Source organism: Mus caroli, unplaced genomic scaffold (assembly GCF_978045245.1).
Source record: "Mus caroli unplaced genomic scaffold, Mus_caroli_1 scaffold_13, whole genome shotgun sequence".
NCBI lineage: Eukaryota > Metazoa > Chordata > Mammalia > Rodentia > Muridae > Mus > Mus caroli.
Window position 1 is genome coordinate 116,654,143 of NW_028227268.1, and position 60,948 is coordinate 116,715,090.

The window sequence follows — 60,948 nt, forward strand, 5'->3', positions numbered from 1 at the left end:
GTGTGCAGGCAGACATGGTGCTGGAGGAACTGAGAGTTCTACATCTTCATCTGAAGGCAGCAGAAGGAGACTATGTGCCACACTGGACAGAGCTTGAGCATAGGAGACCTGCAAGCCTGCCCCCAACAATGGCACACTTCCTCCAACAAGACCACACCCACTCCAATAAGACCACACCCACTCCAACAAGACCACACCTACTAATAGTGCCACTCCCTATGGCCAACCATTCAAACACTTGTCTATGGAGCCCATACATATTCAAACCACCACAGCCATAATGTTTAACACACCAACAGAAACCCTAAGACAGGTCCTGTTGCAGGACAAAACAAAATAAAATTGATAATAGTTTCTTATCTCCATCATTTCCGCGCTATGACTTTATTGAATAAATTGGTTTGGTTACTTGGATGTAGATTTTCCTTTTTTTTTTTTTTTTAATTTTACTCCTTGGGTCATTTAGTATATTCTTCTATTCCCAGCATTTTCAAAAACATTTATTTTTTTTATTTATGTGCGTGTGTGTGTGTGTGTATATGTGTGTACGCACACACACATGCACGTGCCTCACTTTAGTAAGATCTAAAGCCACGAGACACGGAGCCGAGATGTGGAAGGAACAAGAAGCAGTGGGGTTCGTCCCTTCCTTCGCTCACTGGACTTACCTGCAGTGCTGCTCTGAGCCACCAAGTCCTGGGGTCTCCTGGCACTTTCGACTCAACTTAGAAGACTCACACTGACCAAGGACTTAGAAGTGATGACATGTGGAGACCATCAACAAGAACAGTCTGTCCACTGCAACAGAAGCACATGAGAACAGAAGACAGGAGACCCTTAGACTGCCGAAAGCTGGACCTGGGGCAGAATATGAGTGAGCGGCTATTACCAACGTGCTCATGACTATGGCCATGAGTCGGTGAAGCAGCCCTATAGCTCCACAGTCTTGCTGCCCCAAATATGCCTGTCAGCACCAATCTTGTTAAACATGTCCTCTCATGACACACAGCATATCAAAGATGGCCTTTGACATTGCTGACATTTGAAAACTATGTGTGCCCCAATAATTTACAATAATGCATGGAATTGGCCTGTGGTATAGCTCAATAATAATGTTCACCTAGCATTCACAAGGCCCTGGGTTCAATTCCTAGCACCCTTCTTTCCAAGAGAAAATTGTTTTTGTTAGTTCTTTTGTCAACTTGACACAAGCTTGAGTCACCAGGAAACCTGAGGTGAGGAACTGCCTCCATCAGACTGACCAGCAGGCAAGTCTGTAGGGTATTTTCTTAATTAATGATTGGGATGAGAGACCTCAGGCCACTGTGGGTGGTGCCACCCCCTGGACAGTGATCCTGAGTTGTATAAGGAATCTGGCTGAGCAAGCCATGGGAAGCAAGCCAGGGAGACTCGTTCCTCTGCGTTCTCTGTTTCAGTTCCTGCCTCCAGTTCCTGCCTTGACTTAGACGTGTAAGAAGATAAATCGTTTCCTTCCCACGTAGCTTTTTGGTCAGTGTTTTGATAGAATAAGAAGAGACAAACCAGGAAAAATATGGTGGTGTTAGCTACAGAATCTTTGTTTACTTGCTTATTTATTTATTTATTAGTTGCAGTGTTGAGAATCAAACCCATGGTCTCACACATTCAAGACACTCTACCACCAACAGTGTTCTTAAAAGCAGTCACGAAAAATCATTTTCCAGTGATGTCTAAGTAGCCATAAAAAGACCTGTCAGTAATTTCACTCCTGGACATTTTGCTTAATAAGCCAATAGACCTCCCGAGGGGCAAGGTTATCTTCATGAAGACAATAATTTGCTTATCACAGCCTTATCCATAATGACAACCCCTAGTGGTTGAGTTTCCAGTAGGGACATGGTTATAGATTGGCATGTCAACAGCAAGAGCCCTGGGCACATCCCGCGAGGGCTCATTACAAGGACTGTTGAACAAAGTATTTTTGAAGCATATGAATAATAAGAAAGAAAATAACTAGTAAACCACAGTACTGATGCCTTTCCACGGACAAGGATGCTTAATATGTAAGGGGAGTTGGGTTATGGATTCCTCTGAACAAATTCTACCTGACATTACTAATTTCTTTTGGGTCCTATGTAAAAATGCTCTAAAAATAGCACACAGCCCTCTTCTGGCCTCCACGGGCACCAGGCACATACTCAAGACATACATGCAAGCAAAACACTGGTGTTCACAGATCTATGTTTTAAATTGCATGCTACATATAAAATATCTACAAGCAATGATTAAAACAGCTCTGTGAATGAGGACTCTCTACTGGCAAAGAAGGCGTCCATGTCAGCTCAGAGCCTGCCTGGCTGCCCCACTCAACAGCAAAGCCCAGCATCCCTGGTCTTAGAGCCCTCTTGATCTGCAGGGGAGGGAGACTCACACCGAGGAAACCAGGCTGGTGGCAGCCAGTGGTTCCAGTATAGGGCAACAACCTTGTTGTTCTTGGTCGATTCACTTTGGGGGATTCAGACACCAGCCGCTGTCACCTTACGCATATTAGAAGTAACATTACCTCAAATGCCAAGCCTGGTCCTTAAGGAGGAAGAATACTCCACAAGGCCCCTCTGTGTTCAGAAATCTCTCATTTGTTGTTTTGTTTGTAATATGCCTTCCCAGTGAGAAATCACCCAGCACTTAGATTAATAAAGCAATCTTTAATAATTCTGCATGACTGCATCCACCTAGGGTACAAAAGCAGCCAGCCCCGAACAGAAACTCCCATCAGCTGATGGAGTTTCACAGGCCCAAGTTATACTTTGATCTGTTCAACATGTTTCAGGGACGGAAATTCCGAGGTCTGATTGTTTGCACAAATGAGGAGGTTTGCAGTATACAATACTGCCCTTGTCACCATGACACAGCCCTTGTCACCATGACACAGGCCAGGGTGGCTTTTCCTGGGCAGCTGTTACCCAAGGCTCTCCTGTCAGGCAGAATGACGCTTTTCCTGAACTTGGACTTAATGGCAGCCCTGACCCAGTGCCGTCCAATTTGAACTGTCCCATTGAAGCTTGCTCTTTGATGTGAGAACAGTCCTAGTGGGCAGCTATGACCCTGAGTGTCTCCTTCTGTTATGGGGAGGGGGCCTAATTGGCAGCAGTCATACTGAACAAATCTTAAGAAATGTATTTTTAGCAGAGCTAAAATCAAATTACATTATAGGTACACATTTTTTCTTCCCTGCAGTTTCTACCAAGTCTAGTTAGTATATATTACTCATGGTGGAGAGCTCACAGGGTCTCTATGATGTTCAGGGCCAGCAGTGTGGTGGTAGGTTGGAGGCAAGAGAGCAGAAATGGGACTCAGCGGCCAGTGTTGATTCAAACTTCAGGAGACGGACCCGAGTGGTTTATTTTAGCCATGTGTAAACGCAGCACAATTTGGTGAAAACTTTCCCAGTGATAATTAACTAATCACATGTGCGCAATAAAGCATAAATCTCCTTGAGGAACAAAGCAAGATAAATACAGATCAGAGGACATTGAAACTCTTTGTAGAGTTCATGGGACACTGATAGGTCACATGTGCTTGCACAAACCTCCCCATTTGTTCAAACAACCAAACCTCAGAAAGTCTGTCCACAAAATGTGAGATGGTTTGAATGTGCTTGGCCCAGGGAGTGGCACTATTAGGAGGTGTGGCCTTGTGGGAGTGGGTGTGGCCTTGTTGGAGAAAGTGTGTCACTGTTGGAGTGGGCTTCGGAGGTCTCCTATGCTCAAATTCTGCCAAAGCACAAGACATTGGACATTCTCCTGGCTATCTTTGGATCAAGATGTAGAACTCCTCCTGTACCAAGTCAGCTTGCATAATATCATGCATGATGATAACAGACTGAACCTCTGAAACTGTAAGCCAGCCCCAATCAAACATTTTCCTTTATAAGAGTTGCCTTGGTCATGGTGTCTCTTCACAGCAATAAAACCCAAACTAAGACAGACACCTTCCACAAAGATATGTTCTATAGCTTGACTGCATGTGACACCTTCCATAAAGACAGATTCTATAAACTGACTGAGAAAAAAAAAAAATTTACAGTACGGACTTGGGGGAGGAGCTAGTGCCAGAAAAGTCTCTAGCTCTGCAGAGCAAAGGTCACCAGGCTCTTAGCCCCATCTGCTCCCAACCATCTGGGTGGATAACAGGCTATGCATATCTTCCCTTGAAGGAACAACCCTGCATGTTTCACATTCCAAATTCCGCTAGATCACAAAGACCTCTATGCCTCCTACAGAGCTCCCTCGCTAAATTCCACTTCCTGTAACATTGTTTCCTAAGTAAGTGTAAATGGATCTTTTCAGCATCAGCTTATTTCTCCAGTTCCACTCATTTCTGTCCCTCAGTTCTCAGGAGTCCTGATTCCTATTTCTGGTTCCTCCACCCCACCACACAGCTGAAAACCATGCAGGAAACATTTCAATGCATTCATATGTTCTAGTGAGCAGATACAGGAATAAGTCAAATACATAACCAAATTATATAGTCTGGTGTTATGTGATGAGCATGTGTCCTTAAAATGTCTATGTCGCCATCTCAACATCTAAAACCTCAAAATGTGACCTTAGAGAGTCTTGCTCTAGAGCTACTCAGGTTAAAATGAGGAGGGGCCTCTAATTGCTGTCCTCATCAAAGGAGAAATGTATTATTCCACTTAGAAACACACACACACACACACACACTGTGACTTAGAAGTCTCAGTCAGGTCTGATATACTGTCTAATTACCACAACAGTTTTCTGGCTGTGACTTCAGACTACCCTCAGACCCTATAGATGGAACTCTGGTGGCCCTGTATCACCTATGTGACAAATGGGAAAAGGGTATTCAGGAATCTTTTTATTTAATTTTTCAATTTCCTATGGTATTAGGTAAGGTTCTCTAGAGTAACTGAACTTACAGGATGAATATATATATATGAGATTTATACACAAACACGCACACACACACATATATATACACACACATATATATATAAGGTCATATATATACATATATATGTGTGTGTGTGTGAGACCTTATTTAGAGAGTATTGTTCTAGAGCCAATCAGGTTAAAATGCGAAGGGGCCCATTATATATATGTGTGTGTGTGTGTGTGTGTGTGAGATTTATTAGAATGACTTTCAGACTGTGGTCCCATTAGTTCAACAATGGCTGGCTATGAATAAAAACTTCAAGAATCCAGCAGCTCCTCGGTCCACAAGGCTGGATATTCAGCTGGTCTTCTGTCTATGCTGCAATTTTGAAGAAGTAAGCTCTAACGCCATTTAAGGGTTGGACTTGCCAGTGAGAGTGAGAGCAACCAAGCAAAGAGCAAAAGCTTCCTTCTCTGCTTGCAGAAGGCATGGCCCACATCAGAGGTGGGTTTTCCTGCATGGAGCCTTCCAGCAGAAGGCATGGCCCACATCAGACGTGGGCTTTCCTGCATGGAGCCTTCCAGCAGAAGGCATGGCCCACATCAGACGTGGGCTTTCCTGCATGGAGCCTTCCAGCAGAAGGCATGGCCCACATCAGACGTGGGCTTTCCTGCATGGAGCCTTCCAGCAGAAGGCATGGCCCACATCAGAGGTGGGTTTTCCTGCATGGAGCCCTCCAGCAGAAGGCATGGCCCACATCAGGCGTGGGTTTTCCTGCATGGAGCCTTCCAGCAGAAGGCATGGCCCACATCAGAGGTGGGTTTTCCTGCATGGAGCCTTCCAGCAGAAGGCATGGCTCACATCAGAGGTAGGCTTTCCCATCTCAAAAGATCTGCATTAGAGTGGCTTCTGACCTCAAAGGTCTGGATTAGAAGTAGATCTCCCCAGTTCAAATCAAGCAAAACGTCCTCACAGGTGTGCTCTTCATTTTGGGGTTTTAGTTAATTACAGATGTAGTCAAGTTGACAATCAAGAACAGCCATTACACCTACGTATCCTGGTTAGTTTTTGACAACTCTATGCAAGCTAGAGGCATCTGGGAAGAGGCTACTTTAACTGAGGAATGCCTCCATCAGATTGTCACAGGCCAATCTACATGGCATTTTCTTGGTTAATGAGTGATGCCAACCCTGAGCAGGTGGTCCTGGGTGGTATAAGAAAGAAAACAAAGCAAACCCTTGGGAGGAACCCAGAAAGCAGTGTTCTGCCATGGCCTCTGCTTTCCAGGGCCCTGCCTTAAGTTCCTGCTGTGTCTTCATGAATGATGGAGTGTGAAGCCAGATAAACCCTTCCCTTTCCATGTTGCTTTCACTCATTACAGTAATAGTGTGGCAAATAAGGACACTGTGGGTCTATGATCACTGATTCCTAGTAAAATGTTAACAACATTGTAATGGATTTTCACACGGCTAAAGACAATAGAGTAACAAATGATAAATCTGAAACAAGTATTTATGGCGAAGTGGCAGAGATGAAGCCAAGATATTAAAGCTTCTACCAATTTGTTAAGGAAAAAGCAAAAATGCTGAAAGGGGATTACAGAAGAGCACTTCTGAACAAAGCCAACAATGGAAGGAAATAAATAAATGAACAGAGCAGGCAGGCAGGCAGGCAAGTGCTTCTTAAGAATCACACTGGAGAAACTGTGGCCGTCGGCTGACTGACAAGCCGAGGAAAGTGGCGATGTCATTTGCTGCCGGTGGAAACGTGAGCAACAGAGATCCCTTTCAGAAAGCATGACAGCTATGCATTTTCAATCTTAATGCTATGCATCTTAACGTATATCCTGTCACAAAGATGTCTCAGTAACAGCAGATAAAGGCACATCGCCCCATCAGTAAATCACTGTGAGCAAAGTGAACACCCTGTAGCAGGCAGCAGCAGGATCAACCACAGGTGATCAACTGTCATATAGCTACTGAAGAGAGCCATGCATCAGAGAACCCAGGGTGGACAAGGGTTTCTTTCTGGCACAGCTAGGTTTGGGGGAGACAGACACTGTAAAAGAGTGAGTATAAAAAATTGAAAAGGACATCCAAGATGTCTGTGACATAAATTATCCTAGGATTAAAGGGGGAAAGAGAGGAGATGGGCGACACGACCATCTATGTCTTCAATTGACATGACATCTATATGTCTTTGTACATGTACAAATATGCAGATTAATATAAAAGTAACTCTGGCGTTCACAGCCAAGGCCCGCAGCCCTTGTCCTGAACTCTTGGTCCTGCCAGGCACAGAATCCCTGAGCTGCACAGCTGTCTGCCCATTTCTTAGCCCTCTCCTCCCAGCTCCTGGGCTCGGACTTTGAACTTCCCTGTGACTTTCCTAACAGTGGTCATTCCTTCCTAAAGAGAAATCATGCCACCAGATGGGAAACGCAACTTGACTTTCCCTTGTCTCCCCCGTCTGTGTGCCTCAGTTGTCCTTTTTGCTTTGGAAAGGGAACAGTTAATCCCAGCTGCACCTGCTCCTGTATGCATGGAGTGCAGGATCCCTGGCAGCGCAAGGGGCTCACCAAGGCTGCCTTCCTCCTCACTTCCTGATCTAAGAACACTGCCGGGTGCCCACCCAGACAACCCTGAGGCACTGACCTCTGACCCTAATGATATCCTTCTTGCCTCCCCCAGACCACAACGCCCCCCCCCAATTCCCGAATGGGGCCTTGCCCTCTCTCACCTGCTTTCTCTCCTTGCTATGGTTGTTCACTTCTAGTGGGTCACTCAGACAAAAGGCTATGTCACCTGCCCCACATCCCAACACCTTCCTGATGGCCTGTACCTAGAGTCCACCCGCTCCACTCTGCTAAGTCCCTTGGGGGAAGGAAACATTCAGCAGCCATTTCTTCCCTGTCTCTCTGATCTGGGGAACACATCTTTCAACTGTCAGTCGGCTCGTGTCTTGCCTTCTAGAGCATCTGAATTTTGGCCAGAGTTAATACACAGCCTGGTCACTTCTGGGGTAGTGGGAAGGGGTTCAGAAGAAAAGCCTCTAAGATCAATGAGGCCTCTGAGATTGTCACAGGCCCCTGAGAACCCTGGGAAGGCCCAGTACCCAAATTAACAAATCAAAACATACCATTAGGAGAGAAGGTACCAGACAGAGGAGTCTCCAGACCCAACCTTCACCAAGCCTACTTAGCTCAGCTCCAGTGGCTGTGTGTATGGCGGCCTAAAGCGCTCAAAGCAACCCTAATGAGAGAGCCATAGCCTAGCTCACAGGCACAGGAAAGACTAAGATCTCTGTCAAGAGTTTCCAGGGGAAGCACAAGGCTGTCCCAGGGACTCCTTGGGGACTCAGGGTAATGGGGAAAGTCATGGGTTAAGAGTCAAGAGAGGCAGGTTCCATGCCTGGCTTTGCCCCTAGTTCTCCCAAACGGAACCAAGCCTGCTCTCTGACCTGTGTCTCCTGTACGCAGGGGAAACGAGTTCTCCATAGTTGTTGGACCCTTCCAGCTCTGGCCTCTAGTCAGACGTGTCATAGATGGTAGGGGATCAAACTTGAGGGATCTGTGAGACAATCTGGGTCACTCTACAGAGGTGCAGCCCTCTTGAGCATTAGTCACTGAAGCGAAAAGGCCTGTGTTTATTAGTTCTTGTCACCTTGACACGACCTAGAGTCACTTTGAAAGGGTGAACTTCAATTGAAGAATGACTGACTGATGTGGGAGGGCCCTGATCATTGTGGGTGGCACCATCCCTAAGCAGGCAGGCCTGGGCAATATAAGAAAGCCTGCTGAGCACGACCCAGAGAGTAAGACAGTAAATAGCCAGATACTCCGTGGTCTCTGCTTCAGGTCCTGCCCCGACTTCCCTTAGTGTTGTATTGCGAGTAAATGTAATTTGGAAATGTGAGCCAAACAAAACCTTTCCTCCCCAAGTTACTTCTGGCCAAGGTGCTTTATCACAGCAGTGAATGAGCCTGTAACACTGCCCTTTGACTGGAGAGCGCTGTACACTTAGCCCCCTTGGAAAGCTGAGGGCCTGCAGTATGAAGAATCACCGGCAGGGGGCGGCAGAGTCCAAGCCAGGAAGGCAGTGCTCGCTGAGGTTCTGTTGGTCCATCCAATAGGTGTGAAGTTCAATTAGGGTTTCTAGATCTGGAGTGTTCAGTTTATCCTACTTAGGGATGCATTCCGTCGGAGATGCTGAACTTAGATGCTCAGTTCAAGCCTGGGATACTGCTCACCGATACACGGATGCTACCACGGGATGCTTGTGGTGAAGATAATATATACGAGGCAGCCTTGCACAGCACGGGGATCGCTCTACTCCCTATATCCTGCCATAGCCACTAGAATCCAAATGCTGACCCGTTTGTGGAATGGACAAATGAACTAGACGAGCTCAGTAACCACGGCAATTCGGTGTGCCTGGCTTCATAGGTTATCTGAAGATGCTCCTCTTACCTTGATGGACAAATCCTCACTGTCCAAGCCAGGACCTCGTCCCTAAACTGAGGCTCTTCCTGGTGCTGGTGCCCCAAGCCTACTTCCTCTCCACTCTTAGACACCTGCTGATCCTCCTGATGGAGACAAGGAGCCCCAGCCTGGAAGGAACGGGAGTAAACCAAGAATCCATGGGAGCAGAACAGGGGATATGGCTCAAAAAGAGAAGCCAAGCAACTGTCCGTTTTCCCACACCCTTCAGGGTGGGTCTCATTTCTCAGGAGGATTCTGAGCTGGAGAGCAGTTTGCTCCAAGGACTCAGTCATCTAATGGTCTCCACTGTTTTTATTTACTGGAGTATTTCTAGGAAATGTCAGGACATATGTTCACCAGATGCACCCATGGGGCAATCTTTGTGGTCTCTTTCATTTGTCCCTTTGTATTGAGGAAGCCAGGCCACTGTGACCCAAAGCAGGCTGCTCATGGTGGGAAGGAGCTGGAAGTTCAGCTGGAGTTCCAGAGGAGAAGATGACGAAATGAGGAGTCTTGGTGTTATCTCTAGACCTTCACACACACGCAGGGTGTTTTTTCGGTTGGGAGTTTCTGAGTATCCTGATGAAGAGCTGAAACCATTCATAGGAAGAGGCAGGGCAGGTGGTGCCCCGAGTTCCTGGGGGCAAGCACAGTGAGTCTCCTTCTCAAAGGAGAACGTTGGTCCTGCTTCGTGAAAGCCAGAGTCCAGTGCACAGCCACATGTAGGAGAGAGCAGAGTCTCCAAGCTCACCACCTAAGCGAGTCCTCGTGAGGTATAGCTGTCTGGCCACTGGAGGGGTCAGGGCACATGCTGGTGTGTCTGCCTCCAGCAGTTACCCTCAGGTGCTCCCCAGCAATTACCCAGCATCCCCCAGCAGTTACCCAGGATCCTCCAGCAGCTCCCCAATCACTCTCCAGCATCCTCCGTCAGTGCCCCAGCCCACCGTAGGGAACATCCCAGCCATTCTCCCGCCCCTGGCTTTGGATCTCTTCCCCTCCCTCTTCTACTCCTCCAACTCAGGCTCCAAGTTCATCTCATGTGGTAAGTCTTACTCCATTTTTCTATCTGGGATGCCATTCTCAATGCCATTTCATGCGTCCAGACTGTCATATCCCAGCCTGGAAAGTCCTTAGGCCTCGCTCAGCTTTTGTATCAAGATGGTACCTACCTAGATTTCTCATCCTCTCTCTGAACCCAGTATCCCCAGGAACTCCCCGGGATTTTCAGAAGATAAAGGACAGCAGAGACGGTCCCCTCACAGCCCCAAGGAGTCACCTGCTCTGTGGTTTTTCCTGATGGAGCTTTGTAGCACCTCCATCTGAGAGACAATATAGCTGCTCTCTTGCCTGTTTTTTAAAACTTCTGTTTTTAAACAGGAACATGCCTAAAATCCCAGGGAAAACTGAGGCAGAAGCATTGTTGTGAGTTAGGGGCTAGCCTGGGCTACATTCCAATATTTCTCTAAAAAGAAACAAAAATTTAAGTTTATTTTTCACTTCTTATTCTAAGTATAAGTATGCATATAAATAAAATCTCATTGAGTGCTCAACGTTTTTGGAATGCTGAGTCCAAAGCAACTATTTTTATTCACGTTGGCTTGTGGTCCTCCCCCTCTCCTCCACCCCAACACCCTTGTCACTCGGAGGCTAACCGAGCATTCTGCTGAAGCCAGCTGCCCCGCAGCTGTGTCCTCTGCCCGCCTTATCTAGTCTCAGCTGAATGAACACTAAGGATTTTCCCCTGGTGCTCTGTGAATTTAGTGCCACTGCGTCTATTATTGGCTGTGGTTTTGTGCTTGGATCCTTATCCTGGGACATGCAAGGATGTGACTAAGAAAGATTCTTTGTACCAAAATAAAGTCCTGATGATTTCAAAGGAGATGCTGTGATAGCTGTGTGTTGTCTTTAATGTGTGAAATGAAAGAGGATGCAGGGTGGGACCTGGTGAACCAGGGTTTTAAAGTCCCGATGCCACAGCTGGGAAAGCACATGGAACCCTTGCAGTCCTCCTGACGACACAGTCACGCATGCTCCTGAAGGTACTGTAGCTGCCCCAAGGGCAGTAAGCACACCTTCCCTGACCACCTTTTGGGCTAGAACCAAACAGAAACACAAAAGACAAGTGAACAAACTGTGTGTGTGGCTGTGTGTTGGGTATGTGTCGTGTGTGTGTAGGTGTGTATCATCTATGTCAGTCTTGTATGCATATGTGTGCATGTGTGTGTGTGTGTGTTTCTGTCATTGCATGAGTCTATTTGTGTGTTTGGGTCAGGCGAAGTCTATGTAATGTGTTTGTATAGCGTGTGTCTGTCTGTCAGGAAGAGTGTGTCTGTCAGGAAGAGTGAACATACAAACTCACAGCAGACAACACTTGAAGGACACAGAGAAAGTGAGGACACTGCCCTGAGAAGAGGAGCTGGTGGGTCTGACCTGAGAAAGAAGCAGCCCCACGCCCAACACCCATCCTGAACAGACCAAAAAAAAAGGCAGACTGCCTGTTCCACTTGTTATAGGGGAACCTGAGCCTATCTCTTCAAGTCTATAACTCCAAAATCTAGCAGTTCCTGGCCCTTGGGGCCCACACACGGGGAAGGAAATAGGGCAGATCTTGTACTGGGCAGTTTCCAATCCCCATGCCCGACATCTTCAGCCTGAAGCTCTGGGCTTGAGGGGTTCTCCAGGAAGACCACCAGTACCTGAGGCAGCTCCCAAGCCAGGTGCTACTGCTTCATGGTTCCACTGGGAGCAGTGGCCTCCCGGGCAAATACACAAGAGCCCTGAGCCTGTGGCCACCTGCCTCCTAAACAAAGACGCGTCCCAAGACATGCCTGTGATTGTCAACTGCATGTACTTTGGCCAGCTATGACACCCAGATGTTCAGTTAGACACTGACCCGGATATTGCTGAGCCAGCATGTTTTGGATTAAAATGAGCATTTCAATCAGCAAGCAGCTGACCCTTCACTGTGTGGGTGGAGGCCTGGAGAGGATGCTCCAAAAGAACTGCTTGAGTCTTCTCTTTTGCACAGACAGCAATCTGGGGAGCATGGGAGAAAACAGAATTGGAACAGGCTGAAGCTACAGACAAGCTGTCTTAGCAAAGTCTACACTTCCCAGGGCAGCTCAGGGAGTGAGCAGGAGCTCCAGGCTTGGTGGCCCTGGGCCAGAAGAGAGTAAAGGAAGGGGATTGCAGATCTGCCCCAGTTTAGGGAAAGACACAAAGGCCTGCAGAGACTGGATGGAACCAGTGTCCTGACTTCTGGCAGCACAGCATAGCCCTCTTACCCCAGAGCTCACAGCATGAAATCCTGTCACCCCACGTCCATGAGAATCTCAGGAAAAATAATCCTTCACCTGGCATCACCTAAGAACTGGGAAGGTGACCATGCAGGTCAGTCCTGGGATATGGCTGTGACTTCCAGGCACCTTGAATAACACAGTGAATGTCTATAGGGAAGGCAGAGAGAGTGACCACATGGGAAAGATGGAGGGAGTTCGGAGCAAAGACATGAGGGACACAGAAACTAAGTGAGAGAGTCGAGAAGGAGTGAAGCCAAGAAGTAGGCAGAGATAGAGACAGGAGGGAATGAAATAGACAAAGAGAGACAGAGATGCCAAGACCAAGGGCTCATACAGTAACAGACTAAGCATGACAGGAAGAAGTGGCAGAGACAGAGTGTGATGAGACAGGGGTACAGATGAGAGAGACAGATCAGGACACCCCAAGAAGAGAGTAGGAGGCCTGCTAGCCATCCCCAGCCCCAGGGCCAAGCCCCATGTCTCCTAGCAGCAAGGATAAAGTAGAACAAAACCTGTGGAATTCTCTAGGCTCCTTGGCCTCCACACCCATGGAGGCAAGGCACCTGGCCCATTCAGTGTCAAGTTACTACTTCCCTTTGGAAGGACTAGCAGTTCTATTTCCCTGACAGAGTGATCAGCAGTGAGTTGAAGGATCGCTCCCTCCCTCTCCCTCTCCCTCTCCCTCTCCCTCTCCCTCTCCCTCTCCCTCTCCCTCTCCCTCAACCTCTCCCTCTCCCTCTCCCTCCCCCTCCCCCTCCCCCTCCCCCTCCCCTCCCTCCCTCCCTCCCTCCCTCCCTCCCTCTCTCCCTCCCTCCCCCATCTGTTGCAGGATTTTCCCTGTCCAATTATGTTAGTGCCGAGGAGGCGTGTGATTGGACAGGGAAAGGGGAGGCGGAGCTAAGAGTTGCAGTGACAGCTTCTCAGAGTAGGAGGAGAAGGAAGATGTACCCCCCCCCCCCAGTGGCATTTTCCAGCCACAAGTATGATTTCACAAGGTTAGAAATATTGGGATAAAGCTTTTATCATTATCAATTGGCTCTGAAATTATTGTATTAGCATCTTGTAAATTGTGATATTATTGATACATAATCCTGATTGGTTAATTAAGCATTAAGAGTCTTGATTCTACCGGGGTACTGGATATTGTGATGTGATGGATGACTGTGGGGTACATGAGAGCGAGAGGAACTCGGGGGCGGGAGGGGCCCTAGCCAGAGAGAGGGAACCCTGTAATCTGGAGTGGCTAGAGAGTTGGCGGGCCAGCGGGAGCACAGAAGCATGGTCCAGTCCCACGGAGAGTTAGCCGGTTCACTTTTTAATATTTCCCGCAACACTCATCTACGTCTTCCTCTCCATCCTCCACACTATCTTTCTATGTGTCTCTGTCTCTATCACAGAAAAGGCAGATGTTACAGACCCAACATGTGTGCTGCCCAAAACTCTCTCCCAAGGCCGTTAGGAGTGGGTCTCTTGGAATATGCTCCATCATGACTAGTGTAGTGATCCAAAAGGGCACAAAAAAACTCTTTAAGTTCCTTTCCCTGAGGTGAGGACCCAGAAAGAACGTGCCACCTACTTCCTGGAAGCAGACCTTCACTGGAGCCTGTCCTCACTGGCCACTGACCCCAGACTTCAGAATCCACATGCTTGAAGAATAAAGGTACCCAGACTGTGGCATTCTGTCACAGCTGCCTCTGCAGGCTAAGACAGAACTCCCCACCCATAGACTGATGTAACTGCTCTTCCTGACTCTTGCACAGAGCGGCCCCACCCTGGAAACTAGACAGGGATGAGGAGCCAGGACCAGGTGCTCAGCTGAGCTCCCTCTGGGTTTTGATGCCTCTCCTGGCTGAGCTCAGAGTTATTTTACCAGGGAATCCTAGATGGCACCTACAACAGTCCTGTTGTGAACAAGACCCAGCATCTTGTCACAGGTCTTCCATGTACTCCCCAGAGCACGTGAAAGGTGACACACTCACCAGTTTGTCTAGAGCGCATGGTCTCTAGGACCTGCGGCTTGGCAAGCCCTTCATTTCTCAGGAACAGTTTATCCACTGGCAAACTCTGCAAGTCAGAACAGAACTGCCTCAGGCCTCCTGGAGACTGGAAAGTTAGCAAGGTCATTGACATAATGGAAATAAATTCATTCATGGAAACAAACAAGATGGAAAGAATTTGAATTGATCTCCACCAGGAGAGTACAAATCAAAACTCCATTAAGAGTTCATCTCACCCAACTCAAAATGGCAGACGAAGAAAATAAGCAAATGCTGACAGGATGAGGGGAAAGAAACCTTTCTATGCTGTTTGTGTGAACATACGGAAATTAGTGTGGAGGTCCCCAAAAATTTTAAATACAATAACCCAGCTATTCTACTCCTGGAAACACACCCAGAAGTCACACATGTTTGTCATAGAACTGTTGACAATAGCCTAGGATTGAGTTCAGCTTAGGTACCCATCAAAGTATGGACGGATAAAAAACATGGTGGACACACTCATCGAGTTACAGGCAACCTTAAAGGAAAAGGAAACCATATCCTTTGCAGGAAAATGGGTGGAACCCGAGCTTGCTATGTAAAGGGAACCAAGCCAGACTCAGAAAGACAAATAGGATATTTTCCTTTATGTGTATAATCTGGGGACGAGGGGTTGTTAGGGAAGAGAAAACCCAGCAATGGAAGGTAAATGTGGCCAAAAATTATCACATGCAGGCATGGAAGTGTCACACTTAAACATATTACTCTGCCTAGCACTGAATAAAAAAACAGCTGGACGGGAGAATGAGCACATGAATAAAACATACTGTGCATGCCTCGGCCGCCTCCCCGCCCACCCAGCAAGGTGCGCATTTGGAGTAAAATGAAGCCCAATGCAAGGCAGTGCAATCAAATGCTGACCCCAGGGGATTTCCATTTCCCCCACCGCCTTACTGTAAACTACGTGTTCTGTTGGCTGAACCTCGGAAATTGTTTTTATAGAAAGATCCAAGAGTTAAAATGGAACTTGCTCATACAATAATTTCTTTTTTTCTTCTCGGTAAGAGATTAGTGGTTAGTAATAAATAACTTCCTGAATATTTAATATGTACAAGAAACCATTAGGCACTTTGTGTGCGCTGTTATTGAATGAGCTCACAAGGTGTGTCATTACAGGAGGAATCGTTGTCATTTGTGGGGTTTAATTGTGGCCACAGTCTCCCAGCAGCACCATGATCCTGCAGACATGATGAGTCCCAGGCTCAGAAAATTGTTCCCTGAAGGAAATGGGGAAATGGCTAAGCTGAGAGGGAATGCTAACCTTCCTCATTTCCAGCCTTTGGCCTTTCCACCACCCACTGACCAGCACAGTGGCTCTGCCCAGCTCCTGAAAACCCTTCCACTTTCTACTTCTTTTGAAAGAACTTTGAAAAATTGTTCAGTGTTTTTGCCCAAATTTAATGCCTGTCTTTTCCTCTCCTTAATGATTTCTTTTAAAACACAGGAGTATTTCATTTTTAATGAGTCCAAATTGCCTGCTGTTTCTGTCCCACAGACTGTGTGTGTATTTGGTCTGGTGTCATCTAAGAATTCTCAGTCAACACAAAGCCTCCCAGACTGTCTCCTGTGCTTTCTTCCAAACATTTTATTCTCTTAGAGTTAGCTCTTCCATCTGAATGCATGAGAGGCCCACAGCTGATCTCACTGTGCAGTGACAGACAGGTCTGAGCCCACCTTCCCTGGCCTCTTCAGTGAGGTCTTACAGCTTTCAGTATGTGGTTCTTGCTCCTTTTGATAAATTTCTTTTCTATTATTTTATTTTTGAAGCTACTATGAGAGGTTCTGTGTTCTTCAGTGCATTTTCAGACTGTTCCTTATAAGCAGAAATCCAGCCAGTTTTGTGATTTGATGTTTAGCCTGTGTTGTGGTCAGTCCTGATCGTCAAATTGGCTGGATGTTGTATAAGGGATTTGCGACGGGGCCACCTCCAGAGAAAATTAAAGGGGAGATGACCCACTCAGTATGTGGGTGGCACCATCTCACAGCCTGGGGTCCCATTGGGATAAAAGGGGTGTGGAGGAGGCCAGCCAATGCCAGCACCCCTTTCCCTGCTTCCTGGGCACCGTGATATGAATCTTGCCCCACCTCTCCCCAAGTATGAAACCATGCAGCAAAATAAAGCCTTTTCCTCCCCTTTAAGTCGATTCTGTCAAATATTTTGTCACAATACAAAAGGAATACACTCTGGCATCCTACAACCTTGTCATGCCTAGTTCTGTGTGTACATAAATGCAGGGTGTATGTCTCTGTGGGTCCACACATGTGTGTATCCATGTGACTTTGTGTGTGTATATATTTGTATATGTGTATGTTTATGTGTGTGTGTGTTCCTTTTGTGTGTGTGTGCATGTCTATGTCTGTATTGTATGTTTGTGGGGGGTCTGGGTGTGTGTCTTGAGTGTCTGGATGTGCCTGTGTGTGTGTGTGTGTGTGTGTGTGTGTGTGTATTCGGGTTTTATGTGTGTTCTCTAGATTTCCTACATCGTTGGTAGCAATGCCAGATTTACTCTTGTTTTGCAACCTGGATTCCTTTTATTCTGTTTCTTAGAACTTCCAGCAAAATTTTTTAAAAGAAGTGGCAAGAGTCGGCACATCCTGCCTGATTCTTGGATCTTAAAAGGAAGTTCTTCAGATTTTTACAATTTAATGGCACCCAAGTGTCTGGGGAACATTTTAGATTCAAATCATAATAGTAAGCCTACCAACTCCATTTTACAATTATTATTTCATGACTCTGTCTTTTCAAATTGGTTAAAAGGGGCTGGGGTAACAGCTCTGTGGTAGAGTGCTTGCCTAGCACTGGGTTCAGTTCTCAGTACAACCAAACCAGCCAAAAATAAAGAAATAAGATCATCTAGGAAAAGAGAGGAATTTAAATATATCTGCTTATGCTAGTGGTGGTGATGGTTGTTGTTGTTGTGTTGTTGTTTTGTTGTTGTTGTTATGAGTTGTTATGTTGTTATGAGTAGGTCAGGTTGGCCTTAAACCCTCAGTGTAGCCCAGGCTGACCCCACACCCACAGCAGTCCTCCTTCCTTAGCAATGAGGAATATAGAAACTGTACCCACCTGGTTGACATGCTGTCTTCTAGAGCCACCCACGTGGTGACCACTGCTTGTTTCCCCGTGTGGACCCTAGGGACCACCTCATGTTCTTTCCTCTCAGACATTTCTTCTGGGAATGAATTTTTTTTCAATCTTTACTTGGAAATGCCTTCATTTCTCCTTCATTTTCAGCAGAAAAATGTGATGGTTAATGTTGTCAAATTCGTTCACAGATTCTAGAGTCTCCTGGAATATGGACCCCTGGCTGTGCTGTACAGGATTATCTTGATTTCATTAAGTGAGAAGCCCCACCTACTGTGGGAAGCCACAACTGTGGGTAGCTCCACCCACAACATGGCGTCTTGTACTGTATATGTGGTGCAAGGAAGCTGAGGAGCACCAGGATGTTATCACTCTCTTCTCTGTTATCACTCTCTCCTCGTTGGTTGTGGGTGTGGTATAACCAGCTGCTTCAAGTTCCTTGACTTCCACACTTTATTCCTTGTTGGTTTTGGCAAAATAAATTTTTTACTGGATATTTTCTTTATTTACATTTCAAAAGTAATCCCCTTTGCCAGTTTCCTCCCCACCCCACCCTCTGAGATGCCCTATCCCATCCCCCCTCCCCTTGTTTCTATGAGGGTGTTCCCCCACCCATCCACACACTCCTGCCCTCACCCTGGCATTCCCCTACCCTGGGTCATCAAGTCTTCACAGGACCAAGGACTTCTCCTCCCATTGGTACCCAACAAGGCCACCCTTTGCTACATATGTGGATGGAGCCATGGGTCCTTCCATGTGTACTATTTTGTTGTTGGTTTAGTCCCTGGGAGCTTTGGGGATTCTGGTTAGCTGATACTGTTGTTCTTCCTATGGGTTGCAAACCCCCTCAGCTCCTTGAATACTTTCTCTAGCTCCTTCATTGGGGACCCTGTGCTCCATCCAATGAATGGCTGTGAGCATCCACTTCTGTATTTGCCAGTCTCTGGCAGAGCCTCTCAGGAGACAGCTATATCAGGCTCCTGTCATAAGCACTTGTTGGCATCCACAATAATGTCTGAGTTTGGTGACTGTATATGGGATGGATCCACAGGTGGAGCAGTCTCTGGATGGCCTTTCTTCAATCTCTGCTCCACACTTCGTCTCTGTATCTCCTCCCATGAGTATTTTGTTCTTCCTTCTAAGAAGGACTGAAGTATCCATACTTTGGTCTTCCTTCTTTTTGAGTTCCATGTGGGAGCTGGTAAGATGGCTCAGTGTGTAAGAGCACCCAACTGCTCTTCCGAAGGTCCGAGGTTCAAATCCCAGCAACCACATGGTGGCTCACAACCATCCGTAACAAGATCTGGCGCCCTCTTCTGGAGCGTCTGAAGACAGCTGCAGTGTACTTACATATAATAAAAATAAATAAATCTTAAAAAAAAAAAAAAAGATGAGTTCCATGTGGTCTGTGAATTGTATCTTGGGTATTCTGAGCTTTGGGGCTAATATCCACCTATCAGTGAATGCATACCATGTGTGTTCTTTTGTGACTGGGTTACCTCACTCAGGATGATATTTTCTAGTTCCATCTATTTGCCTAAGAATTTCATGAAGTCGTTGTTTTTAATAGCTGAATAGTACTCCATTGTGTAAATGTACCACATTTTCTGTATCCATTCCTCTGTTGAGGGGCATCTGGGTTCTTTCCAGCTTCTGACTATCATAAATAAGGATGCTATGAACATAGTGGAGCATGTGTCCTTTAGATGTTGGAGCATCTTTTGGGTATGTGTCCAGGAGCTGGGTCCTCAGGTAATACTATGCCCAGTTTTCTGAGGAACCTTGGCAAAATATTTTATCACAGCAACAGAAATAGAAACTAAAGCAGAGAGTTTGGTTAGCTGTGAAATTCTGAGTTCACAACCTGTTAACACTTCGGTGGGGTTTTTTTTGTTTGTTTGTTTATTTTGATTTGATTTGACTTTAATTTTATTTATTTTACATTCTGATCACAATTTCTCCTCCCTCATCACCTCCCAGTCCCTCTCCCTGACTTCCCCTCCTTCCCATCCACTCCTCCTCCATTTCTCTTCAGAAATGGACTGGCCTGGATAGATATCAACTAGTCATGGTATAGCAAGTTTCAATAATAATAGACACCTTTCTATTAAGGGTAGACAAGGCAGCCCAGTAGAGGAAAGGGTCCCAAAGTGACAGAACCAGAGACATCTCCTGCTCCCATTGTCACTCTCCTTTTTCATTCCTCTCTTTCAATATTCTCTCTTTCACTTTGGCTTTCCTCAATTGGACTCTGCCAAGTCTACATGTGAGCCCACACAAACTGTTTAACTTTTTTCACGTGGATTTATTTATTAATGTGTATGTATGTGCTCATGTGCCACAGCATGTATGTGGAAGTGAGAACGACCTTTGGAAATCAGTTCTCTCTTTCTATCTTTTGAAAGTCATCATTGGTCCTGGGGACCAAGCCTAGGTGGTCAGTCTCAATGGCCAGCCACTTAAGCACTGAGTCATCTCACCAGCCCTGCTGAACTTTGGGTAAACATTTTTCAACAGAATAAGGACATTTTCAGCTACATTTTCTTCTCTTTTTTTCTCCTGCTTTTAGAGTCCACATTGTTCACTTGTAGTACTTGACAGCATCACACAGATCCGAGACTGTTCCTTGTCCTTCCTTCTTTCTTCTTTGCTTTGCAAACCGAACAGTCTCTACCAGCGTGTCTCCAAATGCAACAATTCTCTCTTCTTAAAACTTCCCATTCCTTCTGCTGTACTTTACAATTTCCTACTTTTTACTTAGTGTAGTTTATCATTCTTCTCTATCGCTATCCATTATCCAATGAGACATAACTGTCATATTTTCCTTTAATCTTTTATCTTAATGTTTAGCAGTATATTAATTATACATAATAATGGATTTCACTGTGGCACTTCCGTGTGTGTGTGTGTGTGTGTGTGTGTGTGTTTGTGTGTGTTTGTGTGTGTGTGTTTGTGTGTGTGTGTGTTTGTGTGTGTGTGTTTGTGTGTGTGTTTGTGTGTGTGTGTGTGTGTGCTTGTGTGTGTGTGTGTGTGTGTGTGTGTGTGTTTCAATCTTACTTGCCTCCTGAAACCCTCTTTTATCCTCCAGTTCTCCCTAGTCCCCTTCCACTTCCAGACTTGCTCCATTTTTGCATGTGTGCATGCATGTGTGCGTTTGTGCACATGTGCATTTGGGTGTATGTGTGTGTATTTCAATAAGTATTCAATAAGGAAGGACAGAGTGTAGGCAAAAGGACATAAGTCATTAAAAAAGTATACAAAGCTTTTTCCCCTAATTTCAACCTGTCATAGTTTTTTTCTTTCTTTCTTTTTTTTCCTGGTGGATATGAGAAGTCAGATTTCTGGGTATTCGAGTAACAAGAACCATTTTGCATTCCAAGAGAATCCAGCATGTGTGGTCCCTTTGAGACAGTAAACATGAAATTCAAGCTTGCCTTTTAATTCCATTGGCCATAAGTGCAAGAGGAACTAGACCTACCTAGTCAGTAAGTACATATACTGTACTGGCACACTTAAAATAAGATGAATTTTTAAATTTGTTTTGGAGAAAGAGACTTTATAATCCAAAATCTTCCCATTTATTCTTCTGTTTAAAACTATACAAAATCATTTTATTATATAGTGCTATTGAATATATAAATAGTACTCTTATATATAAAATAAAGTATGGTTTTTAATTGTTAAGGTGTTTTGCATAAGTGTAGATGGGCATTTGTTTATAGGAGTACATTTACCCTGCCAGAGGCTGTACCACTGGAGGAACTGTCTCCCACCAACCATCATCCCTACACAAACCCTCAGGGAGAGAGAGGTGAGACCTGTGAGCCACTCTCCTAGCTACGGCAGGCCCAGCCTTATGCAGCTCTTACGCTGGTAATCACAGCTGCGGTGAAATCAACAGTGAAACCACTGTGTCACTCCTGTAGGTCAGCAGCCTATGCCACTCTCCCTTCCCTGACTCGTATGTTCTCTCTAGCTCTGTGTTCCATGATGTGCTACAACCCTGGAGTGGATGTTACAGACATATCTGAGCATTCAACACTCAATTGTTACCTATACTTGGAGCAGTTACAGGTCTCTGCAGTTCCCAGTGACCACTGCAAATTCCTTTAGCTCTTTAGATATAGGTCTTTGAAAATGTTTATAAATCTTGTGGTTTGATTATTAAATGTTCCCCACAGGTCCATGTGTTTAAACGCCAGCTGGTAGTGAACGTTTGAGAGAGTTTCCAAGGCATCAGGGGTAAAGCTTTAGAAATTGTATCTTTGAGAGCTAAAGAGATGGCTCAGCAGTTAAGAGGACCCAGGTTCAATTCTTAGCACCATATGGCAGCTCACAACTGTTGGTAACTCTGATTACTGAGGACCAGATGCAGGCACTGCACGCCTGTGATATACATATTCAGACATACATGTAGGCAAAACATCCATACACATAAAATGATAAATAAATGACTGAATAGCCCAAGTATGGGGGGATATGCCTTTAATCTCAGCACTCTGGAGGAAGTAGAAACTTTATGAAATCAAGGCCAGACTGTCTCAAAAAAAATCAATAAACCTTAAAAAATTAAAAGATATATCTATTAGCTGGGCTGTGGTGGCAATTGACTTTAATCTCAGCACTCAAGAGGCAGAGGCAGGCGAGATATATGGTTTATAAGTTTTCTAAGGATTTTGGGGGTGGTTTTGGCGGGGTTGGTTTTTTGTTTGTTTGTTTGTTTGTTTTTGTTTTCATTTTGTTTTTACAGAACTGTGGGTAGGCATTTGTTTGTAGGAGAATGTTTACACTGCCAGAAGCTTAAACTCTGTGAGTTTTGAGGCCAGGGCTACATAAACACTGTCTAAAGACGAAAAAAAAAAAAAAGAGTTATGATTTTGATCCACACTGTTTTAAGCGGTTCTAGTTTTCCTTGTAGCAGTCAAGGTAAAAAGAGTCTTTTGTCTGTGAGCCTGATTCATATGGACCCCCTGGTAACACCACCAAGATGCCACCATCTCATGTTGTCTTCAGTGACACAGGGACGAATGCTTATAAACAAGGAACTGACCAAGCAGTGTCCCTTATCAGTGGCCATGTCTGATGAAGGAGGCACGATGGAAGTCACAGCAGCCTGAGGGAGGAAACACCCTGACCAAGATGCTCCATTAGTCCGAGGGCGGGAGGGCGGGAGGGCGGGACATGCTGACCTCCTTTCAGAGCTCTAAAATGGAAACACACCTCAGGAGATGGCTGGCAAGCAAGTGCTCACTGCCCATACTAGTTCCGGTCAGTCATTATGACTGGCAGCTTTAAAAATCTCTGTGAGGATGGATTCCTGGGGTGCTCACAAAGACGACTGTGTGTTTGGGGAAGATACCTAAAGGATGTCAAGGGGTTTGCACATTTCTGGGGTGAACATCTACCAGCTGTTGACCCTTTGCTGCCATTTAGATTCCTAATTTAAACAGTTACTAGTTTTATGACATTGTTCACAGAGAGAAAACAGCTAAGAGGAAAGAGAAAACTGAAAACTCATCAACCCAGAGCAAACATGTCAGAGCACCACCCAACACTCATCGGGCGCTCTCTGTGTCGCTGTATTATCTCCTAGGAGTATGGCAGTCTGGGGCAAGGTCGTCTGAAGCATGTCCCTCCACAGCTGCTGAGACTGTGACTCAGTGACGCTCTTCTTCTCCTGTGAGGAGTGGGATCCATCCCAGAAACCCCTGCACCCCACTCAGGGACCCAGCTGCCTGGCTGCTTCATTTCCACCGTAGGATGTTGAACTTTGGCTCCACCATTCCTTAGCCCTACTCATTTGTCTGTTTTTATAAACTCTCGAGAAGTACACTTGTTTACTGCACTGCGGATACAAAACCAGACATGTAGATAGAGCAGGTGAGCAGGTATTACAGAAAATGAGAATTAGAAGTTATGAAAAATCAATATCTACTTTTATCTCAAGTACATTTTTTGTCTGTGGGGACTCCAGTCCACCATCATTTCTTTCTACCCCATTGTCCTCAGTCCACCAAGAAGGGACACACAATGCAGAAGGCGATGGGAGTAAACACTTGACAGCCCAGGGCACCAGCAAGCTTTATGATAAAAACTGACTAAATACGCCCTGACATGTCAGCCAGAGGCCTTGGACGCTCAGGGGATTCACTTACAACCCCAAAGCTCTAGAGCAGTGGTTCTCAGCCTTCCTAATGCTACAACCCTTTTATACAGTTCCTCATGTTGTGGTGACCCACCCCCCAAGCCATGAAATTATATCATTGCTACTTCATAATTTTAATGTTGCTATTGTTTTATACTGTTAATATCTGATATACAGGATATCTTCTATGTGAGCCCCAGAGGGGTCACAACCCACAGGTTGAGAACCGTGTAACCAGGGGTGGCGGTGTTTCACTGTCTGCTCAGTTTTGCTGTGGACGCCAAAGTTCAGTGAAAACAATGCTTCTCAAAAACTTGCTTGGGCATAGTAATGGAAGCTGCTTCTACCTTTTCTTCTTCTTCGCTGGTCTATGTATGTGCCCCTTGGCTGCCAACACCACACTGTGGATCACTGCCTAACATGTCCTGAGGACGTGTGTGTGTGTGTGTGTGTGTGTGTCTGTCTGTCTGTCTGTCTGTCTGCTTTAGTAACTAGATGCTACTTAACAAACCGAGAAACCTGACCTCTATCCCTGATTTCAATGGGCTTTTGCCATTAAAGGCTGTGAAAGTTTCTCAAACACACTGTCTTCATTATTTTACTATTGCTGTGACAAAACACCATGGCCAAGAGAACGTATGCATAAAAGACAGTGTTTATTTAGACTTATGTTTTTACAGGGCCTGAGTCCATCATGGTGGGGCAGAGGCATGGCAGCAGAAACAGCTGAGACATCACATCTTGATCTGCAAGTTGGAGGCAGAGAAAGAAACTGGGAATAGTGTGAGGCTTTTGAAACTTCAAACCCCATACCCTGTGACACACCTCTTCCAACAAAGCTGTCCTGCCTAATCCTCCCCCAGATGCTTCCACCAATTGGAGACCATGTGTTGAAACGTGAGCCTCTGGGGACCATTCTCATTCAAACCAGCACACAATTTATGCATCAGTTGGTATTAACAGCTGCTGTTTTCTTCTTTAGCCTGCTAATATGCTGGATTATGTGGATTAATTTTCAAATACCAGATTAGCCTCAAATCCCTCCAATAATCCTACTGGCTGCTGATGTATAATTCTTCCTATACATCACAGAGCTCCATTTGCCAATGTGTTATTAAGGAGCTTTACGTGCACAGCAAAGTAAATGGGTCTTTAGTTTCCTTTTATCATATTATATATTTTAAGCTGGGGTACGGGGTGCCCCCCTAGAATGTCTAGAAGAGACTAAAAGTGGTGTTAATTCTTTAAATACTTAATAGCATTCTTCGCTGAAACCATCTGGGTCTGGAGATTTCCAAGGGAGAGCTTTTATGTTTAATTACAAATTCAATTTCCTGAAATATTAGTAGGATATTCAAATTAGCTGCTTCCTATGGGTAGGGGCGGGGTAGTTTCTGCCTACTGAATAATTAGCTCTGTGAAACTTGTCAGAGCCATGTGTCCAGGTGCCTGCAGTTTTTTCTTGTTACCCTTCTGGTGGCTACAGCTACAGCTTCTGGTTCTGGTAAGTAGTCGCTGGTCTTTTTTTGTAATGTCACTTTAAATGTCAACTAGTCTAAAAAAGCCTTCCTAGAAAGTTCCTGCAAAAAAATGTATCATTTTCCTGCCATGAGCACATGGGAAGACAACACATACACATCCTTAATTATTAGGAAAACACAAAGCAGAGCCTCAGCGAGACCCACTTGTGCCTGTTAGGAGCCCCTGCTCGTCATCAGAAGCAAGGCTTTATGAGGATTCAGAGAAAGTTTAGCTCGTACGCTGCCAGTGAGAGCATAAAAGGCCACTCCTACCATGGAAAACAGGGTGGTTGTCCCACAAAACACATAGCTAGAGATCGAGATGGAAGTGGGATAAATATAGATGGCATAGATATAGATTAAAAGTAGATATATAGATACATGTGTACCATGTGAACCAGTAACTCCACTTCTGGATACATTCACAAACGTGGGGATACAGGGAGACGTGTGTGTGTGTGTGTGTGTGTGTGTGTGTGTGTGTGTGTTTGAATATATGTATCTCTACAGCAGCATTCTGTATACATTCATCCTCTGCTGAGGCCACTCAAATTATTCACCATGGCTGGTCCTTCCACTCACCTCCACATAAACACCCTCCCAGGCACCCTACCTTTCCTGCTCCTCGGCCTTACAGGCTTGGTGCTCATCTTCTCTGGAACATGCATCTCTTCTCAGCTCCCTAAGCATCAAGCATGTTCACACGGATTTGCTTCTCCTCCTGTTTGCTGTGATAAGATACTCTAGCAAAGGTAATATGGCTAAAGGGGGATGTGATGGTTTGTATATCCTTGGACCAGGGAGTGGCACCATCTGGAGGTGTGGCCTTGTTGGAATAGGTGTGACCTGGTTGGTGTAGGTGTGTCACTGTGGGTGTGGGCATAAGATCCTCACCCTAGTTGCCTAGGAGTCAGTCTTCCACTAGCAGCCTTTGGATGAAGACATAGAACTCTCAGCTCCTCCTGTGCCATGTCTGCCTGGATACTGCCATGCTCCCACCTTGATGATAATGGACTGAACCTCTGAACCTGTAAGCCAGCCCCAATTAAATGTTGTTTTTTTATAAGACTTGCCTTGGTCATAGTGTCTGTTCACAGCAGTAAAACCCTAATACAGAAATTAGTACCAGCATAGTGGGGTATTCCTGTGACAACCTGACCATGTTTGGGGGAGGACCGTGGAAAGACTTTGGAACTTTGGGCTAGAAGATCCATTCGGTGTTAAGAGCTCTGTCAGATGTTGTATAGGAGCTTGGAAGATAATGTTGAAAACAGTGCAGAAGATGGAGGCCTGGCTTGTGAAATTTCAGAGGGAAAATTAAAGACTCTTTTCAGGGCCATTGTTATTTTGCTTTTGAAGATTCTGTGGTTCTGGTTAGCTGGGGCTGAAGAATCAGCTGTGATTAACAAGATACCAGAACTACTAAAGCAAAAAATTTGCATTACTGGGACTATTGATACTGGTTAGCTGGAGCTAAGAAATTAGTGGTGATTGAGAAGAGACCAGCATCATTGAGGTGACATCTTCTGGGAAGTGTTTTCTGAAAGCACAGAGGCTGTGTTCCAGAGATAGCCAAGGTTGTACCTTGTGCTGTGGCTGGACTTGGTAATGTGTAAGGGTCACCCAGGTGGTACTGGTTTTGAAGGGGTCACGCAGAGCAGCTGAGGCACAGCACTGTGAGAGGCCATAGAAGGCCATTGGTGAAGGTGCAGCCTCAGTTGCAATTGACGGCCCAGGACTGAAGTGGTCATGCAGTGTTTTGGAGATGCCAGTACCATGAGATGACCACCAAGAGCAGCAGCAGTGGAGTACAGGCATCTGGAGCCTAGAAGACGACACGTGTGTTACAAAGGGCATGGCTGGAGAAGTGGCCCAAGCCCTTGGAGGAGCCCAGAAGATTGTGAGTTGGATCCCAGACATTGGATGGTTAGAGATTGATTTTTGCTTTTGATTGTGACTGTGCCCTGATATTTTCCCTTTTGAAGGAAGAAACTACTTAGTGGAGCCCACAGTTAAGAGACTTTTAATTGTAAAAAGACTTTGGATTTTAAAAGAGATGGATATTTTAGATTAAAAATTTAAGAATATGTAAAGACTGTGGGATGTTTAAAGTTATTTAGATCTTGGGGGTGAATAAGAATGTAAGGGTTGAGGCTTACTAGTGATGTGTTTGTGTGTCAAGTTGACAAGGGGTCAATTGTACTGGCTAGTTTTGTGTCAACTTGACACAGCTGGAGTTATCACAGAGAAAGGAGCTTCAGTTGAGGAAATGCCTCCATGAGATCCAACTGTAAGGCATTTCCTCAATTAGTGATCAAGGGGGAAAGGCCCCTTGTGGGTGGTGCCATCTCTGGGCTGGTAGTCTTGGGTTCTATAAGAGAGCAGGCTGAGCAAGCCAGGGGAAGCAAGCCAGTAAAGAACATCCCTCCATGGCCTCTGCATCAGCTCCTGCTTCCTGACCTGTTTGAGTTCCAGTCCTGACTTCCTTGGTGATGAACAGCAGTATGGAAGTGTAAGCTGAATAAACCCTTTCCTCCCCAACTTGCTTTTTGGTCATGATGTTTATGCAGGAATAGAAACCCTGACTAAGACAGGGGATATGGGACTTACTTTAGTTCATGCTTTGAGATACAGTCCACCATGGTGGAGAAGCCAAGGCAGGAAAAATTCAAGTCAGTTGGTCACACTGCAACTACAGTCAAAAGAAGCAATGAGTGCCCCTTTCTCCATTACACAACTCTTTCTCCATTATACAACTCTAGCCCTTTGCGCTGGTTACGGTTTGGTTTGGTTTGGTTTGGTTTGGTTTGGTTTGGTTTGGTTTGGTTTGGTTTGGCTCTGCTCGGCTCGGCTCGGCTTGGTTTGGTTTGGTTTGGTTTGGTTTGGCTTGGCTTGGCTGGCTTGGCTTGGCTTGGCTTGGCTTGGTTTGGTTTGGTTTGGTTTGGTTTGGTTTGCCTTGGTTTGGTTTGTCAACTTGACACAAGCTACAGTAATCTAGGAAGAGAGAAGCTTAACTGATAAAATACATCCATCAGGTTAACTGTAGGCAAGTCTGTGGACTTTTCCTGGTTGATGATTGATGTGTGAGGACTCAGCCCACTGTGAGCAGTGATGCCTCTGGGCAGATGATTCTGGGTGTATAAGAAAGCAAGCTGAGCAAGCCATGAGGAGTAAGCCAGAAAGCAGTGTTCCTCCATGGCCTCTGCTCCAGCCCTTGCCTCCAGATTCCTGCCTTGAGGTCCTCTCCTGGCTTCACACAATGATTGACTGAGATTGGGGTATATAAGCCAAATGAACTCTTTCCTCTCCAATTGATTTTAATCGTGTTTTACCACAGAGATAGAAATCTATGACACCCTTCTCAACTTGGCAACCAAAGGCATCACTTTTAAGCCATAACCTTCCACTCCTTGCCCTCATAGGCTCATGACCATGTTGTTATATAAAATGCATTCTGTCCAACGTTAAAAGTCTCCATAGTCGAGAACCAGAAGGATCAAGGACACCACAGGAACACTGACCTAAGTCCTCTACATAAATGTTATGGCTGTGTAGCTCAGTGTTCTTGTGGGATTCCTAGCAGTGGGAATGGGGGCTATCTCTGAGTCTTTTGCCTGCCTTTGGGACCCTTTTCCCTCACTGCGTTGCTTCATCCAGCCTTGATGTGAGAATATGTGCCTGGTCTTCTTGTAGCTTATTGTGCTGTATTTGGATGATGTCCCTGAAAGGCCTGCTCTTTTCTGAAGAGAAATGAAGGTATTGAGTGTCTGGGGAAAGGGAAGGTGATGGAGGAGAGGGGGAAGAAGAAACTGCAGTCAGGGTGCAATATAGGAGAAGAGAATAAGGAAAAGGGAAAAGAATCTTTGTAGTCTTTAACAGTTCCAACTTTTTAAACTTTTTATTGATGTGAGTTTCACATTACATACCCCAGTCCTGCTCATCTCCCTGTCCCCTCATATCTGCCCTTCACCCTTGAAATCTACCCCAACCCAAACCAAAAAAAAGAAAACAAAACAAAACACCTAAACAGACAATAGCAACAACAAAAAGCATAGACAACATCTCCTCATGGAAGCTGTAGTGTGTCACAGTGTGCCCCACAGTAGATCCCAGTCTACACATCTTGATTTGCAAATGTTCATTGCAATGAGTCATTAGTCTGGTTCAAGATCTCTGGCTTCTGTGACATCACCAGTCCTCACCTGGACTCCTCCCAGTTGTCCTGCTGTTGCCCTGTGTCATAAGATCCTGCAGCCTTGAAACACCAGGACAGGCTCTTTCATGAGTCCCAACCATTCGCAGAGGATACAAATTCTGGGATGAGCCATCACAGAGCCCTGGATCTGGACCTGGATGGGTGGTAGCTGAGCTGGTCAGTGCATTGGCTCTTCCTTATCCACACCACCAGGGTGAGCTCCAGCACTGCTCTGGCTAGGCCACCCAGTGCTGCCATCAGCAAGAAGCAGGGTCAGCTCTCCTGCTCTTATGCCTTCTCAGGGTGGCGCTCCCTCACCTGTACCTCCAGAGCCAACTCCACTGTGGTGCCCAGTCAGGGTGAAGGGCCTACTCTCGAGTGCTATAGCCAGTGAGAAGACAGGCTAGCTCTTCCGCTCTCGTGCTCCATGGTCTAGCTCTCCTGACTCCCGCAGGTAGCAAGGGGGTGGAGGGAAGAGCATCATGACCGCACCCCTGCCACCTCACACCACCTCATGGCAGATGAGTGACAGGGCCAACTCTCCTAGGCTCTCATCCTCCACTTCTTATTTCCTCCCATCTGTCCACCACATATTGGCACACTGTGGTGGCTCCCACTGCAGGCTCCCCACATGGCTGGCAGGCCCCTGGGTGATATCTGACAAGCCGGTGGCTGTGGCCCACCTGTGCTGTAGGCCAGAGGGCTGGTCATGGGGTGGCATGGTGATCTGCAGGCAGTAGACTGGCCTCTGTAAGTCTATGGCCAGCCTGTACCGTGAGGAGGAGAGCGGATCTGTGGTCATCTTTCCCCACCCACACCACATGGAATGGAGGAACACAGGTCTCTGTCTTCCTCATCCCGAGCTGCCTGCCTGGGTTTGATTTGATTTTTACGGGTTTTAGGTATAAAACAGTTTTGGCTACCAAACCAGGCATCAAGCTAAAATGGGTGAAGGACTGCCATCTGCTCTGCTGCTGACAATTCCAACTTTTTTTTTCTTTTTATGGTTTTGGTTTTGTGTTGTGGTGGTGGTGGTTGGTTGGTTGGTTGGTTTTTTGGCTTGGGTTTTTGTGGTTTTGGTTGGTTGGTTGGTTGGTTTTTTTGTTTTGTTTTGTTCTTGTTTGTTTGTTTGTTTGTTTGAGACAGGGTTTCCTCTGTGTAACAAGCCCTGGCTGTCCTGGACTTACTTTGTAGACCAGGCTGGCCTGGAACCCACAGAGATTGGCCTGTCTTCCCCTTCCGAGTGCTGGGATTAAAGGCATGTACCATCATATCCCGGCAAATTCCAACATTTTAAAAGTCCAAATTCTCTCAACTCTAAGCTACTATAAAGTCACAAACAAGTTACATATTTCCAACATATAATGACATAGAGCAAACATTCCCATTCCAAAATGGAAGGTGTGTGCCATAGGAAGAAAACAGTAACACCAGAGCAAACCAAACTCCTGCAGGGCCAACACGAGATTCTGCAGCTTTGTGCCCAGCATCTGCAGTTCATAATGCAATCAGCTGGGATCCAAAAGGTTTGGGTAGTCCCGACCCTCCAGTTCTGCTGCCTTCAGCTCACACAGCTGCTAGGACCAGCTACACTCTGTGCACACAGCTCTCCTTGGCCAACGTTGCAGTGTCTCCTGGTGTCTCCAATATCTGGAATCTAGCCTTCACAAAAGGTCACAGCTTCCCAGCTTCACACGATGGTGTCTAGGGGTCTCGAGCCGGAGAGTCCCACCCTGCCACACATTGTCTGGCATCAGCTCCTCTCCTAAAACCGCTGAATATGGCATCTTTCAAGTCTTCAACACTACTCTCCCAGCCCGGGCATAGTGGACACGCCTTTAATCCCAGCACTCAGAAGACAAAGGCAGGAAGATCTCTGTGAGTTGGAGGCCAGCCTGGTCTACAGAAATGAGTTTCAGGACAGCCAGGGCTGCATAGAGAGACCCTGACTCAAAAAACAAAACCACTCTCTTAGACAGCAGCTTTCCAGGAACAGGGAGTCCTCTCAGCTTGGGCTTCCTCCCTTTAAATATATTCAGATCTTCACAAATGAGGCCTCCAGGGAGAGGAGTTTTGCTCTCAAATGGTGTTCCTGTTGTTCTAGTGTAGAACAGATTTCTCTTCCGTGGTGCTGATCTCTTTAGCAATTAGTTCCAGCACCAGCTGAACATTCCCCTGTTCTTTCGAATTTTCCTGTGACAAATAAATTTGTCTATTACCTTAAATGTAACTTCATTCAGGTTCTCAGGATACAGGCAGGATAAAGCCCGATTCTTGGCCAAAACATCACACAAATGGCCCCAGCCTAGCTCCTTATGGAGTCCATGCTCCCCTCTGAAAGCTAACTCTCCAACCCTCCACTGCTTACATTTCTCTCAGCATTCTTGTCTTCTAAGCTCCCAGCAGAACAGCCCACTAAGCATCGCCCAGCGTGCTGTGACATGCATATCCCCAAACACCAAACTCTTCCACATTCCAGTCACAGAACAGTACCAAGAGCATAAGGGCCACATGACTGGGTTCATCACAGCAACAGCCCCACTTTCTCAACACCAATTTCTGTCATGGTTATTTCTCAGTTATAATGATAAAATACTCTAACCAAAGCAATGTGGGGGAGAAAGGGGTTATTCTGCCTCACAGTAGAAGGCACAGTCCATCATGAACCAGGACTTTAAAGTAGCTGATCACACTGTGTCCACACTCAAGGGACGGGAGGGTTGAATACTACTGTGCTTTTGGCTCAGCTCCCTTGGCTACATCTATACATTCCAAGATCCCATTTAGGGCATAGTTCTGTCCACAGTTAAGATGGGCCTTCTCACATCAACTAACCTAATTAAGATAATCCTTACCAGTATACCCAGAGAGGCCTGTCTCTGAGCTGATGCTAAGTTCTGTCATGTTACCACTTAACATTATCCAGCACAGTGTGGTGTCCACTTGTCTCTCAGAAAGCATCTCCCGAATGTACTGTTTGTATGTGTCAATCCAGCCCACATAATATGTGTTCCTCATACCATGACAGCATGGTCTGGTTTAAACTAGAAACTCTCTTCTCTTTGTTCCCCCAGTTAATCTCTGCCTTGTAGTTTATCCTTTATCTGAGACACTCTTGCATGGCATCTGGTCTCTTCATCTCTCTCAGCTCCAGCCACCACTCAGTGGCTGCACCCTCACTAGCTCATACTATCTCTTCTCCCTGTTCATCTTTGGCTTTGAGGGTCCTCAGCTGTGCCCCCTATATTTACCCTTTGACTCTATGAGCCCAACCTGTTACCGTTGCTCCATTCATCTCTGCAAACTCCCTTTCCTGCACATTCCAACCTTGTTGGCTGGGTATGGTTCCTCCTAGGACTCTCCTGAGGCCTTACCTACACAGCCTCACATTCCTGCCTAAGCTTCCTCATGGACCCTGCTTTCCTGGTCTTGCCCTCTCCTTGGTCCTGGTCTGTACTCAGCTCTCCACCTGAGTCTCTTTAACCCTCTCCATTCTGAATCTCACCTCTCAAACCCCATCAGCACTTTTGCTGGGGTCCTGTTTTCCTGTAGTGCCTCAAATGTGTCTGTTCTTCTCCATTCAGCTCCAGCTCCTCTGGGCTGCCATCTTTTCCGAGCTCCCCTCCTAGGTACAGAGAAACCCTGCAGGGGCCTAGATAAGGCTGCCCCTTCCTCCACACCCTTCCACCCACACCCCACTTGAACATCAGCCTTGCTCACTGCGGTTTTGGAATTCAATTCTACACCCTCATTTGTCACAATTGTATTGCAGTGTGTAGGATTATCTGCTTTATTTAAGTATAGATCCAAGAAAGGAATATGAGAAGCTGAAAGGCAAGAGCCAACAAGCCTGGCGTCTGGATGTTGGTTTTCAGTGAAACGAGACTTGTGTGGAATTGCCCAGTGCTGTTGTTCCTTTGGTTGTGGGAAATCACGCTGAGCCCTTCATGTATGCAACTTGCTTCCCCGCCCCCATGTTGTTTCCCTTAATTGCTTAGAGGACGTTCTCATTTAATATTTGCATACTTCTGGAAAACCACATCTGAAATAATGAGATAAAGAAAATTGGCTTCGGTGAAGTGGCACTGGGAAATAGCTCTCTAACTCTTTGAGTCAAAAAGAGGAAGCCATTTCAGAATCCCAAAAGCACTTAGATGTGATGGCCTACATGTTTTAAAGAATTTTTTTTAAAATATAGGCTATTAGGAAACTGAGATGTTTTTCTGGAAAGGAAAGAAAGGAATGTAACAAGAGATGAGATAATGCTAAGTCTATGAAGAAACTACCAAATACTGGCACAGCTCCTGGGCACATAGAACCAGGTCAGCTGTGGGCTCCAGGATTTACTGCCCAGTAAGAGCAACCCAACCTACCCATAGCCAAGACTGTCATGCCTTACATGTTAGAAGAATTTTTACATTTTTTAATTTAATCATTTTATTTGTATGTATATGGGTATTTCACTTATATGCATAACTATGTACCATGTGCATGCCTGTGTCTGCAGAGGGCATACTGAGGACTGCGAGTCTCACGGTGGCTGCAGGGACTCAAATCCTGACCCTCTGGGAAACCAGCCAGTGCTCTTAACTGCTGAGCTATCTCTCCAGCCCCTGCAGAAGAACATATATGACTTAATTGCATTTTTTTTAATTTTTGTGGCTAAGGATAGAATCTTCAGTCTTGCATGTTCTAGACCACGGCTCTCCCACTGATCTGCAACCCCAGATCCTAATTTTATATTAATTTTAAAATAATATTGCCTAACAAAAGGCTAAAGAGGCATCTCAGTGGGTAAAAGTGCCTATTGCACAGGCATGAACCTGAGTTCAGATCCCAACATCGTCGTCATCATCGTAAAAAGCCAAGTGTAGCCAGGAAAACACCTGTAACCCCAGCACTCTGGAGGGTGGAGAGAGAAGATTACCAGGGTTTGCTGGCCACTAGCCAGCCTATCTCCAGGTTGAGTTGGAGACCAGGTCTCTAAAGAATAAGACAGAGAGTAATACAATGTGCCCCCTGTCTTCTATAAGCATGCATATTTATACCTGCGCATACATGTATAAATATCCACACAAATATGACACACACACATACGTGCACCCAAGAACAGTTGGATGGCACAAAAGCAGACTTACTCTTCTATCTAGGATTATATTTAATGAAGTAGCTCATGGGGAGACATGAAATTTTACGTTACTTTGCAGCGTTTTAAGATGCACACCATAAAAACAGAAATAAAATCTAAACAGCGTGGACAGGAGAGCTGTTGGCGTCATGCCATTTGTTTGTGGAAGGAAAGCTTCCAGAAGTGTTTTGGCTACAACTGCTAAGTAAAGGACAAGGAGAGTACAAATGACTTAGGGCACTGGGAGATGGCTCACTTAGTAACAGACTTGCCTCACAAACAGGACTTGAGTTTGATCCCCTGAACCGACACAAAACACCAGGCTCTCACTTGTAACTCCAACACTCGAGAAATGAGGCAGGAGGATGCCTGGGGCTTACCAGTCAGCCAGCCTAGCCTAGTTGGTGAACTCCAGATCAGTGAGGGACCCTGGCCCAAAGGAGACAAATTGCATTCCTGAAGATGACAACAAAGGTTGTCCGACCTACACACACACACACACACACACACACACACACACACACACACACGGGTGTGCAGGAAGCATGAATTTGGAGAAGATGGAGCTGCATAGTATATACAAACAAAATATTGTCCAGTTTATATTCACAAGAAACAGGGCAGAGTTAGCATCAATACATTTTCTTTCCACAGAGCACACAGTCGCTATGTCCTGCTAGTTGTATGTCAACTTGACACACGCTAGAGCCATCTTGAAATGGGTACCTCAGTTGAGAAAATGCCCCTACCATCTGGTCCTGCCCTGACTTTCCCTGGGTGATGGACTATAAGCTATAAGATGAAATAAAGCTTTTATCTCTCTGAGTTGCTTTTGGTCATGGTGTTTACTACAGTAATAAAGCCCTAAGACACCCTATGGCTGGAGGACTGACTGGAGGAGAGAAACCTAAGAATGGTTATACATCACAAACACAGAGGGTCTGCTACAAATCCAGGTTCTATTTGTGGAATTATCTTTTTCGTACAATAAATGCATTTTAAAAAATTCTTCAGAGAAACAGTTTGAATGACAATGATAACATAACAAGAACCTGGCCAAAAAAAAAAAAAAAAAAAAAGAGTAACCTGAGTTTTTGGGCAAAACCCTCAGGCAGTCCCAACACAGCAGACTCAATCACCTCCCCCAAGGCACCAATTAAAGAGATGCAGAATGGTGAAAAACAGAGGAAGAGACTTGTCAACACATCTGCCCTGGGAAGAGGGAAGAGGTCCAGTGACTCCAACTCCATCTTCAAGGCACTGGCTTTAGCTTTAGGTTTATGCAAAGAAATAGTTGAGGCAGGAGTGAAAGGTACAAACATGAAGTGGTCCTGATCAAGGAGTGGACCTGCACCTCACTGGTCCATCCCTGGCAGACCTGCACCTCACCAGTCCATCCCTGGCAGACCTGCACCTCACTGGTCCATCCCCAGCAGACCTGACCTCACCAATCCATCCCTGGCAGACCTGCACATCACTGGTCCATCCTGTCTCAGCACCGCTCCTAAACAATGGCCTGAAGACATGGGTGAAGGAATAAACTGGATCTGGAGGGGATTACTTCAAATCAAAGGTGTCTCTTGGCCCTCGTTGATAGGTAAACTTGAGGGGAGCCCATCCTGTGAGACTGTGCCGTTCCATAAAACCAAGGTGACTGGAGAGGAAAGGTCAAGGACAATTAATTATCTCTGTGTCTTCAGCCAAACAAAATGAGACAGATACAGAATGAAGACAGGTGCCAGCCTTTCACGTGGTTTCTGTTGTATTGTAGATCCAAGTGAGAAATCAATGCCTTTTAGCAAAAGTGGTCCCTAGATCTTTCTTTTTGCTGTGATAAACACTATGTCTATCCTAGTTAGGGTTCCTAATGCTCTGATGAACATCACAACCAAAAGCAAATGGGGAAAAACGGGCTTGTTTCAGCTCATGTATGTGGATCACCATGAAGGGAAGTCAGGGCAGGAACTCCAGCCAGAAGTCTTGAGGCAGGAACTGCAGCAAAAGCCACGGAGGCGTGCTGTTTACCAGCTTGTTGTCCATGGCTTACTCAGCCTGCTTTCTTATACCATCTAGGACTACCAGTCATGGGTGGCACTACCCTCAATGTGGTGGTTTGAATATGTGTGGCCAAGGGAGTAGAACTATTAGGAGGTGTGGCCTTGATGGAGTAGGTGTGGCCTTGTTAGAAGAAATGTATGTCTGTGGGTGTGGGCTTTAAGACTCTCATCCTAGCTGCCTGGAAGTCAGTATTCTCCTGTTTGCTTTGGAAACAAGATATAGAACTCTCGGTTTTTACTACACCATGCTTGCCCGAATGCTGCCATGCTCCTGCCTTAATGATAATGGACTGAACCTCTGAACCTGTAAGCTATCCCCAATTAAATGTTGTCCTCATAAGAGTTGGTTGCCTTGAGCCCAGCGTGTTGGCGCACTCGGGAGGCAGAGGCAGGCAGATTTCTGAGTTCGAGGCCAGCCTGGTCTACAAAGTGAGTTCCAGGACAGCCAGGGCTATACAGAGAATCCCTGTCTCTAAAACCAAAAAACCAAAAAAAAAAAAAAAAAAAAAAAAAAAAGAGTTGCCTTGGTCATGGTGTCTATTTACAGCAGTAAAACCCTAACTAAGACACTCAGTGAGCTGAGCCCTCCACATCAATCATTAACTAAGAAAATTCTCTACAAACCTGCCTATGGGCCAATCTGATAGAGGCACTTCCTCAGTTAAGATTCCTTCTTTCCAGGTGTGTATCGAGTTAACAAAAACCAACCAACACAATTGATCCCTTGTCAACTTGACACACAAACATATCACTTATTAAACCATAACCTTTCCTTTGCTGTCCATCCCCAGGATGTCTATTAATATCACATTATGAACATAGTATAACTTTAAAAGTCTCATGGTCTTTAAACTTTTCATCACTTAAACATTCTCTAAAACAACCAAAACCTCTTTTCAACATTTGAAGATTCTCTAAAACACCCAGAATCTCTCAATTCTGGGCCATTTTAAATCAAAAGCCAAGTTACATAAATTCTCATCCCAAGAGGGAAGAACCAGGAAATACATACATTCAAATTAACGCAAAGCCAAGATCCAATGGTGTAAAGCCCAATGTCAGACATCTGGAACATGTGATCTGGGATCCACGGGGCCTGTGAAACTCTACTTCTCCAGCTCTGCCATCCACAGCACACTCAGCTTGTCTCTCAGCCCAGGCCAGCCCCAACCGACACCTACTGCTGTTCAAGGTGATTGTCCCATAGTCCTGACACCTCCAAAATATTACATTCTCTTCTGCAGTGGGGCTGTGCCTTCACCGGTAGCCTCTCCTGAACTCTGTTCAAGGACTCTGACTCTGTCATGTGGCACTAAGCCCCAACTTCTCTTCTTGACCCCACAATCCTGGGGCTTCTACTGTAAATGAGGTTGCACCTTCTCCAATATCCTCTCACAGTGCCAAGCCTTAGCTGCTCTCCATGACTCCTTCATGCCTTCAAAACCAGGACCACCTGGGTGACTCTTACGTTACCAAGTTTGGCAGCCAGCAAGACCATAGCCTTGACCTCTAACGGACTACAGCTTCTGTGTGCTGACTCTGAAGAAACACTTCCCAGCAGATTTTGCCTTGGTGATACGGGTCTCTTACTAACCACAGCTAATTCTTTAGCCCCAGCTGGCCAGAATCACAGATTCTTACTTCAAAATATTGATTGTCTCCCAGAAACCCTGAGACTGGGTAAGCCAGGCCTCCATCATCTGCACTACTATCTTCCAGCTTCCCACCACAGCCCACTGAGCTCCGAACATTCAATGGCTTTTCCAGCCCAACGCTCCAACATCTTTCCACAGTCCTCCCCAAAACATGGTCGTATCTGTCAAAGCAATATCCCATGACTATTGTATACCGATTTCTTAGTTGGGGGTTCTGTTGCTGTGGCAAAGCACGATGATCAAAAGTAACCTTGAGAGGTTATATGGCTCTGACTAAGAGTCTGTGGCTGAGGGAAGCAAGAGCAGGAGCTCGAGGCAGGAACTGAAGCAGAAGCCTCAGAGGAACACTGCTCACTGATGTGCTCCCAGGCTTGTGGTCAGCTACCGTTCTGACGCCATCCAAGACCCACGGGTGGCATTGCTCAAAGGAGGCTTGGTCTTCCTCCACAGTCATGGCCACGGGCCAATGTGATGAGGGCATTTCCTCAACTGAAGTTCCATCATCCCAGAGGTCTCTATTTTGTATCAAGTTGACAAAACCTAACGAACACAAGCAACTTCCAAGTTTATATCTCAGAAGGATGCTAGGAAGGCATCTTGGGGCCTCAAGTCAACACCGTCTGACACAGTAATCCTTTGCTGAAAGAAGAATGCCACAAAACCGCAGGGTAGATGTTGGGAGCCAACTCTTAGCAGAAAGCGGCTGTCATCTCTGCAGCCATCTCAGGCTACTTACTTACAGTGGTACTCTTCCACCTGATGAGAGACTTGTCTTCCTAACATGTTGTTTTTTCAAGAAGCCCACCACAGCTGAACACACTCTGATAACATCTTGTTTTTCTCCTATACATCCTGGACCTGTGGCTAAGTGTCTCCTGCTACACTCCCCAGCTTCTGCTTATATAACCATAGTTGCCTTCCAATAAATGAGACTCGAGACTTGATCAGATAGCCTGTCTTGTCTCCATTCTTGGCGTCTCCTGCCCCTCAGTCCTCTCTCTCTTTCTCTCTCTCTCTCTCTCTCTCTCTCTCTCTCTCTCTCTCTCTCTCTCTCGCAGACCCTGTTTGTTGACAGACCCACACACTGGGTCAGGTAGAAAGACTGCTCATAACTTGACTCCAAGGGATAAACTTGAGCTCCAAGTCCCCTTGCCCTGTGCTCTGCCCCATACAGAAGGGAGCCTCTAGAACAGTGTGAGGTCTGCATCCCAAGAGCTGAGCACTGAACAGTAGATGACAAGAAAGAAGTGTGCATCAGTCTGTCACAGGCAATCACTCTGTCTGAACTGGTTACCCAGAAATAGGGTAAAGTTGTTTTAAAAAGGAGACTCTGTTAAACTAAAAAACATCCAGGCAGGAGTTGGATCCAACCAGAGTCAACTCTATGGTGACCTAAAGGAGCTAGAAAGCGGGGCGTTGTGATGTGCTGATATATCCTCCACATGCCTTCCAGACACTCAACCCTCAGTAACATTTAACAAAATAGCATATGTGCCCAGTCCCAAGAGGGAACATGTATGAAATAGCTAACAACCATTGAGGCCAGTCTGGCCTCCAAAAGGTCAGGTACTGGGTCCCCAGGCACAGAAGCCCCTTGAATTATACCAGGCCATGCAACAGAACTTACTGGACCCCTTTGAAAGACCCCCCATGTCTGGGTCACTGTGACCCAGGAAGGAAGCTATCCTCCTGTAACAGTTTTTCTTAAAGACACAAGCTATCTTCTTTCTCCAAAGCACAGAAACAAGTTGATTTCTACCTTGAGGGATCCAGCCTAACCAGACTTACCTCAGGAGGTGGCAGACCAGACAACTTTCAACTGTGTTTCCTTTGGGGGACTGAGTATCTGGTTCCTTCCTGGCCGGGGCCCTAGAACATCCGGTTGTACAACCCTTAGGAGTCCCTGAACCAACACACTCTTCCCTGTTCTGAGGGGCTCTGAGGTCCCTCGTATCTCAGGATCTGACCTCTGAAAATCTTGCTGTGGCCTCCTAAAATGTCATGAGGTGCCCACCAGAGGTCACTCAGACACAAACCAATAATAGGAAGTCTTTCTTTTTGTTTTTAAGTTTGAGTTATTATTTATATGAGGACCTCTGGAAGAGCAGTCACTGTTCTTAACCACTGAGCCATCTCTCCAGTCCCCAGGAAGTCTTTCTTAGTCAGCTGGTGACTACACTTGGTGTTCAGAACCCAAGCACAGTACAAACCCTTTTTCAGGGTGGGCTTTTAAACACAAAAATACATCCTGGATTGAATATACTTGAGACAGAAAGAACAGTTACCTGAAAGCTGAACTACAGAAGGCAAAAGCAAGGTTAGTTCATTTAGAAACGTTTCCAGACTTCGAAGGCTGGGACTTTATTCTCATTTTGAGAGGTGATGTTGTCTATGCAACTAGATGATGTTTCCATCATAGCGTCAATTGTGCTGAAGTCTGGGGACCTATAAGGTCTGAGAGCCTATTAAAAAATGCATAATACCTCTTCATCATGACTTGGACCCCATACCCAGAACTTCTTAGGTGACTAAGAACCTGAGACTAGATAGCCCAGGGACCTAGGGCAGAACCAAATACCTCTGCTCTACTAAAAATAACTTAGCAATAAAATGACTCCTAGTAACATTCTTCTGCTATACTCATAGACAGATGGCCTTGCTCGGCCATCATCAGAGAAGCTTCCTCCTGCTGCAGGTGGGAACAGATGCAGAGGCCCACAGGCAGACAACACACAGAGTGGGAGACCTTGGAACACTCGGCCCTATATGGGGTGCCTCCATAAAATCCCTCCCCTCAGGGATCAGGACACCCTGTGGAAGTGGAAACTGATAAACTGTAAGAGCCAGAGGGAATGGAAGACATCAAGAAAACAAGGCCCCATAAGTTAACAGGATTGCCACACACATGAACTCATGGAGACTAAGGCAGTGTGTACAGGGCCTAGGTCCATGCCAGATAGGATCCCAGAGCTGAAAGGAGAAGTGGACACATGCCCCCTTGTCCTAGCCCAAAATCAATCTCCAACTGATGACTACTTTGCAAACGAAAATTCAGTTTCCTCCAAGGGAGTCTTCCTGGGGAAACAGCCGTGGATGCCAGCAGTAAATAAACTCAGCAGCATCTTTGGAGGCTCCTTCTCTCATAATGTCCTGTCAGGGCATTTTTCTTACCTTATTTTTATTTTATTTCACTTGTATGTTTTCTCTCCTTTTACCCTACAGGTTCTTTGGGTATGTATTGTGGCTTTCCGTTCAATGTTTTTATAGGGTTCTTGAGCATGCCACAGAGTGAGTCTCTATATCCATCTGTTTCTTTTGTCTTTTCTTGGGTTATTTTCCTTCTGTTTGTCTTGTTCTGATGTGTTAGTTTTTGTTTTATTTTAATGAAATATATTATATTATATTACATTACATTACATTACATTACATTACATTATAATAATCCCTCAGAAGTCTGTTTGTTTTTCTAATGAAACACTGAAAGGGGTTGGTCTGGATGGGAGTTAAGATGGGGAGGAAAAATCTGAAAATATTTCTTTGAGTTTGTTTGTTTGTTTGTCTGTGTGTGTGTGTGTGTGTGTGTGTTTGTTTGTTTGTTTGTTTGTTTGTTCAACATAGGTTTCATGTAGCCCAGCCTGGCCTAGAGTTTGCCATGGAGCCAAGGGTGACCTTGAACTTCTGATTCTCCTGCTTTTACCTGAATACCAAGGTTACAGACATCCATCACTACACCAAGTTCATGAGGTTCCAGGCACTAAACCCAGGGTTTCATGCATGCTAGACTGGTGTTCTGATAATAAGATACATCCCCAACCCCTAAGAAGGTTATTGGTGTTTTTTTTTTAAGACATAAATTCAAATGCAGTGCCTAACACTTGCCTACCATGCCCAAGGCCCTGGATTTGATCCCTCTTACTGAACTTCATTTATTAATTACACAAAATGAAGCTGAGTGACGTGAGACATACCTATAGTCACTACAGTTGGGAGGCCAAGGTAGAAACATCATGAGTTTGAGGCCAACATGGTCTACATAGCAAGTATCAGGCCAGTCTGGGTTGCACAGTGGAGATTTTGTCTCAAACCTCAGAATAAAATAAAATCCCTGGTGATATAGCACTGTGGTAGAACATTTGCATAGGATGTACAATAGATGATGGATGGATGGATGGATGGATGGATGGATGGATGGATGGATGGATGGATGAATGGATATTCTTGCCTGTTGTGAGTTATGTAAAAGTGCTAATAATGCTGGTCTCACTTGATGCTGTGTGTGCTGAAGTCTCCCCTTGTCTTATTCAGCTAGGAATTATTGACTTGTCAGGTTCTGTCTTCTCCTCAAGGGTACTGAATGTCACTTCCTGGCTTGAGGGGTGAGCAGCTGCATAGCGGCCACCAGCTTAGGCATTTCCCTTACCTCAGCTTGGAGTCCCAGAAAATGTCATTCCAGTAACTAGCTCACCTCTACTAGGATCTAGAGACTCCTCATCAGTAGACAAGAGCTTGCTCACATTTGAAATTTCCTTGAAAGTCCCTTCCAGACTGTGCCCATTTTGTATCCAGCTCTCCCAAGACTGGAGAAAATACAGAACTGTAAAGACTTTGCTAACTTTTTTCCTCCATTATTGCCTCCAGGGAGTTGTGAGACGCTAAGAATCATTTTCCAGCTGCCATGGTGTGAAGCCATGCCTCTCTCTTCTCTTAAGTGTAGAAGTTTTATTCATCCTTTCCAGCTGTTAGAGGACTAGAGGAGAAAGGTTCCAAAACCTGAGTTCATCACAACTCTTAGTTGTTTGGGGATGGTGTTGTTTGTTTGTTTGTTTGTTTGTTTAATCAATCGATAGATTTAATCAAAGGAAATTAGCAGAAAGCAGGAACAGCAGATGTTAATCCAATAAATCCTGTCTTTGACTGGACAGTCTAAGGTTACCCCATAACTACCGATGCTCACAGGGGTCTGTGAGTGAGAGACAGGTGGCAGAGACCTTGTAAGATGCCTGGCCTGAGCCATCCCAGCCAACAATGAACTCCTGAGAAAGAAGAATCTGGCCTTGCCCACTTTAAACGATGCTTGCTTCCCTTTAAGAAAGGAAAACAACAGGCCACTCATGGCCATGACAGGCAGAGCTTCCAGTGTTCCAGACCACCCCAAACTTGAATATAGACTATCTCAGCTATGGGAAACTCTCACCTCAGGACAAGCGACCTCGCACTGGCTGCCTATGCAGCCCCTTAGGAGCCCCTGAGTAAGTCCTATTTTCAGGTCCAGCTACACTCCACAGATACCCGTCATTCACCATGAGGCACAGTTTGGTCTGTGACTATTACAATGATCAGTGCAAGAAGGATGCCAAGGATCTGAGTTTTCTTGGAAGCCAATGTGTTTGACTAAGCTAAAAAAAATCAAGATTTTAAAAATGGTTTCTTCCAATGCTGGTCTCTAGAATCAGGACTCTAACTTCTGCCATCTGCCCCTGGCATAGCTGGCCACACTTAGAGGCCTCTCGTCATCCTGTTCTGTACCTTCCAGCTCTCAACCTACTTCTAGCAGCACAATGGGGAAAACTACCCATACTGGAGGCTCGACAAAGTCCTTGCTCCTACAGTAAGCCCCTAGGACCAAAGCATATCTTATCCCCAGATCTCTCAGGAGCCAGAGTCCCCTCCTCAGCCTGATCCCCAAGCCTTGACCATCCTCAATGTTATACTGTCTCAGTTTGTAGCAACAGAGTGTGGACTAGAGACACCGTGCCTTGATGCTCCAATAGCAGAATACAGAATACTTTCAGAGACCTCCACTCAAGGGTACATACAAGGGCACAGTGAAACCACTGAAGTGGACCACTCCATGTGTAGAAAGAAAGGTTACTGGTTATCAAACTGCCAAGGCTATCTCTGGTGGGAGGTGGGAGCAGAGAGAAGCAAAATGGTGGGAAAGTAGATCTTATTTATGACAGTCAGCAAGATGGAGTCTTTCAGTGTCAGGCTGTGAGAAGCTGCAGGACCCTGCTCCGGGGGTGGGGGAAGCACAGTCGGAGGTGCCAGGGGAACTGCTGGGGTTCAGCTCATGGGTCCCTGGGCTGCATAGAGACCAAGGACAAGAGATTCTCAGGCTCTTGGACACCTCAGACACTGCTGGATGCCACAGAAGAGGTGACAATGAAGTGGGGGCCCACAGGGCTGATCTAGCCTAGGGCCAAGGGAAAGGACAGGAGAAGAGCTCCAGCTGGTTCCCTAGGGGATGAGAGTCCTTGGCTTGTTCGGTGGGTGGCTTGACTTGGTGGAGACCATGGCTGAGAACACAGGGAGGTCTCCTGCAGGAGATTAGACACACGGCTATTTCGAGGAAGACCTGCTCCATTGGTTCAGCAGGGGGATCCCAATGAGAAGAGACAGTTCATGATTTTAAAGTGTTTATTGTCATGGGGGAGAGTTGTGATGAGTAAAACCGTACCCCACTTTCTCAGGGCGGGCCTGAGGTTAAATACCTTTTGTAGGGAGGAGTGTCTGGGAAGGGGAGCTAAGAGGGTAGCAGAGGCAGAGAAAGGCAGAGAGGGAGAGAGTAGAGAAAGAGAGGCCAGTCATGGCCACATGGGTGGGGGTGGGGGGAAATTCGGAGAGAGGGGGAGCAACAGGGCAAGAGAGAGAGAGTCAAAAGTAAGAGAAGGAGAAAGGGGGCAAACAGCCCCTTTTATAGTGGGCCAGGCCTACCTGGCTGTTGCCAGGTAACTAATGGGGAGGAGCCTACCTGGCTGTTGCCAGGTAACTGTGAGGATGGAATCCAAACAGAATATTAGGGGCTTGGGGAGTTGCCCTACATCACTGATGGACACAGAGTCATGGAGAGCTGAGGCCTCGTGTTAGGAGCCTGGTGTCTGGGGGCATGGCAAACGCCTTCCGGTCCTCGCAGGAACACCTGCTGTGTCTCTGGGGTTTAAGCTTAGCTCAACCAGAAAACAGGCTGCCTTTCACCATCCCACAGGGCCAGACTGAGGGAGATTCTGGTAAACCAAAACGCACCTTATGGATCCCTGGGGAATGCTGTACTTAGGCTTTTGTTGTCTAATCACAATCCTTCTGTTTACCTGGTGTTAGGTTTGCCACCAGCATTGACATCTGGGAGACGGACCCCTCTGGATCTAACAAGGTAAAGCCAGGATTCTTTTTTATTGAAAACTTTTTTTCATCCTCTCCAGTTCTTCCCAGTTCCTCTCCACCTCCCTATCCACCAACTTTATGTTCTCTTTCTCTCCCTCTCTTAAAAAAAGAGAAAGAAGGAAGCTTTGGGTAATGGTTACCTGGGGTTAAATGAGGAGGGGTTCTCCTCCAGTGGCACCCCTCCCCAGGTCTGGGCTCATCATGGATGCCCTGCTTGTACAGAGTGTGGTGTCTTCGGCCATGGACCCATTTCTGCACCTGACACCTCTTGGTGAAGCCCCAGGTCTTCTCCTCATTCCTGCTGGAGACACTTACAAGTGCCAAACCCCACACAGAGGTGCACTCACTTCTCAGTGGCTGCCCTCTTCCACACCTGTAGCCCTGGCTGGGCTTCAAGACCAAGGGTGTCATCAAAAGTGCGGTAGACAAAGAGTACATGGTGGAGGGACCTGTGGCTCCAGTCGCATATGTAGCAAAGGATGCCCTTGTTGGACATCAGTGGGAGGAGCGGCCCGAGGGCCTGAGGGTGTTTGGTGCCCCAGTATAGGGGAGTATCAGGGCAGGAAGATAAGAGTGAGGGTGGGGGGAGCACCCTCAAAGAGGCTAGGGAGGGGGGTTCCCGAAGGAGAGACCTGGAAAGGGGAAAACAATTGAAATGTAAATAAAGAAAGTATCCAATTTTTTTTTAAAGGAGGAAAAAAAAAGAAATGTTGTGAGACTGCTACCTAGTGAAGAGGCATGGGCGCTGGTTTGTCCACTGTAATACCAGCCCCAAGCACAAGCAGCAGCAAGCGCATCCCTTCCCTTCAAGCAGTGTCCGTGGGAAATGCATAGGAAAATCCGTGGGCCTCAGAGAGTTGTTGAACCTACTTTCCCCCATACCATAGCCCAGTTCCTTCAAATCTAATCAGACCAGAGCTGCGGATGGAGAAGGGTTGTTACTGTTCCTGTAGCTGTGTGTAAGAAGCAGGAATACAGAGCTAGCTTTATCTCTTGAGACAAGGTCTGGCTCCGGAACCCTGGTTGACCTGAGACTTGCAGAGAAACTCCTGCCTCTGTCTCTCTGGCATTTGTTATCAAATGTATCAGAATGCAAGTGCTTTAGGAGGCTGCGGAGCCAGAAGGCTCTAGTGGGAAGTACAACAATTGCAGTTTAAGAATAAACAAAGTTCTTATGTAGCAAACTACCAAAACCTTTACTCAAGGAAAACCTTATTTACATAGAAATGTCCTTGGGTACCGATTAAAAATGTTTGTCATGACTACTGAGAGAGAGAGAGAGAGAGAGAGAGAGAGAGGTAAAGAGAAACAAAGAAAGAAACAGAGAGAGAGAAAGCAAGAAACAAAAAACTCACAAAGACATAAAAGCAAAATAAAGCAAAAGAACAATAAAAAGACCAAAAAGAAAAAAGAAAAAGCCAAAACAAAACCAAGTGAAGCATAAACACTCGTTTTGCATCAGCTCGGTTTGTATTAGAAACACTCCTCACCATGGAGCCTGCCCTGTAGTGTGGTTGATCTAACCAGCAAGACTCTATGGATCCCAAAGATGCATAGAAAAAGACCACTGACCCAAACCATCATGGCCAAATTAATTAAAGCAATCATCTTTATTCATGTACTAACAGGCTGCCTCCCTCTAAGATGAGGCTCAAGGGGCCAGAATTGGACATGAGGAAGACAAGGTTTTTATCTCTTTATTTCCCTCCTGGTCTAGACGAAGTTAAGAACAGCGATGAGTCCACTATCGTCTGACTGCAAAGTAGTGAATTCAAGACTCAGGTAAGGGCATGGACACCTCAGCTTTTAGCAACATTGTTCAGGCTAAACAAATGATCTTACAGTGTCCGTTGATATGAAGGAGACTGGAAGGATGGCAGTGCAGCCCTCCTGAGCTGACTCTGTATCCATCTTCTCTACAGATGCTAAGGTGTCACTGGGAAAGCTACCTCAAACCTTGTCTTTCCAGACAAGTGCCAGACACTCCTCCCTCCATTCATTTGACTGAAATGAGATGGAGACCTAATAAGTGGAATAACCACAAAAAAAAAAACCCTCCAATATATAAATGTTTCGTTGACATTAAAAGGGCCACTTAGTAACCTTAACAGGGGAAGGAAATTTCATTTTACTGAATACTGATCATCTTTAAGTTAATGCAGAAATAAGGGAAATGTCTCATGCTAGCTGTCCGCTGTGGGGAATGTGTAGGTGTTCATGAATCTTAATGGTGGCACTGAAAATTACAGATGAATCTGATTTCGTCCACGCGGGACTCAGCCAGTGCATTTGAAGGACCCTGTGGTTTGCTTTCTCAGTCTGTCTGGAGGCACGGAAAGACTCCAAAGTCATTTGAAAGATTCAAGTGTCATTGGCACGTTATGAAAATGTCGGATTCTTCTCTCTCTCGCTGCTTCACACTTAGAACTCCATCCGCTTTCTCTGTCCCACAGAATGTGTGGCATGGTGGGAAATAGAGCTTTGAGGTCAACCTGAACTCACCAGAATGTTGGTTAGTTACCAGAACCATACAGAGGACACTGCCCCTGAGGGATCCATGGGTGCAGAAACTCACGACCATGTTAAGTCAAGATTATAACTTAAATATATGATAAAGTCATTGGCCCCGACTGAACGGTCTCCGTGAAGGGCTCTCAGAGAAGGCTTCTGCTCACATGAGGACAGCGCATCTGAGTGGAGAGATTGGCTTGTCTTCAAATCTTGTCTCTACTGGTCTGCTGGAGAGGCGCCCCACAGAGTGAGTAGGCTGACAGTGGGCAGCATTTCTCACTGAGGGATGGGAGTAAGCCTTCATTCAGTCATCCTTTGGGTTCCTAATGGGTCAGAGAGGATGTGGGTCAGGCCTGACCTCTAATACAAAGCAGCCTCCCTGTGGCATGCCGGCCAAGCTGCAAGCTGTGCTTGGTACTCATCTGTTCCTGTGCTGGGGTTAGCTCTGAGATGTCACTCCCTGCCCACCTGCTCCTGCTGCCACTTTCCCACAGCGACAAGCCAGGCAATATAGTGACAATAGGTAGAGCGACCCTTTACCATAGAAAATAGAGTTGCTCTGGATGAACCAGTAGCTCAGACTTGACATGTCATCAGTGGCACATCACTGATAAACACAGTGAAGGTGACAGTGAGTGGCCTTGGTGGTCATTGGTCTCCATAGACTTTCTGGCTGTATCCGTTGTACATTGCGTTCATGATCATTTTCTCTCATGTCATGAACTTCAAGCACACTCATTTCCTCTCAGTCTTTTAGCTCAGACCCCTTTTCTCCTCCCACTAATAACCTCTATTCTCCAAGCGTGTGTGTGTGTGAGTGTGTGTGTGTGAGAGTGTATGTGTGAGTGTGTGTGTGTGAGTGTGAGTGTGTGTGTGTGAGTGTGTGTGTGAGTGTGCGTGTGTGTGAGTGTGCGAGTGTGTGTGCGAGTGTGTGTGCGCGAGTGTGTGTGTGAGTGTGTGTGTGTGTGAGTGTGTGTGAGTGTGTGTGTGAGTGTGTGTGTGTGAGTGTGTAAGTATGTGTGTGTGAGTGTGTGTGTGAGTGTGTGTGTGTCTGTGAGTGTGTGTGTCTGTGAGTGTGTGTGTGTGTGTCTGTGTGTGTGTGAGTGTATGTGTGTGTGAGTGTGTGTGAGTGTGTGTGAGTGTGCGTGTGTGTGAGTGTGTGTGTGAGTGTGCGAGTGTGTGAGTGTGCGTGTGTGCGTGCGTGTGTGTGTGTGTGAGTGTGTGTGTGAGTGTGCGTGTGAGTGTGTGTGTGTGAGTGTGTGTGTGTGTGAGTGTGTGAGTGTGAGTGTGTGTGTGTGAGAGTGTGTGTGTGAGTGTGTGTGTGTGAGTGTGTGTGTGTGTGTGTGAGTGTGTGTGTGAGTGTGTGTGTGAGTGTGCGTGTGTGAGTGTGCGAGTGTGTGTGTGCGAGTGTGTGTGCGCGAGTGTGTGTGTGAGTGTGTGTGAGTGTGAGTGTGTGTGAGTGTGTGTGTGAGTGTGTGTGTGTGAGTGTGAGTGTGTGTGTGTGTGTGAGTGTGTGTGTTGAGTGTGTGTGTGTGAGTGTGTGTGAGTGTGTGTGTGAGTGTGTGTGCATGTGAGTGTGTGTGTGTGAGTGTGTGTGTGTGAGTGTGTGTGTGTGAGTGTGTGTGTATGAGTGTGTGTGAGTGTGTGTGTGTGTGAGTGTGAGTGTGTGTGTGAGAGTGTGTGTGTGAGTGTGTGTGTGTGAGTGTGTGTGTGTGTGAGTGTGTGTGTGTGAGTGTGTGTGTGTGTGTGTGTGTGAGAGAGAGAGAGAGAGAGCATGTATGTATTCATGTGTCGTATGTGAAGGTATAAAGGTCAGAAATTTGTTTCAGGTGCCCTAGGGCTGTGATCCTTACAGCATTCGTGTTCTGGTAACCAAACTGAATCTTTTGGAAATACAGAAATAGCTCTTAACTGCTGAGCCATCTCTCCACCCCAAGCACCACTAATGTTAATTTTGATAATATACCTTGGTTATGTATAAAATACCATCTGTGAAGAAAAGATGAATAGAATGCCCTATGCTGATTTTGGAACGTCTTATAAGTATGCCATTATATTTTTTATTGATAACACTGATTGCTAACTATAGCCATATTCTGTCCATTAGATTTCCAGAGCTGTGTCACTAAAATCTTACAACCTTCTGCTGAGCCTTTCTCCTCTTAGCCTCCCTTTGGTAGGCTTAGTGCCTTTGGTACTGCCCATTCTGTTCTGCTGTTACGAGCTCAATTTATTTAGCTTCCACACACGACTGCCATAATGCAGCATGTCTCTCCCTGTGTATAGTTTATTTCACTTAGCATAAAATCCCCCCCAGGTTGATTCAGATTGTCACATACAACAAGATCTCCCTCTTTTTCAAGTCTAAGCCAGACTTGGTGGCTCCCATTTGTAATCCCAGCACTCAAAAGGCTGAGGAAGGATGCATTTACTGAACCTGTTTATGTTGTTGGACACCTAGGCTGGGTCAGTAACTTGGTAATTGAGAGCAAGTCTTAGAAACCTTCCTAAAGTGGGTGCATACTGAGAAGTGAGTCCAAACCGGGTGCACAGCTATGTGCACAGTGCAGTACACACCTTTGCTATGGTAACGGATGTGGTTGGTTCTGATTGAGCATCTCATGATCTGCAGCACTACCACCATCGCAGAAAGACCGTAAGGCTTCCCACCCTCACTGGCCCTGGAACACATCGAGCTGAATTAACTCTAACTTTGCTTTTCTAGTTTTTGAGATATAAGCCCTTGAACAAGATCTAGAATCAAAAATCAAAGGTTTGACTTCAGCATCTCCCCTCTTCCTAGATCTAACCTTCAACATGAAAGTCAGAACTTTGCAGTGGGTATAAGATCTTCCCCAGACATGGGCTGGGGGTGGGGGACACTATGCCAGGACCCATGGAAAGTTTTCCAGTTTGGTTTTTTTTTTAATCCAAAGTGGAAGTCTGTGTTCCTTTCCAAGAAGGATCCTCACAAGATGAACTGGACTGTCCTCAGGGGTTATGGGGAGGAAAAGTCAGGAGAAATTAAAAAGCAAAGAACCCAACACTGTTAAACCCCAAGGGCCATTGCTGGTGCATCTCTTGCTGATGTAATGGCATAGAGGAATCAGAAACCAGAAATTAGAACAGCATAATGGGGAGCCAGCTTTCAGGGCTGCTAAGAACCAAAACAGCCTGAGACCACACAGTGTCAGCTCCTGAGGCCTCCACAAAGACAGCGTGTAAGCAAACGAAGCCTGTGACGGTTTCTGCCACCTGACTTGGTGGCAAAATGCTAAATTAATCAATCAGATTTTAGATAACGATCAATCTGCAATTCTAAAACAACAACAATAATAATAATAAATAAAGTCAAGGGTTTGCAATGTTCAGCCTTTCCGGTGAGTACCCGAGGAGAGAAGGAGGGAGGGAGGAGACCGTGGAGCTGAGAGCTGCTGCTGAGTGCAGCTGTAGGATGCCCAGCTTTCACCAGAGTGAAATTTGAGGGCACGGTGTGAGCAGGCAGGGCTGAGTCAGGCTCTAGTGAGAAAGGGCACAGGCCAGGGCAGGCAAAGACAAGGGATCTCTGGGGAGGTTACTGCTCTGGGCAGAAGGCAAGCCTTAGGAGGACAGCACACACGTGTGCACACCTCACACACTCACACACACCTTATGCTCACACACATACTCATCCAGTCACATGTGGGCTTGAGCACACATACAGTACACAGTGCATGCCCGTGCAATATACCCTCTCATCTTCACAGGACCACACCCACACATGAGCATTAGCACACAGCACTCTCACAACACACCCGAGCCCTGCCCTTCCATGCAAAGAGCCTCTGGGCAGAGGAGAAGAGATACCTGCCTGGACTGTGTCAGCGCAGACTCAGAAGACATAGTCAGAGAGGTCAGCTCATCCCTACACCTGAGGTGGGTTTACTGCGGTGCCTAGTGGGAAGGGCAGTGTCCAGAGCCACTCCTGTGCCCTCCCTGCTGACCAGGCAGTGATGATCAACCATAGCCCCCAAGGCCTCCACTGCTGGCCTATCCCCAGTTCAGTTCCCATTTAACCTTTTATCCAGAGAATCATGCCTCCTCAGATACCTTGCCTACGCTACCCTCCCCACCCCACCCCCATCATCCCCCTGCCACAGTGCCCTGTAGATTCTCTCTCGCATGGCCTCACTGTCCCTGGGAAGAAAGGACACATCCCTAACACTCTAGGACCACTCATCCATGTACCCACCCACCCCTTCTCTGTTGCATCTGCTGCTGGCAAGCTTTGAAGATTGCCACAACAGGACAGAGGCAGGCAGGGAGTGTGAATGCCAAGTGGGACCCCAAGCAGTGGGCCAGGGCCAAGCCCGACCATTGATGAGTCTGCTCTCGAGCACAAGAGGCTGGAGAGCTGCAAGCTTAGCAGGCAAGGGGAGCAAGCAGGGGAAAGCAGGCACTTAGGACACAAAGCATCCCAGAAGCCCAGACGACTCGGAGTGCTCGGTGACCTTGAAAGGTCAGATGGGTCTCTCCTCTCACCCAGAACCCTAATCTTGACCAGATCCAGAGAAACAGGGAACCATGCTCTAGAAGGAAGGGATCCTTTGGAGGACACCAGCTAACCCTGGAAGCTGCAGGGAGCTACAGAGAAGAGTAGGCAGAGCCCTTCAGTCGGACCAGAGAGAGTAAGTTCAGCTAGACAGCTTTGGGGTGGGGGGCAGAAGCTCTCCCAACTCCTATGGCCCAGGCTCCACTACACTTGGCTGATGGGGAAGTGGGGCTCAAAGAAGTTACACAGAAGAGAGGCCCCAGGCTCTCCCTTGCAAGGCAGCAGTCGCCCTGGCTTTCCTCTCAGCCCCTCAGGCAGGCATACACGCCAGCCCTGGAGGGACAAAGGCTAAACTTGATGCAAGAGCTCATCTATGGTGGTTTGAACATGGTTGGCCTATAAGAAGTGACACTATTAGGAGGTGTGGCCTTGTTGGAGGAAGTGTGTCGCTGTAAGGGTGGGTTTTGAGGTCTCCTCCTATGCTCAAGCCCCCTCTGCTCAGCGCAGAAGAGAGCCTCTTCCTAGCTGCCTGTGGAAGCCAGGCTCCTCCTGCTGCCTGTAGATCAAGATGTAGAACTCTGGGCTACTTCTCCAGTACCATGTCTACCTAGACATTGGCAGGCTTCCCACCATGATGATAATAGACTGAATCTCTGAAACTAAGCCAGCCCCAATTACATGTTTTCATTTCTAAGAGTTGTCTTGGTCATGGTGTCTCTTCACAGCAATGAAACACCTAACTAAGAAACCATCAGAGAGAAAAACAGGCCAGCGTGTTGTAGAGCCCTTCGTGGCCCATGCAGTCAGAGAGCTGCTGGAACCTCCCTTCCAAGACAGGAGACAAAGAGCAGTAGGTCTGGACCATCAGCCAGAGCTGAGATGCCCATCCTGGGTTCCCAGAGAGCCTGTGTTGTGGTGAATCTTGATAGTAACCTTAATGGGAATTGGGGTCATCTAAAGGGCACCTTGCTGTGTCTGGGAGGGTATTTCTACCGGGGTTTAATTGAAGAGGAAGACCAATACTGAATTGGGTAGCACCATGCCAGAGGCTGGGAAAGGAAAGCATGCAGGTCACCATTGTTTCTCTGCCTCCCTTTCCTCATTGCAGACAATAAGATCAGCCACTGCCAGCTCCTGACAAGAGTGTCCCTGTCACCTTGTGCACCTGACTCCAGTGCTCCTATATTCAGTGCTCCTGGCATCAGTGCTCCTAAAACCAGAGCTTCTGCTATCTCCTGCTCCTGCCACCAAGTTCCTGGCACCTCCTGCTCTTAACATCAGGGCTCATACCACAGTGCTCCTGCCACCAGTATTCCTGCCACCAAGTTCCTAGCTCCAGCCAAAGTGCTCCTGACACCACTGCTCCTAACACCAGTGCTCCTGACACCAAGCTCCTAAAACCAGTGCTCCTGCCACAGTGCTCAGGTTACAAGGCTCCGGACAACAGTGAGCCTGAAACACAGTGCTCCTCCTACACCTGCTCCCACCACAGTGCTCCTGCCACAGTGCCCCTGACACCAATGCTCCTGACACCAATGCTCCACCCACAGTGCTCCACCCACAGTGCTCCTGCTATGACCTGCTCCTGCCACAGTGCTCCTGCTCCCTCCCTCCTCCTGCAGCAATGCTCCTGCACCAGTGCTCCTGTAACCTCCTGCTCCTGCCACCATATGATCCTGACAACAGGGATCCTTCCACCATGTGATCCTGACTCCAATGCTTCTCCCAGAGTCGTCCTGTCACCAATGCTCCTGCCACCAGTGTTCTTCCTTCCATGTGTTCCTGACACAGTGCTCCTTACACCAGTGTTCCTGACTCCAGTGCTCCCGACAAGTGCTCCTTCTACCTCTTGCTCCTGCGACCAGTGCTCCTGAGACCTGTGTTCCTTCCACCATGTGCTCCTGACAACCTGTGCTCCTGGCACCAGTCCTCCTGCCACCATGTGCTCTTGCCACCAGTGATCCTGACTCCAATGCTCCTGATTCCAATGTTCTACCTACAGTGCTCCTGCCACAGTACACCTGCCACCAATATTCCTGCCACAGTGCTCCTACCACCTGTGCTCCTGCCACCAGTGCTCTTTCCACCATGTCATGATACCAGTTCTCTTTCCACCATGTACTCCTCACAGCAATGCTCCTCCTTCCATGTCCTCCGGACACAGTGCTCCTTCTACCTCCCGCTCCTGCCACCCATGGCCCTGACACCAGTGCTCCTTCCAAAACGTGCTCCTAACACCTTGTGCTCCTGCCACCAGTGCTCCTGACTCCAATGCTCTACCCACAGTGCTCCTGCCACCTGTGCTCCTCCTGCCTTGTGCTCCTGACAATAGTGATCCTTCCACCATGTGTTCCTGACACCACTGCTCCTGCTACTGTGAGACCCCGACTTAGAGCGTTTCTCCCTGGAAGGTAAAGCCCCTGGACGTTCCCCAAGCTTGTTTTCCCTGATCTTTAAAAATACAGCCAGAAAGAAGCTCTTTGTTCTCTATAGCCAGCAAAAGGCCTTTTTGTTTCTGTGCCTTACAGCCAGAGATGCGATAATTGTAGGAAGACCTACAAGGACACAGAGATAGAGAGGAGCTGCAGCTCACTCCCCCACCCCTCCCCAGAAAGGAGCTATAGCCAACTCTCCTCCCAACTCCTCCCAACTCTCCTCCCAACTCCTCCCAATTCCTCAGCTAGCTGTTAAAAGCCCCCTACTGTTACCGCTTGGGGTCAAACTCCCCTGCCCTGCACAGCAGAAGGAGTTTGTCATCAGCTATCTGATAATAAAACCTCTTTCAGTTTGCATCAGGTGTGGTTTTCTCTTTGGGGTACTGACCAGCTAGCTCATCCTGGGACTTGAGCAGAGGCCCAGCTTGGGGGGTGGGGAGGTCTTACACTACCTCCTACTCCTGCCACCCATGCTCCTTTGTAGCCTCCCCCAGCCTTGAGTAGGCTGCCTCAGACCTTGCTGCCACTACTAATGAGACCACCTGGGGTGGAGCCTTCCCACCTAAATGGTTCTATTGTTCTGTCACCCCTGCTGTTCTTCTCCAAGACACTGCTACCTTCTGAGAGACTGAGAGATTCCTGAGAGATTCCAGAGACAGCAGGCAACCCAGTGAATGACACCTTCTTTTGTTTGTTTGTTTGTTTGTTCGTTTGTTTGTTTTTCGAGACAGGGTTTCTCTGTATAGCTCTGGCTGTCCTGGAACTCACTCTGTAGACCAGACTGACCTCGAACTCAGAAATCTGCCTGCCTCTGCCACCCGAGTGCTGGGATTAAAGGCATGCGCCACCACGCCCGGCAATTGACACCTTCTTACCAAACCAGTGCTGTCAGACAGATTGCTTACAGGCTGGCAATGGGCATCAAAAGTGGATCTGTGGGAGATGGGCTTTCCCCCTATATAAGCACAGATTTTTAGTAAACTTTGGGCTGTGATCAGCATTTGTCTTGGCCTCGTCCTTTTCTCACCGTTTATTCTCTTTTAGCCCCAGCCTGCCTTTCAGGAGGACCCAGTTCCTGTGGCCACGGGCAGCCACAGCTCCTGACACCAGTGTTCCTTCTACCATGTGCTCCTGACAACAGTGCCCTTTCCATCATGTGATCATAACACCAGTGCTCCTGACCTCAGGGCTCCTGACTCCAATTCTCCTCTGACACCAGTGCTCCACCCACAGTGCTCCTGCACCAGTGCTCCTGTAACCTCCTGCTCCTGCCAGCATATGATTCTGACAACAGGGCTCCTTCCACCTTGTGACCCTGACTCCAATGCTCCAACCACAGTGCTGCTGACACCACGTGCTCGTGACACCACGTGATCCTTCCACGTGTTCCTGCCACCGTCCTCCTTACCCCAGTGCTCCTGACTTCAGTGCTCCTGACAACTGTGCTCCTGACACCAGTGCTCCTGACACCAGTGCTCCTGACACATTGATCCTTCCACAGTGCACCTTGCCACCACTGTCCCTGCCACAGTGCTCCTGCCACCCATGCTCCTCCTGCCATGTGCTCCTGACAACAGTGATTCTTCCACCATGTGTTCCTGACACCACTGCTCCTGACCCCAGTGCTCCCTACCACAGCTCTTCTGTCTCCTGCCACAGTGCTCCTGCCACCCTGTGCTCCTGACACCAGTCCTCCTCCTTACTTGTGTTCCTGACACAGTGCTCCTGACACAGTGCTCCTGACTTCAGTGCTCCTGCTACCTCCTACTCCTACCACCAGACATCAATGCTCCTTACACCAGTGCTACTGAAACCAGTGACCCAAACACCAAGGGTCTAGACTTTAGTCCTTCTGACTCCAGTGCTCCTGACTCCGGTGCTCCTGACACCAGTGCTCCTGACTCCAGTGCTCCTGGCCCCAGTGCTCCTGACTTTAGTCTTCCTGACAACAGTGCTCCTGCCACAGTGCTCCTGCTAACTTCTCCTCCTTGCACAGTGCTCCTCCCAACAGTACTCCTGCCAGTGCTCCCCCTATCACCTGCTTCTAACACCAGTGCTCCTGACACCACCACTTTCCCTCTTCAGACTCTGAACAAAATAAACCTGTCTTTCTTTAAGCTGTCACAGCAAACAGAAAAGTAACTAACTAACCTGGGCAGCTGCCTCTCCTGGCTTCCAGGGACATAGGCTGTCATGCAGTGGGCAAGCTCCACGCCAGTGTCCCAGTGTCCTTCCCAGCCCTCTGCACATCCAGGACTCCCAGCCACTGTGGAAGGAACTCCTTACAGCAAGGCCCGGAATCCCCCCTGAGCAGCTCACAGGCTGACTAGGAAACACTCACACCAACCCTCCAGGTGGGGCAACAGCAGAATCATCCAAGGAAATGGGCTTGCTGGGGCAACATGAGCAGAGTCCATTCTCACAAGAACTTTTTGCTATCTGGGTATTTTGTCTTCCAATATTCAGGGCCAGCAGGACACCAGCTCCCAGCCAGTGTTTGAGGCTCTGCTACAGCACTGAGGAAATCCATTGTGGTACTAATTAATGAGCACCTGCCAGGAGATGGGCTCTTTGCTAGATACTGGAACAGGAAGCAGGCCCTTCCAGGGATGCTGGGGCAGGAGGCAGGACCTGTGCTGGATGCTGAGATTATATTTAGAAAAAAAAAAAGTCTCTACACTCCCAGAAATTACTTTCCAATGTACATTAAAATATCAATATTGGGGCTGGAGAGATGGCTCAGCAGGTAAGAGCATTCATTGGCTGTTCTTCCAGAGCCCCCAGGTTCAATTCCCAGCACCCACATGGCAGCTCACAACTGTAACTCCATCTCCACAGGATCCGATACCTTCACGCAGATAAATATGCAAGCAAAACACTAATGCATATAAGATAAAAATAAATCATATTGCCTCTCGCTCCCTTGCTCCCCCTCTCTCCACACTCCCTCACCTCCACCACATGGCCATGGCCAGCCTCTACTCCCTACTTTCTTCCTTTCCATAATAAATGCCTTAAAACCAATATTTCTCGATATCGTGAAATGTTCTAATGAAAAACTGGACAGAATTAGCAGAGTCTCACAATGGGATGGATGTTGTGACAAGAAAAACATGGGAAAGGCCCCTCCCACGCGTACCATCAGAACAGTAACCCAGGTTTGTTCTACAGTAAGAGGAAGTGGCAAAGGCGTGGAGTGTTCAAACACCAGGGGCAGGCCTGTGCGGCTGGAATACAGGCGCTAGCTAGCAGGGCATCCATCCATTCAGAGTGAGTTGGGCGGCCACTGAAAGGCAACCTGGCAAAACAGGAAAGCTCAGAAGAGGGGCGAGCAGCCTGAACCAGGGAGGTGTCCGCGGAGGTGCCTGACTGCGGTTGGATTCTGGGAATGTTTTTGAAGATAGAGCCAAACACCTTCAATGAAAAGAGTGGTGCTGAGAGAAAGCAAAACGGCAAGCAGGGCTCCAAGAGTTCTGTCTGGGGAAACCTAAACACACGCCCTGCCCAGTGGAGCTGGGTGAAGGAGGTCCTGAGTGTAGGGCCACGGGAGGGCGCGTGGGTTTAGGACCGAGCTTTCCTTAAGGGAAGGAGGAGGATACATGACTGGCAAGACTCAGGCTTGGAGGGCTGGCGCTCTCTGTGTAGAAATGCCAGCTTGTAGTGTCCCGACCAGAACTTAGGGAACGCATGGAAAAGACAACGTGAGGGTTTGGGAGGCAAGTGGTAGCGTTACTGCCAACCCAAGTCACACCACCTTCCTTAGGAAATGTTCGTTTCCTTCAGAGTGACAAAAAAGGCTGTCACGGGGGCTGGTGAGATGGCTCAGTGGGTAAGAGCACCCGACTGCTCTTCCGAAGGTCCGAAGTTCAAATCCCAGCAACCACATGGTGGCTCACAACCATCCGTAACGAGATCTGACTCCCCCTTCTGGAGTGTCTGAAGACAGCTACAGTGTACTTACATATAAATAAATAAATAAATCTTTAAAAAAAAAAAAAAAAAGGCTGTCACGGTGTCCCATACCCTGGGAATTTTACCAAGGACTGACACTCTCTCTCTCTCTCTCTCTCTCTCTCTCTCTCTCTCTCTCTCTCTCTCTCTCTCTCTCCTCTCTCTCATTTTTCAAGACAGGGCCTCTCTGTGTACCATTGGCCCTTCTGGAACTCACTCTGTAGACCAGGCTGGCCTCGACCTCAGAGATCAGCCACACTCTGCCTCCCAAGTGCTGGGATTAAAGGCTTGTATCACCACTCTGTCTTCTTACCAGAAACTGTCCTGTCACCTTTCCTACCCAGTCCAGGGCATGTGACCTGCTCACATACGAGTTCAACAGAAATGTCAGCTGCCTGCTCACCAGGGATTCTAAGGAACTAACTGAGACTCTCAAGAGAGTCCATGACATGGGATGAGTGCCAGTCAGCCCTTGCTCCGATAGGTCCAGACCCAGAAGGAGGGCATGTCTCTGGGCTAGGAGCAGCTGGCTGCTGGGTTTGCAGAAGAAATGCCATGTGCTGGAGGTGGGCCTAATGACCAATGACCCACGTCAGTTCATGAGGCATCCACAGCCCTCCCAGGTCACAGCTCACTCAGCTGGGGACTGAGCGTGCCCCCCCCCACGTGGGTTCCATGCAAGGGGTGTTTGTAGAAGCACATGCATCCTGGTGACTTTGCAGATCCATGCCACAACTCAGAAATCACTTCCTTTTCAACGGTGAGTGGAAATTATCACCTTCCAGGCTGGCGCTTAGCTGCCAGCCAGTCAGGGGACATGTCTATTAAGAAATACAATCTACCTCCCTCAGGAGTGATACAGCTCTTCATTTAAAAGATTTTCCTGGTTTTATTGATTAACAGGGCCTAGAGGGTACTTACACACAAACCCTAGGGAAGGAAGGTGAGGAGGGGCGTCCTAAAGCTCCAGGTTCAAATATGCCACTCTTTCAAAGCTTGTGAGTGCTGCCAGCAGGGTCAACTCCATCTCAGATGGGAACAAACAGAACGGGACCCACCTCCAGCCAACCACAAATTTAAAGGCTGTTGCTAAGCTACCAAATAAGAAGTCAGGAGATGCAATTTCATGCAGTCTTGAATTAAAAGAAAAGCTTGAAGATCTTAGACATGATTCAAAGGATGTTACTAAGATTCCTAAAACACAAATGATTGTACAAAGATTACAAAAACTAATCAGTTCAGTATTTATACATCACGACTCATCCGTTAACTTATTTGATTTTTTTGTTTGATCTTTTAAAAGTTGCCACCCCTTTAATGTAGCACAGTGTGCAGTATAATACACAAAGAATGTGTGTGTTTATCTTCTATTAATCTCATCCACTTCGAATGTCTCAAACTTCCTGTTCTATGTTCCCGTGGTCTATGAACCACTGTCTTTTTGAAGAGCTGTTTGGTGTTTAGGGTTATGAGAGTCACATGCTGAGCTAGGGTGATTTATACCTACCTAAGGGCTTTGTTTGGTTTTCATCGCTTCTTGTAGATATCATGTTGCTGCCGATGGGAGAGGCCCAGAGCCACTTCTCTAACATCTGTGGTGTCAGCAGCAAGGATGTGGCTCAAGGTCAACTTAAATGTAATTCCCAAGACCCTTAATTGGATTTAAGTCCCTGATTTATTCCTGAAGGGTCTTTGATTGTCTGTGAACTTTTTCAAAGAATCCACAGAAATAGGACAGAAGACATTCCAGAGGCCCGGACTGTCGTAGACATGCTTGCCCACACAAAGCAGATACTTTCTTTTGTGGTTCCCATTGGGAGGCCATTTGTGTGCATGAGTCTTCTTGTGACAGCTTCTATGTTGCTGTAACAAACC

At 46.9% G+C, this 60,948-nt stretch overlaps 1 long non-coding RNA gene and 1 pseudogene across 4 annotated transcripts; both read left to right on the plus strand.

The window, feature by feature from the left end:
- The first annotated feature begins 45,295 nt into the window (after positions 1 to 45,295).
- On the plus strand, positions 45,296 to 58,097 carry LOC110306266 (uncharacterized). Of its 4 annotated transcripts, none has more exons than XR_015044809.1 (8): positions 45,296 to 45,491; positions 45,583 to 45,634; positions 47,363 to 47,427; positions 47,895 to 48,403; positions 52,700 to 52,823; positions 53,413 to 53,541; positions 53,796 to 55,098; positions 56,167 to 58,097. It is a non-coding gene; the product is annotated as an uncharacterized LOC110306266 (long non-coding RNA). The 4 variants fall into 4 exon arrangements; XR_015044810.1 differs by lacking the exon at positions 56,167 to 58,097 and adding an exon at positions 55,216 to 55,458; XR_015044808.1 differs by lacking the exon at positions 56,167 to 58,097 and having other exon boundaries at positions 53,796 to 55,458.
- LOC147001602 (large ribosomal subunit protein bL36m-like) lies at positions 45,847 to 46,532 on the plus strand (annotated as a pseudogene).
- Positions 58,098 to 60,948: the final 2,851 nt, after the last annotated feature.